The 60,948-nt window shown below is 38.3% G+C and overlaps 2 protein-coding genes across 2 annotated transcripts; both read right to left on the bottom strand.

The window, feature by feature from the left end:
- Positions 1-12,383: 12,383 nt before the first annotated feature.
- Positions 12,384-14,485, bottom strand: LOC136205118 (protein SODIUM POTASSIUM ROOT DEFECTIVE 2). Its single transcript, XM_065995602.1, has 3 exons — positions 13,792-14,485; positions 13,575-13,650; positions 12,384-12,667 (listed from the first exon to the last, which is right to left on the bottom strand). The coding sequence occupies exons 1-3, from the start codon at positions 14,377-14,379 to the stop codon at positions 12,525-12,527; spliced, it is 807 nt and encodes a 268-aa protein (XP_065851674.1). The 5' UTR covers positions 14,380-14,485; the 3' UTR covers positions 12,384-12,524.
- Positions 14,486-19,586: 5,101 nt separating this feature from the next.
- Positions 19,587-28,842, bottom strand: LOC136205119 (UDP-glucuronic acid decarboxylase 1). The gene is made up of 7 exons (XM_065995603.1): positions 28,000-28,842; positions 27,716-27,863; positions 27,535-27,614; positions 20,915-20,998; positions 20,726-20,800; positions 20,301-20,393; positions 19,587-20,100 (listed from the first exon to the last, which is right to left on the bottom strand). The coding sequence occupies exons 1-7, from the start codon at positions 28,630-28,632 to the stop codon at positions 19,894-19,896; spliced, it is 1,320 nt and encodes a 439-aa protein (XP_065851675.1). The 5' UTR covers positions 28,633-28,842; the 3' UTR covers positions 19,587-19,893.
- Between the last annotated feature and the right edge of the window lie 32,106 nt (positions 28,843-60,948).

The following is a 60,948-nucleotide window of genomic DNA, read 5'->3' as shown; positions in this document are numbered from 1 at the left end:
AAGAAACTTGGATATCGGGGGAACCATGTTACGACGATTAGAAGCACGGAGACCGCTTCCATAAGTCATTACTGCTGCTGCTGAATCAGATAGCTCAAGGAGAGCAACACAAAATCTTTTCGGGTGCCCAATTTTACCACAATAAAAGCAAAATAGTGGTAATCTCTCATACTGGAAAAAACCCAAGTGAATTCCCCTCCGGCTTTAGCAATTTTCATTTTCCGTTTAAGCGGAGCTGTGACATCCATTGATACCCGAATCCTCATAAAGGCCCGTCCAAAGCCTGAGAAATTGTTGGCGTCGGCTTCAACAAATTTTCCAAGAAAGTTACCAATGCACATTGTAACCCTTTCCGACATAAAACCAGCCGGTAACTCAAATACCTGCACCCAATATTCTGTTTCATTAAGGATTACCTCAGCGGGGTTCTGTTTTTGCTCCAGCCGTTGCGTCACAAGGAGATGCTGCTCAAATGTCCACGCCCCCTTTCACCACTCGCTCCCGTTCAAAGGGATGGAAGAAATCAAACCGGAATAGGTTGGGCCCTAAAACCACAATACACAGACCCTTGGCTGGTCTCCATAAATCTGCCAAGGTATTCTTCATAAACAGGGGTTTGAAGCTTCGGTCCGTTAACAGGCGACCGATAAGACTCCACTTAGGGGGTTGTGGCTGCTCCCCCTCCTCAATCGGCGAGATGATCAGACCATTCTCCGCTTCATCGGCCAGGGTTATACCATCTGGAAAGGCTGATGCGAGGTCCATTTGGGAGATGTAAGAGAGGTTAGGGTCCGATTGTGAGGATCGGAATTAGATATCACGGCGGCGGCCCCGCGAATTGATAGAGGGAGCTGCGACTGCTCGTCAATAGCGAGACCTAGACTCGTCACTTGCGAGAAAAACCCGCTAGATGTTCTTATTAAAAGCACTATAGTTTTTTTTTGTATTAACACATACACCAACAATAAAAAAAATATTTATTATCTTCCAATTTTTTTTATTATCACCGATACAATATTATTTCATGAAATGAATGAACAAAATGTACCATATTAAAGACATCAAGAAGTTGTAAAAAAAAAGAGTATGGATCTTTCTGTTATTGTTATTAAAAAAAAAAAGATAATGACTAAATTTGATACTAACGTTTTTGGCGACGTACAGATTTCTCTAACTATAAAGTTGTCCAAATTTAACATTAATGTTTTAAAACAAAATCAGTTTTAGATTTACGTTACCAAAAATTTGAAAAATTGATATGTCTGCTATTTAACTATCACATTAGACTTTCCAAACAAGTTTGTCGATAAACTTAAGAAGTTTCATACATTTTATGTTGGTTATCTATGACTACATTAATAATAGAGTAAACATTTATACAATTGATTAATTTTTATGTGACAGACTTAATTGTTAGCATTTTAACATTTTTTTTTGTAACTGCGTTGATAATACATTAAATATCTTAAACATAATTAATGTTTCGAATGTCCGATATAACAGTTAAATAACAGTCAAACAATCTTTTTAAATTTTTGGTAACGTAATATAAAAACGTTATGATAAATTTGGACCACTTGGTATATTAAAGTTAAAACTGAACTCCACAACAAAATGTTAGGATGAAATTTTACCCTTATCCTATAAAAAAAAACTAATATAAAATCAAAACCTAAACCAAAGTTAGGGTTGACTTCATGGCCAATCACATACTTAAATTGCCCCTTCAAATTCTAGAGGTGCTTGTTCGAACCATATTTAAGAAAAATGTTGGCTTTACATTTACATAAGGTGCTTGTTCGAACCATATTTTTTTTTTTTTTTGAAATAGTAGTTAAGCTTGTTTATAATATTATAAATTTTATTTTTTTATTTATAATTTTATAAGAACATTAGAATTAGATAAGGATATTGTTAAATAAAAGACATTATTTTAGTTTTAAGAAGAAAAAATAAATAATTAGCCAAGAAAACACAAGTATGGTAAGGAGCAAATACCCATGAGTGAATAAATAATAAATTAGTGATGTTGGGTTGGATAGCTACATTATTTGGATATGGCATGGCATGTGAAAATTGGCAGTGTGCTGTGTGGCAGAGTGGCAGTACTATAGTTATATTGCCCACTCCATTTTCATCGATTCCTTTCATTTTCCAAAAGCAAATGCATAATCTATATCAACGGAGGAAAAAAAGCTACATGTTATCATCACAATTTTCTATTAGTAATATATATTTTGGGGTAAATTTCAAATAAAAGCCATGTGGTTTCACTAATTTTCAGATGAAGGACTGTGGTTTACTTTTTGTCAAAACGATGATTGAGGTTTTCAACTTTAGCAAAATAATGACTTTTTCGATTGATACTATTAAAATCACAATTGACGACTTCAAAAATGACATATTTTAAGAACTACTAATATTTTAAACAACTTTAATTCTTCAACTTTTTTATTTTGAGATTGTTTAGATGATATTTGCTAAAGAGAGAAAGTTAATGTTTAGAGAGAGAAAGTTCTAAAAAAGATGATTTTTGAAAATCGAAAATGTAGTTCCATAAAAAATATGACATTGAACAACTTTAATTCTTGAAAATTTTTATTTTCAGGTCGTTAAAGATGGTTTTAATAGCATTAATCCAAGTGTGAAACCTCAATCCTCGTTTTGACAAAAAGTAAACCACAGTCTTTTATCTGAAAATTAGTGAAACCACATGGGTTTTATTTGAAATTTACCCTATATTTTATCAATATTAAAAAATGATAGAGTTCTTAATTATATATTTATATAAATAAAACCTCAATAGTGATATAAAAACACACAAAATAATAAAATTTGAACTTATAAACTAAATATATGGTAGCTATGTGTCCAAAGGCGGGAGCTAGCCCAAGGTCCGGGAGGGCTCCATCCCCCGACCATTGCCACAACCCCAGGATGAGTGGTGCAACCCCTACAATGTTGATTTATTTTTCATGCAATTGTAATATTATTTTTAATAATTGTAATATTATTTAAATATTTTAAAATAATTGAGTTGGTTTCACTGATATATTTTTAATGTACAAAGTCATAAGATTAGAGTAATTAAAAATAATTTCATTAAGCTCTCGAAAACCGCTAAACCGCTGAACCTCACCTGCGATCGTGGAGATCGTTCCTGTTGCTCGTGGTAACCACCATTCTCTCCGGTGATTGTGTAGTCTGCGTCGCCGGTCATCGTGGTTCGATTGTCCCTCGTTGGTGTGGGTTGTTGTCTCTCCTTCTGTGAGAGGTGGGGTTTATTCGATTGTTGGCTCTCCGCTTAGTGTCGAGGCTGGGTTTTTTTGCACATTCTTCAGTTTGTTTCTCTGGGCTCTTGTTTTTGTAATTGTGTGTGTGGGCCTGCTGGTGTTGATAATTGCTGAGATTCTACCACTTATATCTGATGGAGGCTGCTATGGCAAACATGGCTATTGTGGAGGAAGAACATGTGGCATTGGATTTGTCCGAGAATAGTGAGGGGAAGGAGGAAGTAGATAACGGGCTAGCGGTTGTGGGGCGATTCCTAGCTGATAGGAGTATTAATTTTGCTGCCATGAGAACTCGGTTAGCTAACTTGTGGAGGCCTGGGAAAGGGATTGCTATCTCTGAATTAGAGGTAAATCTCTATCTGTTTGAATTTTTCCATGTTGTTGATAAGGAGAGGGTCTTAGCCGGGGGTCCGTGGTCCTTCGATAATCACCTATTGGTGATGAATGACTGGAGGAAAGGTGAGGTGCCGGGGAGTGTTAGTTTGGATTATGTTGCGTTCTGGATTCAGGTGTATGACCTTCCAATTGGGACAATGTCAGAGGCCATTGGTAAGCAGATTGGTGATTTTGTGGGGAGGTTCTTGGAGTATGATCCTAATAATAATATGGGCATCAGGAGGATGTATATGAGGTTGCGGGTGTCGATTGATGTTAGGAAACCACTACGTCGGTTTAAGAAGATTAAAAAGTCGGCAACCGAGTGGGGATTCATTACTTTTAAGTATGAACGCTTGATGAATTTCTGCTACATTTGTGGGCTGCTTGGTCACACAGATCGTTTTTGTGAACAACGGTTTATCACCCCAGCACAGAATGTTTCGTTTGAATGGGGAGAGTGGCTTAAGGTGCCAATGCGCAGGGGTTCTAAGCAACAGGGCTCGAAATGGCTTAGGGAGCCGGGAGGTCGGATGGGATTACAACAACAGCTTCAAGTGGTTAAGCAAAGGGTGTTGGAAGATATTACAAATGTACAGGTTGTGCATGCCCAGCCTAGTCCCCAGGGGGGTCATGAGGTTAATGAAGCTCAAGCTATGGAAGTAGCTCCTACTGTGGAACAGGAAAAAACTGTATTGGAGTTTGTAGATGACCGTAAACGTAGGAGGGCTAATGGTGAGTTGGTGGTGATTGAGGAGGTAGTGGTGACTCAAGATACGCCTATTTCTTGTAATGTTCAGGATGCGGGTGTTTCTTCTATCAATGATACGGTGAGACCTGAAGATCAGATCCGCCGACCCACATGAGTTGTCTAAGCTGGAACTGCTGGGGGTTGGGCAATTCCCGTGCAATTAGGTCTCTAGGAGAGGTTCTACGGGCTTCTAAGCCGGATATGGTTTTTCTCATTGAGACTCTTGTGGAGGTTCCGAAGATTGAGTCGATTTGTCGTAAGTTTGGTTTTGTAGGCAGTTTTAGTGTGAATTGTAGGGGTAGAAGTGGTGGTCTTGCTATGTTGTGGAAGGATTCTATTGAAGCTTCCGTGAACTCGTATTTGGATCACCATATTGAAATTCAAATACATGATTCACTGATGGGGGATTAGCGGTTGGTTGGTTTTTATGGCTTTGCAGACAGGAATCGACAGATAGAGTCGTGGATTCTGCTTAATTCTATTGCCTCTGTATCAGTCCTTCCGTGTGTGATTCTCGGGGACTTTAATTGTATTCTGAAGCAGGAGGAAAAGAAAGGAGGTCAGTTGTATCCGAACTATCTAATGCAAGCATTTAATGATGCTATTTTCTTAAATGGTTTGGATCATGCCTTCGCTTCTCCGGAATGGATTGATCGACATCCTGCTTACAAGCTGACGATGCTCCTGAGTAATTATTCTGATCATTTACCCATTCTTCTGCAGTTTAAAGCTCGTGTTGGGGAGTTCAGGAAACACCGTTTTCGGTTTGAGCAAGCCTGGTTGCAAGAGGAAGGGTTCGCGGACATGGTTCGGAACATGTGGAGGGCTGATGGTCGTCCCTCTGTTTTAGCTAAGCTTGCTGCCTCCGCTGATTCGATGGAGCAATGGGGAGCAGGCTGGTGGGGCAGATTCACGCGTCGGATTGTAGGGTGTAAAAAAAGGCTTGCTAGGCTCCGTAGTGCAGAAGATACTGAGGGGGTTAGAGCTTATTTTGAGGTTAAAAGAAGTTTAGACCAACTGTTGAGAATGGAAGAGGATTATTGGAGGCAGAGGGCCAAGGCATTTTGGTTGAAAGGAGGGGATCAAAATTCCAAATTTTTTCATGCCTGCATTAAGGCTAGGAAGAAGAGAAATCATCTATCCCAAATTAAGGATGATCTTGGTGTTACTTATACTGACTCTGCAGGAATAGGTACTATAATTCTAACTTATTTTGAGAATTTATTTTCTCCTTCCGTTCCTTTGTGCTCATCTTCTTCTTCTTCTCATTCTGATGTGACGGAAGTTATTGAGAATTTGGTTACGAGCGATATGAATGAGCAGCTTATTGCTCCATTCTCCATTGAGGAGTTCCTGTATTCCAAATGCACCCGGATAAATCTCCTGGTCCTGATGGACTTAATCTGGGGTTTTTCCAGCATTTTTGGCCCGATATTGGGATGGATGTTTTTTTGGCTTGTACAAAGTGGTTGAATTGTGGTCAATTTCCAGAAGGTCTAAATTTTTTTTTTTTGGTAAGAAGGGAAGAAAAAAAACAAACAAAAAAAAACCTAACCCGAGATCAGTCTAGGAAGACTGACCCCAATCCTATCCTCAAGAAGAGAAGGTAACAGAAAAGAAGGAGGAACGGAAAGGGTAGAAACACCTAACATCCCCCCATGCCCAGCAGCTGCCAAGCGATCCGCCACGCGGTTTTGCTCCCTATAAATATGGGAGAAGGTAAGAGAATCGAAGGCAGGACGAAGCCTCAAGATGGCTTTAATGAGATTCTGACTCTTAAGACAAACAGTCTGTCTATCCGAAATCCTGTTGATAGCCTCCAAATTGTCAGACTCCACCGAAAGTCTTTTAACACCCATGCGAATGGCGAGTTTAATGCCAGACAAGATCCCCCAGAGCTCTGCAGTAAAGGAGGAGCCCGTACCTAAGTTATGGGTAAACCCAGCCAGCCAGGCGCCACCAGCATCCCGAAGAACTCCACCAGCAGCAATTCTGCCATTACTAAGGCAGGAGCCATCCGTATTCAACTTGACAACCCCTTCCCTGGGCTTCCTCCAACCAACTAACTGGACCTCTTTAACCGGGGAGGGGTGAACCAGGGGCTCTCCTTCAAAACTCTTTGTAATAACAGAGAGTTTTTTCGAGAAGTAAAACCGGAGGTCAGGAATAAAGACAGTCTTCTCAGCAAATAACTCTTCATTCCTCCATTTCCACATTTGGTGACAAATAATACTATCTCTTTGTGTTAATTCCTAAGGTCGAGAAGCCTGAAAAGATGACAGATTTGAGGCCTATCTCTTTGTGTAATATTTTGTACAAAATTGTTGCCAAGGTGTTAGCCAATCGGTTGAAAGTGATCCTTCCTGACATTATATCGGATACTTAGTCGGCCTTTGTCCAAGGGAGGTCAATTGTTGACAGTGTTCAGCTTGCATTTGAGGCAATTCATTATATGAAAAGGAAGAATAGGGGAAATCAATGGCAGGTGGCTTTAAAGATTGATATTAGCAAAGCCTATGAAAGAGTTGACTGGGGATTTCTGAAGTCTGTAATGGTACGGATGGGCTTTCACACGACTTAGGGTGAGTGGATCATGATGTGTGTTGGTTCAGTTAAGTATTCGGTCTCTGTCAATGGGGAGTTTGTTGGTCCTATTTTTCCACAAAGGGGATTAATGCAAGGGGATCCGCTATCACCTTATTTATTTATTTATTTTATGTGCTGAGGTACTATCTGGTTTAATTAAGAAAGCGGAACATGCCAATCTATTACATGGCTGTCGTGTTGCAAGGCATGCGCCTAGTATATCTCACCTGTTTTTCGCTGATGATAACTTCCTCTTTTCTAATGCATCTGTTGAAAGTGTCTTGTGGTTCAGGATATTCTGCTGGATTATGAGGCCACCTCTGGTCAAGCAGTGAATTTGCAGAAATCGGGCATATTTTTCAGTAGCAATGTGGCTGCTGCTGTTCGTGATCAGGTGTGCAATTTATTACATGTGCATTCCCCTCTGAATACTGAGCGTTACTTAGGTCTCCCTTCTTTAATAGGGAGGTCTAAGACTAGTATTTTTGGATTCCTTAAGGATAGGTTCCGTAAGCGATTTGGTAGTTGGAGTTTCAAATTTCTTTCAATGGCTAGTAGGGATGTTCTGTTAAAATCTGTTGCTCAGGCATTGCCTTCTTTTTGTATGAGCACTTTTCTTTTACCTGAAGCCACTTGTGAGGAGTTGTAGAGAATGATGAATTCATTCTGGTGGGGTACGAAGAGTGGTGGGGGTAGATGTATGCATTGGTTTAGTTGGCACAGGCTGTGTCAGGCTAAGGAATATGGCGGGTTAGGTTATCGGGATTTGAGAGAATTTAACATCTCCCTTTTAGGTAAACAAGGGTGGAAGTTAATTTCGAAACCACATATTATGGCGAGTCGGGTTCTCAAAGCCAAATATTTTAAGAATGACTCATTTTTTACCTCCAAATTAGGCAATAATCCTAGTTATGTTTGGAGGAGTGTGTGGGAGGCTAAGTCGGTTCTGCGAAAAGGCTTGCGATAGAAGATTGGAGATGGGGCTGCTGTATCTGTGTGGAATGACCCATGGCTTAAGGATTGTATGGATTTTACGGTCCAATCACCTATCATTGCGGGGTTGGAAAACCTCCGTGTGTCTGATTTAATGGCTGAAGATGTGCGTGTATGGGATAGGGGACGAATTGAGGGGGTGTTAAATCCGGGTGACGCGGAGGAAGTGTTCAAAATCGTATTACCATATCATGTGCAGGGGGACTGTTTGATTTGTAATTGGACTAAGGATGGGGTTTACTTGTCTAAATCAGGGTATAAGTGTTTGCAAGAAACACGGGTGACAGATTGGAGGGCGGGGGCATGGAAGCGGCTATGGATTCTAGATATTCCGCCTAAGTTTAAGTTGTTCCTATGGAGGCTATGTGTACATTGCTTGCCAACCCGATGTCGTCTCAACGGACGAAATGTTGGTGTTCCCTTAACCTGTGTTTTCTGTTTGCAAGATTCTGAAGATGATGAACATTTGTTTTTCGGGTGTTTATTTGCTGATACCTGCTGGCGAGTGGCGAATGTAACTGAAAATGCTTCTCCAGCTAATTCCGTTAGTGATTGGTTTCTGCGGCTCTGTCTTTATGGATCGGAGGAGTCTGTAACTAGCGTTGCTGCTGTACTATGGACGATCTGGTCTGCTCGTAATCATATTCTATGGAATGGAGGTACAGCATTACCTACTGCTGCTGTTCATGCTTCGGTGCAATATATCCACGATTGGCGGCATTTCAACAAGGCGGATTCTCGCTCGGCTCGACCTGGTGTTTCTGCTCCAAGACGTTGGTGACGTCCGGCTCCTGGCGTGATCAAATGCAACGTTGACGCATCATTGTTTGCACAGGAGAAGCGTTACGGTTCCGGGGCTGTTATTCGCCGGTCAGATGGACAGTTCGTGGCGCTAGGATCTTCGTATGACTTGGGGACTGTTCCTGCGAGTTTGGCGGAAGCCGTTGGGCTAAGACACGCACTTGTGTGGGTAAGCTCCCTTAATTATGATCGAGTTGATTTTGAGGTGGACGCTAAAGCTGTAACGGACAGTCTAATCTCGTCTAAGATTGATATGTCGGAGTATGGAGCTGTTATAACTGATTGTAGACGTATCATTGCTGAAAAGCCTAATTTTCGGGTTTCGTTTATTCTAAGATTAGCGAATGGGGTGGCTCATGTTGTAGCGAAACACGCCCTTTCCAATGCTAATGCTTATGTTGCTTTTACCGTCCCTAGTTGGTTAGAGGACGCGTTATGTAATGATTCTTCTCTTTAATTCAAGTTCACTGATTTGATTCAAAAAAAAAAAAAAAAAATCATAAGATTAAATCTGATGAAGCTTTATTTTCCCATAAAAAATTTTATGTGATTTGAATTTTATTTGAATTTTATCATTATTAATTACTTTAAACTAACTCTTTATCATTCTCAACCTTTTGAAGTTTTTTTTTTTTTTCAAACTCAATTTTTACTCGTAAGGCTAAAAAAATAAATTTTATTTTATAAAAATTATAAGAAATTTATGACTAAAAAAAAAAAAACTAATTTTAAAAGATTAGCATTGTTATAAAAAAAAATATAGGTTGATTACTTTTGAATTTTTAACCTAAGCATACTGAATGCCAAAAGATGTTATCCAACCTTAATGGGCTGCATTTTAGAAAATTGCTATTTAAAATCTGAAATTGTCACCTTGGATATCACAAATTCTCTCAATTATAGAAAGTTATGTTGGATATCTACAACATTTAAGAAATTAAAGCATATAAATGTCAAGTACAATGCTACAATTAGTAAAATATAGGGATAAAGTGTAAAAATACTCTAATGGTGACTGTTAGGAGCAATTTTACCTTTAACGTTTAAAATGATGTAATTTTACTCATAACATTGGCAGCAATTAGCAAGTTTACTCATAACATTATAAGTTAGGTCAATTTCATATATCATTAATTTTACCCCTAACGTTTAAAATGGTGCAATTTTACCCTTAATGTTGGAAGGCAAGAGCAATTTTACCCCTACCGTTGATAAACTGGGTCATCAATTTAAGAAATAATTCATCAAATTGTCTTCTCGGTCATAAATCTTGTCATCTTCACTTCACACATGCGTTATTTTATTAGTAACAAATCACAAACATATATTGGAATGTGAAAAAAATAAAACAATATTAAAAATATACTGTCTTTTGTACGAATTAGATAAAAAAATTTAAAAAATTCACCAAATTTATAAATATTAATCTCCAATTTTATTATTAAATTACAAAAAAATATTATATCATATGCAATTGGTGCAAAATAAAGAAAAAAAATGATTGTATTTTATAATAGTGTCTGAAATTGATCCAATTTATCAACATTAGGGGTAAAATTGCTCTTGGCTACAAACATTAGGGGAAAATTGCACCATTTTAGACGTTAGGGGTAAAATTGCTCCTGACCCCAAAACGTTAGGGGTATTTTTGCACCTTAACCTTAAAAAGAAGCAGTATAGGTAGAGATAGCAGATCGTTTTCAAACTATGACAGATCATAGATGTCAATTGCCACCTCGTAATCGTCGATCTAATTAGCATTAGAAGTTTTTTCTTTTTTTTTTTAAGACATTTTGTATCGAATAGCAATTATATACTAAAACATATTTTTTTCAATTAATGTTATTTTATCTAAAAGAAATTTACATAGAGTTTTGCCCCAATTAAAGCAAGCACATTACAAAAGGGAGTATATATACCTTATAGGACATCTTTAAAGGTAAGCTAATAATATTTTTCTCTTTTCAATATCTATTAATCTTTCATTATACTACTACTACTGACTTTATCATCGAATGTGCCAAAATCCAATAATGTCTCAGAAATTTACATAGCATGAACGTGAATTAGCATGGGTATGGTGTGGCTTAAATGAGCCTCCTATATGACGGATAGGGTTGTAGATGTATAGCCGATTATCTATTAGTATTATTATTATTTTTTTTAATGGAGATTCAGTTCAACTAAAAATTTCTACTAATTTTTCTAATAGGACAGGGAAGGAGAAAAATTCCCAGAGATGAGGTTGGAATGGGGATGGATGGACACCTCTATCCCACCTCACATAAATCTTCATCCCATCCTCACTCCCCACGTGGCTTCATAAATATTTCTAAAATAATATATTTATATAAACTTTAGATATTTATTTTCTATATTTAAATAATATTTCATTTATTTTTATATTTGACTAATTGATATATTACTTATTAATTGTGATTGATGTATTTTTTTATCAAATATACTAATATTTTTTTAGATTATATTTATCTTAGGGTTAAATTTGACCGATAACGACTTCAAAATGAAAATTTTCAAGAATTAAAATTGTTTAATATCATATTTACTATGAAACCATATTTTTTATTTTTCAAAATTATTATTTTTAAAGTTTTCTCTCTCTAAACATTAACTTTATCTCTCATTAAAAAAACAACTTCTAAATGACCTCAAACCTAAAGAGTTTAAGAATTTAAGTTGCTTAAAATATCATTTAACTTTTGAAAATTTTCATTTTGAGATCGTTATCCAAATTTAAGTAATGCTAAATAGATACCTAACACAAATCCAAATCCCTACGAGAAGGATCAATTTTTTCCTTATCTCATAGACGAAGATTCTCCTTCTAAACGAGAGTAGGAGAAGCATTTCCATCCCTACCTTACAGCATTTGCAACCTTAATGACAAACATTATGGTAATAAGAAAATAATTAAAAAGATTTGGAGCTCTAATATGTAGTAAACCAAAATCTTTATATCAGTACATTAAACTTTGATTTTTATTTTTGGATACATTAAACTCATAATAACAGCTTTAACCATAAAACTACTAACAAAATGATATTCATTTTATTTGCGTTTGAATTTTGCATATTACGAAAGAAATTTTGTATATGAGATACAGATCAAAGGAGTAATGATTTTTAACTAGAGTTTAATGTGATAAAAATAAATATGGAGTTTGATGTCTTAAAATAAAAGATGAGAGACCAGTTGACTAAAATTAGAATAATTAGAGGTGTCGCATGGTTTTTGAATATTAAAGAAGCGCATGCAAGAAAAGAAACAGTATTAACACATGGCCATCCTTTTCTATCTTTCTGGTGTTTGGGAAGAAGTATTAATAACAGCAACAGCCTTTTTTTCTGACTTCTTTCAACTGATATTTTCCTCAACTACAACATTAATGAATTCAAATTTCTGCATTCACTGTATATACAGATAGATTTATTGTTTATTTTCATTTTTATTTTTAAGCACAACACAACGCATGCATTCTCTGGAATATATTCTTTCTGGGGTCATTTTCTAGGGAATAATAATAAAGTAATAAACTAATTAAACATGACATAGGGAAGCCCAATTCTAGCATAATCACAGTGCTTTAGTTTACTAAGAAAGATTTGAAAATGGTCAACAAATTAATATTCTTGTTCATGCCCTCACACTAAGAAAATAAGATAGGATTTACACTAAACTGAAGCATAAATTAATGATGAAAAGTTTATTTGGTAGTAGAGAGAGATGGAGGAGTCCAAAATTGAGCAGTTTTAACCTTGGATACACTGGCTAATACACCTAATGGTGTCACTTCTCCTTCTATTGTCACCTTCTTCGCTGCAAAATCTATGTTGAACGACTTTACACCTGATCAACAACACCATCAATTCATGCCTTATGTTTTACAACTATATATTCTCATTATAACATCCAATCCAATATATATTTCATTTTCGGGTAAATTACACCTATAGTCATTGATCTTTACCCATTTAATATTATGGCCACTGAACTTTACACTTTTTAACACTGGTGGCCACTCAACGCCTCAAAACGACCACTGAAAATAATTCGAAGAGTTAATGATATTCTAAAGAACTTTAATTCTTGAAAATTTTCGTTTTGATGTCATTTAGGTGTTGTTTGGTTAGGAGAGAGAAACTGATTTTTTTAAAGAGAGAAAGCTTCAAAAAAATGTGATTTCATGGTAAATGTCGTTCTCAACAATTTTAATTCTTGAATATTTTCATTTTGAGGTCGTTAACGATCATTTTGAGGACTTGATTAACGTTGAGTGGTCACCGATATTAAAAAGTGTAAAGTTTACATACTCTTAAGAATTGAAGTTCAATAGCCACAATGTTAAAATAGACAAAGTTCAATGACCATAGTGTAATTTACCCTTTCATTTTCTTCATTAATCTTCAAAATCAAATGAAACAAGTGATTCCACGCAATTGTAAAGATGTTACACATATGAGGTTTTTTCCATTTACAAAATAAACTTTTCAAATTAACTTGCTTAGCAAACACTCAAAACAAAATTTCAGTAGTTTTTTTCATTTTCATTTGTAGCACTTTTAACATATAGTAATTCATTTTAAAGAAAATGATATGACAATTCTGATTATTGACGATTTCAGTGAAAAATCTGTATAGAAACGTATTTCTTTTTTTTTTGAAGAAGAAGTATAGAAACGTATTTCTAAATGCACGAAATCACAAAAATATATATATTTTTGATTTGCTGTAAATAGAAAAGGCAGGTAGGTACCTTCCATTCTGGATATATGTTTCCTCACTTTTCCTTCGCAGCCTCTGCAGTGCAGTGACACTTTTAATACCACAACCTGCACTTCCGATCCAATTTAATTAAATTAATTTGAAACGAGTGGTCCTATTTGCTAAATAATTACAAAAATTAATTAATGTGAAATTAATAGAAAAAATTAAAACGGAAGAAATGAGTGGTTGGGGAAAAGAACAAACACCTGAGTGGAAGGTCGGAGAGAGGAGTTAGAAGTGGAAGAAGACGAAGACGAAGATGAATGGAGATTATGAGTAATCGCCGATTGAGGAGGAGGAGGAGGAGGAGGAGCAACCAATGCCAAAACTGGATCATATTCAATCAAATCCTTCTCACTCAACAAATATCTCGACGATCCAGGCGGTGTTATCAAATCACTAACGCTTTTTCCCCAATTTTTCTTAACAATTACATCATCTCTCGCGGCCGGAGTACTAGAATCCTTCTTCTTACGGCCATCCTCACTCGTCGGCCGTTTATTGGAAGAGCTTTTCTTGTCTTTTTTAGCGTTTGATTTTCTGGAGATTTTCTGAGTGATCTGCTCTTTGGTAGTCTTTTGAAGAAGACGATAAGGTTGAGGATTAATAGGCGGTGGCTGAGAAGTACAAGGAGGCAATGATAGAGTTTTAGGAGTTCTTCTGAGGTCTCTGATAATCGGATTGTGACGGTCGATGGTTCGGCCGCCGAATTGATTGGAAGAGGAGGAGGAAGAGGAGGGTTGATCAAGGCTCATGCATACGGCCGTTGAAGCTTGAGAAGCACAGGAATTCATATCTTTGATATAGAAGAGTAGACCTACTTCTCTACTCTCCTTTTATGTTTTCCTATAGTAATTCAATTAAAATGTAAGGTACTATTAGCTTCACGCATAAATTATATGGTGCGGACATATAACAAAATTTCTCCTCTATTTATTTGATTCCCTTTTATTAAAGGTCTTTTCCGAAAAAAAAAAAAAAATAAATTTACATCCCGTTGAAAAATACTACTTAATTTAAAGTACATGAAATGTAACTATTATAAACCTAATAAATAAATTTAATAACTCTTAATGACTAATTAAGAGTGTAACTTAACACCACATAACTTCTCATAAGTTATTCTAAAATTACTTAATAACAATTAACATAAAGACTATTAATTATAAATTTATTATTTCAACATTTAAAACTTTTATTTTTAACAGGAAAAGACAAGCAAGATGAGAAAATGGAATAAACAAACACCCCTTAAATATTTATATTATGTTTTTACTATTATTTAATTATTAATATAATAATTATAATATAGATTAAATTAATATAAAAAATAGTAAAAATATAAATATAGAATTGTTATACATCAATAAAATTTTGGATCACCAAAAAAATATATATTTTGCATCTTATACATTCTTTTAATAAAAATTTATTTATGAAAATGATTATTAGTTTAATTAATGTAAACAATAAATAAATAAATAAATAAATATAAAATATCATATACCAAACAGAAATTGTTAGAATTGTTAAATAGTAGTTCTGATTTTTATTTTTTAGATATTTTTAGGCAGAAAAGCAAATTTTGATCCTTTTACTTAGCTTGATATATAATATAAGTACATGCTTTTTTTTTAGAACTATATAAGTACATGCTTTGAAATATATATATAAAAAATATACGTTAAGGTGGAAAGTATATGGATGCCGATAGATTAAAGTAACATTTTATCGTGTTTTTCTGTAATAAAGAAGCAGGCGAATATAATTTACGGGTAACGGTCAATATTTTTAAATAAGAAAAATTGACTTGTCCTCCACTTTTGGGCAACATACTAACTTAAGGATACACATTTCTTTTTTAATATTATAATATGTGATCAAACTAACAATTGCGAGCACTAATTGTGAAAAACAACATTTACTTTAAAAGTTTAAATTGGTAAGGTGTAAAGAATAATTTTTATTATTATTTCTTTTGATACATTTTCATATGTGAAGGTTCAGAATTAGAGTTAGATTAGTTAGGTAATGTAAAAATTCGTAGAATTATACTTTTTTTTTTTTTTGGAAGAGATAGAATTATACTTAATGAGAGTCAATAATACAATTTAATTCAATATTCAGTATTCAGTTATTCAATCTAGTTCAAGGATCTCCAAAATATTTTCTTAATAGTGAGATTTAAAATTCTCTAAATTTATATTTGATGTAAATCAACAGTACTACAATTTAGTTGGATTCTAAAAAAAATCAACCACTCAATCTAAATCTTTTTATTTAGATATTCGGTTTGGTTCAAAAATCTTTATCATCCGTGCTCAGCTTAACTCAGAGTTCTCATTTAAGTCCGTAGAAAAAGCTCAAACTGGTAACTAAGACAGTATGAGAGTAACTTTAATCAAATTAAAGTTAAACTAAAGATTAACATGTAAAAGAAAGTGATATTATTTCTTATATTTTTGGCAACATGAGAGAAGAGAATAGAACACTCTAAAAGCTGAGCTTTATGAGATGCAATGCAACCACCTTTTCCTACTCTTTTAAATGGATGAAAGTGCCTTTGTTCTTCTTCTATATTATACCTAACTTTTTCCTTTTCCAAACCAAAATAAATATTATGAAAAATATAAAGCTAACTTCCACTCTATCTATTACTCTAACTTTTAACTGAAAGAATTTTGGATTGGTTAGAACGGTAAAGAGTTGAATATCTGTTTATCAGATTTAAAATTTGATTTCTTATTCCGTTAAAATTTAGCCATTTTTAATAGGTAATCTAATAAAACTAAAGATTTATACATATAGAATTATCCGATAACTAATGGATGCTCCAACTCCTGACCTCGTATGGATAACATATTGAATTTGGACATGGCTTAAATATATCTTTTGCTTTTTTTTTTTTTTTTTTTGCTTAAATATATCTTTTACCCCTTTCAAAATCTATAGACGATCAATAGAATATTTTTAATGTATTAAGTCTTTGAACGATTTGTTTGATGTTTACTTTACTGAAAAATACATCATAATTGATTGTTCCGTTAAAAATAAATATTCTAAATTTTTACCAAACATTTTTTTATCTACTATTTAGAATTAAGTTCCGACAAAACCGAAGCTTAAACTGGAAGCAATATGTTTTGAGGTCACGGGGGATTTTCCATTTACACAAGTGTGTTGATTTGATTAAATAATAATAGTAAGTGAGTACTTAGCAGGGCATTAAAAAAGCACCAGCTGTAACTGCAGGCAGAGTGGCCTACTGATTAAATGCTTAATTTATAAGATATTTGTCCATATATCATTTCTATTTAATTTCATGCTCAGACTCTTTTGTCTTTCACTCTCAATACGACAGACATTGCAACGGTAAATTTTCTGCTTCTTTTTTCACAATCCATTCATTCATTTCATACTTTCATTTTATATGCATTTGACATTTGTTTCAACAAGATCACCAATATTTATCTTATCTCAGTTAACTAATATGATATCGGAAAATATTGGATAAGAAAAACACATGTTGGAAAATAAATATTTTCTACTGTTTGGCTATAATGGAAAACGAGATTTTAATAGTTGGATTTGGTTTTTAGAGTTATTAATTGGAATGTCCACCTTTCAAAAAAAAAAAAATAGAACATCTATGTGAAATAAATAACGAAATATTTGAAGACTTGATAGGTATCTTTGTCAGTATTTACTGCCTCCAAGTATCAGGAATGGACACTAATGACATAAAACTTAATATTTTAACACCAAAATCATCCAACTTTACATTTGATTCTCTTATGGTCTTTTACCAGATTCCAATAATAACAGCTACCCAAAAGGACTCATAATAATAAACTACATGCCACCAAATCTAACTCGGTCAATTTCTTTCACTTTTTCTTTTTCGATTTCTCGCATCAACATAACCTAGTAAAGCTAAACTAGACATTTTTTTATTTTTAAACCCCCGGTGAAAAAATTGTAGCTTACGTGCACATGTTCTTTTTAATATCTGTTGTTTTTAGAATTCAGATAAAAAATACTGCAAAGAGAAATCAAATACAAAAATTAGATGATTTTAATTTAAAAAATATATATATTTATGAAATTAATATTCTATTTCTAATACTTGAAAGATACCGATTATAATTCACTGGTACAACATTATTGTATTATTTTTATTGGGACCAAGATAAAATGAATTTTGGTGATGGAAATTATATATTAAAAAATTCTAATGGGAACATATGGTGCCAGATACTAAAAGATTTGGGATTTTTTTGGCATTTGCTTTAGTGTGGGTGGATGAGACACAAAGTCACTTTCCTTCTCTCCCACAAACTCTATCCTTCACTTCACTTCACTACCAGAAGAATCAGATACTTGTAAAAATTTGCTTTCTTCTTTTCTATATATTCTTCCTTTATTATTTCCAACTTCAACACGATTCTTTATTATCTTTCTCCTATTTATAAATTTTTTTATTCTTCATGGAATACATTTTATCAATAAAATTCAATTGCCCTTTATAATTTAAAATCATCATATTTTACTCTCTAAACTTACTAAAAGTGATCCATTGAAACTCTAAAATCTACTTAATAGAACAAGATAAAATTTGGAAAAAATTGATTAAACAAGTTCAGAGGTCCCTAAATTATTGTAAGCAAGTCTTGCGAGCAAATATATCACTTGAAAAGTTCAGAAATTTAATAGGTGTTCAAAAGGAAAATAAGTTCGAAGTATAGAATGACAATTTACTTTTTTTAGACAACTACATCAGGTTAGGATTAAGCCTTTATTCTTTCTTTTGTTTTATCATTAAATTAACTTCTTGAAGATGCACCTTAATCAAGTGAGAATGATTATTTCCACTTTCTATATTGAGCAGCTCTTTGTATATATACAAAAGTATAATTTACTAGCACAAAAATAATGATGCTTGTGATTGTGGCATTGCCTTTCCAAGTAACCAAATGCTCCACGGATATATAGATAGTTCCAAAAATTTTTTTACTATCTTTAATTTATTCCAATAATAACAAATAATTAGTTTTTCTTGTTTTTTTCCACTAATCAAGAGAAAATAATTCTGGTAATTCATTAGAGAAGAAAAAAAATAGTTATAATGTAGAAAAATACCTCCAATGTTACACCAAAGAACAATTTTATATCTAACGTCATAAACAACACAATTATACTCCTATCAAAGTAAGTTGGACCATTTTATCCCTAACATCTAAAAGTTAGATTAATTTTCAATCATTATTAACGGAACACTCTACACTATCATTAATCTTATTATCTCCACTCCACATGTGTGTAATGTTAATTTTTTTTTTTTATCTCATCTTCCATATCAGATCAAAGAAGCAAGCATGTTCATGTATGCACGTACCTTTAAATAAGTGATAACATCACACGCATGGAGTACAAATAATAAAATTAATGACTACATAGAATATAATTGTAATTAGGGGTAAAATTTCTCAAACTTTGTATAAATATATTAATTATTACATTAGAAGTAAAATTGGTCAATGTTTAGAAATTTTTGCATCTTATATCTTAAAAAATATCTTATGCTATAGTGTATATAATTTTAAATGAGAAAGGTCAAAGAAGAAAACTGTTGGAAGTGGTGAGCACCTTTAATTTATTTTGCTTTCAATCAATAAGTATATATGGTCCCCTATTAAGACAATCACTGCCATACGAATTCAACCATTAAAAAGCATAACCACCATATACATATATATGCATAAATAAAGCATTCTAAAACCCTGAAAACTTTTTTCTTGACCTCTTCTTCATCTATAAATCTACACATTAAATCTTTAGATAGTACAATTTAACCTTTGATCAATGTATTTAACCCTTTGGTCAATGGCTCAATTTGTAAATCTTATCAAGGGTTAAATGTTTAAAGGTGTAAAATTTATTAAAAAAAAAAAAAAGAAAGGCAGAAGATATTTTATGTTATAACTACTAAAAGATTCAGAACTTCATGGAAATATAACTAGATATCTGAAACAGACCAAAAGATATTTCATGTTGTCCATTTTCTCTTGATACATGGAAGTGGGAATACAAGCTACTTTTTTCCTTTTTCCAAAAATTGAAATCATAAAAGCTATTAAAGAATGGGAATTTGAAAAATTTGTGCTGAAAAGCACATAATCTGGGAAGATCATTGATACATTCGCTGTAGGCACGTTGCTATATTTTCAAAGGATCGTAGATTATGAAAGAGAAGGTAAAAAGTAATGAAGACTTCACACTATACATACTTGTTTCGGAAGTCATTTCAGTTAAAGCCCTTTTCCTTCATCTTCATTCAAAATGCGATTCCGGAAGTCATTCACCATAAGAGGAAGTCCATCTCTCAATGAAATTTTTGGCTCCCAGTTTAGCAGCTGTTTTGCTTTGCTGATATCAGGCTTTCTCTTATGCGGATCATCAGCAGTATTTGGTCTGAAGTCTATTGTGGCACTTGAATCAATTGTTTCCTTCACAACCTACATTTTCAAATAAAACCAATTTTCAGAAGGATTGAAACACGCTTATACGGTGATACTCATTACTCGTAAGCAGAAGCTGATCTCTCTTTACTGCACAAACTAATCATTTGGTTCGTGTATGCAACAGTAAAAATATTAATAAAAAATATTGACTATCCACAAACTAATCATATTAATAAATTCAAAGAGAGGCAAACCTCAGCAAGTTCCAGCATAGTGAATTCCCCTGGGTTGCCAAGATTGAAAGGCCCAATATGCTCATTTTCCATTAACGCCACCAGTCCATCAACCTGTCATTCAGAAATACTAGATCAATTTTTTTTTCTTTTTTAGTAAAACTCGAGCCGGGAACATTAAGGTTAAAGTCCTCCCACTAGGTGTTCTTCCCAGGATTTTAACATGGCCTCTCTCCCTGGGGAGATGCCACTTAACAGAACAATAATTTCTCTGTTGAAACATCACAAGACAGATGAAAAATACACATCTATAAGAGATTTTGTAACAAATTTGAAACCTCTTCTCAGAATTCCGTATCACAGCTGATAATGAAAAACCAGGTCCAGATAGTCTAGGACAAAATCATATCACAATCAAAATTCATTGGAGATAATCTATGACATACCAGATCAGAAACATATTGAAAGCTCCTGGTCTGTTTCCCATCACCATAGACAGTCAAAGGTTGTTTACGAATAGCCTGTACCATTCTTAGGTAGTCAGAGAAAATGAATTTCTATATATCCTGCATTCTAAGCATCAGCTAATTTAATTTACACCACTAAATGCCAAATTATCAAATTAAAAGTCATACCTGAGCAACAAAATTACTGACAACACGGCCATCATCCAAGCACATACGAGGCCCATAGGTATTAAAAATGCGAGCAATTCGCACCTGCAAGAAGAGAAGAAAATAATTTTTTTTTAAAAAATCCATTCTAAACCATCAGAAAAATTGCAAAAATATGGGCAAGACAACCACTACATGGAGACAAGGATAGAAAATTTCATCATACCAATATCCTTCCAGCATAGAATTGAACAAGTTGTATCATATTGAAAATTGATCTCAAAAATATAATAATATATCCAGGACGACGAAGCTTAGAAGAATACTTAGAAATTGATTGTATCTCTGGTCAGTAATCAGCAATATTTTTTCACTCAACAAGAAATGTACTTGAAAAATGAGGAAGATATTGTAACTCATCTCACCTTGCCTACCCTAACACCTCTATATTTTCTCACATCATTTATACCTACGCCAAAACACATTATATTAGTACTTATTGGGTTAGTTTTCATACCAAACTCAGGCTTATCTCAAAAACAGAGAGAACAAAAGTCAATGACAAGGCAGTAGGCTCTAGTTGTCTAGGTTGCTCATAGTAAGAGATGAAAATATTGTGCCATTCGAAGTAGTAGATTTCAAATGACAGCACATGAACTGAGAATGAAAAAAGGCGAGGGAATAAAGCAGAGAAAATAAAGGAAAAGTCACTGTGACTAGAATCTTATGATTCGATTCAGCTCTATTTCGAGCTGAATCTATAGGGAGAATCTAAATTATAACAAAATCTTACAATTCGAATCGATTCAGCTCTATTTTGAGGCAGATCTATAGGAAGAAATCTAAATTATAACAGAATCGGATGTCAATCGCTGGAATCAGCGGTGAATCGACTGAATCGGTCCAATTCCACCTATTCATGAAATATGCTAAAAAAATCATGATAAAAACTACCACAGCAGATTCCAAATTGTAGTTTAGGAAAACTAGAAGTCTCTAATGAAGGAAGGAAATAAATTAGTGGAGAAGAACTAATCAAAAATTAAAAAATAAGAAATAAAATTAAGGGTTAAGGTGCAAAAATATCCCTAACATTTTGGGTCAGGAGCAATTTTACCCCTAACGTCTAAAATGATGCAATTTTTATCTCTAATGTTGGAAGCCAAGAGCAGTTTTACCCCTAACGTTGATAAATTGGGCAATTTTGAGAAATAATTCATCAAACTGTCTTCTCGGTCATGAATCTTGTCATCTACACTTCACACATGCGTTATTTTATCAGTAACAAATCACAAACATATGTTGGGATGCGAAAAAAATACGAAAAAAATATTAAAAATATACTGTCTTTTGTACGAATTAAACAAAAAAAATTCAAAAAATTCACCGAATTTATAAATATTAATCTCCAATTTTATTATTAAATTACAAAAAACATTATATCCTTTTTTTAGAACAAATTGATATGCAATTGGTGCAAAATAAAGAAAAAAAATGACTGTATTTTATAATAGTGTCTGAAACTTGGCTACAAACATTAGGGGTAAAATTGCACCATTTTAGACGTTAGGAGTAAAATTGCTCCTCACCCAAAACGTTAGGGGTATTTTTGCACCTTAACCCTAAAATTAATTATAATTAATCCTTAACAAATCAAGCACACATTAACATACATGACTTTCCAATTTCAAATCAATACGCAAGTCCCATCCCATCCCATTCAGAAAACGTCTTTGGCACTTTGCTTTGTCGTGGTGCAACAACAGATGATCAGAAGCAAATTATCTTCATCATCGTTCATCAAAAACTTCAACAACACTAACTATGAAACTCACTCTCCTCTAGTCCGATTGTTACCTATCAAGTTATCAACTCAAACTAGTTCCATTCCATCATTATCAAGTTGACAACAAGAAAATTGCATTTCTAGGCTAATATTTGATAATATTTTAAGTTCAACATGGTAATTTTTTTTATTTTTTCAATATTATGAATTTGAACCGAATCTTACAATTCGATTCGATTCACGAGTCACAAAATGAGGATTTTGACTCACTAGTCGAATCTCGATTTGACAACTATGGGAAAAGTAAATTAAATATTAGAAAAAAATTGCTGCTTTCTAAGAGGCCAACTAACCACTTCCTGTTAGTGCATAGGCAATACTATATACTATTGAAGTACTTTTACATGGTACATGCAGACAATGTCATTACCTCTGTTTATATGGATATATCATTTGACTTAATGTGGTTTCATTGTAATTACAAATTTATCAGCAGAAGCCTTTCTTATCCATTTTCCACGAACACTCCTCATTTTGACCTCTATACTAACTCTCTCTTCATGTTCATCTCCCTGCATTTCATTTGTTATTATTTCCATGCAAAAGAAATTGAAACAGTTCTAATCTCACCAGTCCACTTACAGTAGGGATAAGAAGCCCAAATTATATTATGTTACTCCAAATAACCTTACCAAATATCATAACCAAAACATACTTATTCGAAGTATAATGTAGTAGAAACAATTTACTTGATCCGAGTATGGAGCGGCAAAGAAAAAATAAGTACTACTGTACTAAACTACTTGATATTGTAACTCTTCGCCTTTCACATGATGAGTAACTTAGTTTATGGCTTTCAATACATTTAAAAAATCAGACAATGTATTGAAAAAAAAGCAATAATCAGCAACATATTTTGACTCATCAAGAAATGGACTTCAAAAATGAGCAAGATATCATGACTCAACTCACCATGCCTATTCCACATCATTTATAGCTATGCAAAATACATTATACTAGTACCGATTGAGTTAGTTTTCATTCCAAAACTCTGTCAACAAGGGAAACAAAGGTACATAAAATAGTGGAGTGGAAGTGTAGGGAATATGCATGTTTTTCTGTTTGAGAAATCAAGTGAAAGGAACAAAAGATAAATTCTCACCTTGAATCCCTAAATATAGTCATCTCCAGTCTAAGAACAAAGGGAGAAGAAAGTATGATGTGAGGCAACTACTTAATAATCTGATTTAACCTTTGCTGTAGCTACTAATTGTCATGCCACATAGAACCAAACCATCTGCATATGCAAACCTCACACTTTTTTACTTTCTTAATTCCACATCTCTTTGTAAACATCTTAGATGGATCATTTCCAGAAGAAAAACGGATATGGGAAACGTAGTTTGTGATTGAACTCAAAAACAGAGAAAACAAAAGTCAATGACAAGATAGTAGGTTCTAGTTGTCTATGTTGCTCGTAGTAAGAGCTGAAAACATAGTTTTTAAAGGCGAAAGGTGAGTCTAGGCGATAAGGGCAAAGGTGAGGCGAGAGGTGACCGCCTCTTGCACAGAGGTGAAAAACAAATTAGAAAAACACAGAAAACAAAACTATTACTCAAATTGACTAGTTTAACTTCAAAAGTTGTAAACCAAATTAAACTAATAATCTAATAATAAAATCCTAATTCCTAATAACACAATATCAAACATCATCATCTAAATCCCAAAATAAAACTAATAGCCTAATAATAAAACTAAATCTAAATAACATAAAATCAAACATCATCCTTTATCCATCTAATAATTAACAGCCTATCAAATTACAACAGTTTAAGACTACTTGCATTTGTCAAGAGTTTTAACAACCGGGAAAACCTAGGATCCAAGCACTAGTCCCTTATCCATATTATGGGTAGCTTGTAGTATCATAAATGATGAAGAAAAAGTAAGTGCTACTGTACTAGATATTTTAACTCTTCACCTTTCACATGATGACTCAATTAGTTTAAGGCTTCCATCATGACCCTAACAATATCAGGCGCTCACAGCTCTGTTTGATGCCAAACAACCCAATACAGGTTATTAATATTTTTGTTCCATTCACTTAGCAATTCTGTAACTGCACTTTGATTTGCTTAAAAGCTAATTTTTCTTGTGGTCAAACTATAGATAAAATCAAACTTATGACCCTCCACAACTGTTCCTTTGAGTCCACTTCTATGACTTCTCTTTCCTGGAAGGCTCAATTCAATCAGTCTCTCAAACATCTTGATCTTGCTCTCTCAAATCCCAAAGTTCACACTAATCTTTCACGTTGAGGGATAGTAATCTTTCAGTGTTGTAAGTAAAATGCAATTTAAAAGGTTGCATAAATTTTCCATAATTTGATTCACTAGGTTTTGCTCAGTGGAGAATATAGAGTGAAATGATTAAAGTAATAAACAAACAACAACAAACTCTTAATTCCGAAATGATTCGGGGTCGGCTAACATGAACCATCATATAAAACCGTGAAATCAAGTCGTGTCAACGACACAAATTCTCTCCTTCCACTCTGTCCTATCCACTACCATATTTTCCTCAATCCCCCAGTAAACTCATGTCACTCTCTATCACCCTCCTCCAAGTTTGCTTAGGTCTTCCTCTACCCCTCACCATTACATCCCTTTGCCACTCTTCAGTCCTCCTAACCGGCGCATCAAGCGCTCTTCGTCTTACATGTCCAAACCACCTTAGTCGGTTTTCCCTCATTTTATTCTCAATAGATGTAACCCCTACTTTTGTCCTAATTATTTCATTACTCACCCGATCCTTTCTCGTATGACCACACATCCATCTCAACATACGCATCTCCGTCACCGACATCTTATGAATGTGACAGTGTTTCACTGTCCAACACTCTGATTGCCGTGCGGTAGAATTTTCCCTTCAATCTATTAGGCATGTCGGGGTCACAAAGGAAACCTGTAGCACTCTTCCACTTCACCCAACCAGATTTCATCCTATGAGCAACATCTTCATCTACTTCTCCATCCGTTTGGATAATAGACCCTAAATACCGGAAGCAATCCGAGGCCTGAACAACTCTCCCATCTAGGGTGATTGTTCCTGCCTCCTTACTCCTATCGACGCTAAACTTACACTCCAAATATTGTCTTACTTCGGCTCAACTTAAAGCCTCTAGATTCTAAAGTTTGTCTCCATAGTTCCAACTTCTTCTCCACGCCTTCTTTCGTCTCATCCACCAACACAATATCATATGCAAACAACATGCACCATGGTATACCATCTTGAAGTGAACTCGTTAGTTCATCCATAACGATGGTAAAAAGAAATGGGCTTAGTGCGGAACCTTGATGCACTCCAATCGTAATAGGGAACTCTTCAGTCTTCCCAACACTGGTACGTACACTCGTGCATGCTCCCTCATACATGTCCTTTATGATGTCAATATATTTCTGCGAAATGTCTTTCCTTATTAAGACCCACCAAAGTACTTCCCTTGGTACCTTATCATATGCCTTCTCCAAGTCAATGAAAACCATATGCAAATCTTTCTTCTTATTTTGATAGTGCTCCATTAATTGTCTCATTAGATGGATGACTTCCATACTTAATCTTCCTGGCATAAAGCCAAACTGGTTTTCCGAGATCTTCACCGTCCTCCTTAGCCTTGGTTCGATCACTTGCTCCCAAAGTTTCATAGTGTGACTCATTAATTTGATTCCTCGATAGTTGGCACAATCTTGGACATCGCCTTTGTTCATATAAAAAGGGATTAGGATACTTTTCCTCCATTCTGATGGCATCTTATTGTTTCTCCAAATTTTGTTGAAGAACGTCGTCAACCATTCAATTTCTCTCTCTCCCAAACATCTCCAAATCTCAATAGGGATGCCATCAGGTCCTACTGCTTTCTTCAATCTCATCTTATTTAATGTCATTTTGACTTCACCCTTTTGAATTCTCCGCATGCAGTCACGATTTATCATATCGTGAGGGATACTTATATCTCCAACAAGTGTTTCATTCTATCTAAACAAAATGCATTAATATGCAACTAATATTGTTAAACTATTTTCTCAACCCATTATGCACTCAATTTCATTTTTAGAACCCATTATACACCAAATTTATACTTTTTTATACACTTATAATCTGTTTATTTTGTTCTTTCATTGTATATCTACCATTTTATTTTTCTCACACTTTCAGTGTTTCAAACTACATATATTAGAAGCATCAAGTTAGAGTTCAAGAAAAACTGTCCAAGTGAATGGAAATTAATAGTTGAGGTGCATTATGTGTCACCAAAAATAGAGAAATTTGGGAAAGAATGAAATAATTTGAAGAAGTTTATGCTCAAATGTACGCATAACCCATTATGACTCCATGTTTTATAAAGTTACTATCGTTCTTGTTTTCTTATAATAGATTGCAACCAATATTTTCACTCACATACATATGAGTAGTTGTTCAACCTTTTGTAGCATTATTCATTGAGGTAATAGCTAAACCACAGATTTTAGGTTTCCTACGTCATATCATTAGTATGTTATACACCCCTGAAGTTTCAAACTTAGGGACTAAAAGATTGGACCACCTTAAAAAAGGGCACATGTGATGAACACAAGTCATATATTCATTGATTACATAGAGTTCTTGTATGTTTTATACATGGGAGAAACCTGGGGAAGGTGCATTGCTGCCTTTGCATTGAATTATTTACAGCATCGATCATCTAATATGCAGCAAAAGACAGACATGCAAAAAGACCGAGCAATAGCATTTATAATTAAGAGCATGATCACAAGTCACAATAGCTTAAATACACTCGGTAACAAAAATCATTTACCTCAACATCATCACCTCTGTGGTAATCCATAGTTAAGGTTTCTGCTGTCCTTTTTCCTTCATCATAGCAGCTCCTCTCCCCTAAACAATATCAAGTTCAGAAGAAAATACAGTTATCAGTAACTACTAACTACTTTCATCATCTCTCGTATCCAATATAAGTTTTGTTATTAGCAGCTAACCTATTGGATTTACATGCCCCCAATAAGTCTCCTTCTGCGGATGCTCAAGCGGATCTCCATATACTTCACTGGTGCTGGTGAGCAAAAATCTGGCCCCTACTCTCTTTGCCAAACCCAACATGTTAAGCGTACCCATCACATTGGTCTTGTAAAGAAGGATTCACAGTCAAGGATCCGCAAAAAACAATTCCAAATTATCGCCATAAAAATGACACTAAATACATTAAAAAAAAATCATAATAAATTCTTATATCAAAGAATCACAAATTTGAATAAAAGGATATGATAGTCTTGACTGGATTGTACTTATAATGAACCGGAGAAGCGGGACATGCCAAGTGATAGATCTGATCGACTTCCAATAGTATTGGCTCGACGACATCATGGCGAATCAGCTCAAATCTAGGATTTCCAAATAGATGCACCAAATTTTCCTTTCTACCAGTGAAAAAATTATCGATCACAATAACCTCATCGCCGCGGGAAATCAACTTGTCGACCAAATGGCTTCCGACGAAGCCAGCGCCACCGGTAACAACAATCCGCAACCTACGGCGACCGACAGCAGCAGGGACTCGAGAAGCGAAGGAATGCTTGGGGAAGAATGAGGATGAGGATGAGGAGGAGGAGGAGGATGATGATGATGAAGAGTCGAAGGCAGTACGAGTAGAGATTGAAGAGAGGGAGTGTTGGGGGTCAGAAGGAGTAAGGCGAGAAAGAGTGGGCTGAAAGACGAAGAAAGTGGAGCCAATGAGGATTCCGACGAAGATGAAGAGAAGACGCTGCTCCTTGAGGATGTAATGAATAGATCTAGGGAAAGATCTTGGGTGTTTAAGGGCCTTAGGAGAGTAGGAATTCGGATTCTCCTCGTCTCGCCGGTGATTAACGCTTGTTTGTTTGTGTAGCTGTTTCATCATGGCGATGGCGGTTTCAGAATTGAGATTTTAGGATGAACAATTTGAGATCGAAAGAAGCATTTAGAGTTTGATTCTTTTCATTTAGATTTGTTGGGAAGAAGAAGAAGAAGGCCAGCAGCGAACCAGTGAATCAAACTAATGACTGCGTGTGCAGGAGCTAATTAGTATTTAATTACTATTTTAGTACTAACATTGATATTAGGAAAGGCTTTCTTCAATAAAACGCAGCATCTTTGCCCCCGTCCAAATCGGTTGTTTACTTGTCCCATTTATTGGCTAAAAACTAACTTCATTTTGCATTTAGTACTAATGTTTTAGATTTTTACACATTGATTTCGTAATCTTTTAATTTAAAATAGGGAAAATTACTAAACTAGTCTCTTTTAGGGGTTAGTTTACATTTCTAATTTCTTTCAAAAAAAATTTACAAAACTAACTTATTTTAACAGACAACTTCCAATTTTGCTCTCGTCTTCTTTCTAAACAGAACTTTGTGTCTTTCTCTCTTTCTCGCGCGCGCTCTCTCTCTCTAAAGAACAGAACAATCTACAGAACGACTACGAATACTATAACAATCAATCCAACCCACAGTTCATACAACAAGATTTCTACAATCATGTAAGTTTTTCATTGGTTTTTGGTCTCATCGTTAAGATCTAGCAGTTTGTTTCTCTAAAACCAATGTATATTGTTTCTCTTCCTTTTTCATGTTTTTCCTGGTCGTGTGAACCCCAAGAACAGTGGCATTGTTATGTGAAAATGCATTTTGGTTGGAACATTAGTTTCAAATTTTTCCCCGACAGTGTCGATATCGGTCGATTTCTGATCAATATCGACAGATATGATGATATTGCATCGTATCGATATTGGTCAATATATGTCGATATTGTATTTGATATCGACATATATCGACCAAAGTTATAGTCTTCAATGTCGATATTTGTCGATATCAAATTCAATATCGACATATATCGACCGAAGTTATAGTCTTCAATGTCTATATTTGTCGATATCGACATATATCGACCGAAGTTATAGTCCCAAATGTCGATATTCATTGATATGTTTCGATAGCTTTCTTTAAGTTACAAATAATATATAGTTCATTATTTATGAAATGCAGAAATATGTCCACCCCGAATACTTGTTTGTGTATGCTTTCTTGGGATGGAGAATGGAAAAAAGATGGGCCCATAGACACAATGATATACGTTGATGGTCAATCGAAGGTGCTCCATTTTTCAACGCCAACTGATTATCAAACGTTAAGAGAGAGAATTTACGCTTCATTGAATGTTGATGCAACCTCACATAACATACATATGGCAATGCACACAACATACGGTCCAAATAAACCATTTGGAAGATTAGCAGCCATAGTGGAGGACAATGATATTGTTGGATTCGTAGAGTTTTGTTGATGGAATAAACCCGATGTGATGCCATTATATGTTTCTATAACACCGCGAACAAGTGTTGCGAAAGTGTGGCGAACAAGGGTTGCGGAAGTACGGTGAACAAGTATTATAGAAGTACGGTGAACAAGTGTTGCGAAAGTACCGCAACTGCGCAACAAGGAGCATGTTGGGCCAAGTAAACCATTATTTATGCTTATTACTAACATTTCTAATATATAGAATATACACACATCATACCTAAAATACGTGTGCAAAATCATATAGGTTATATGGGACACTGGCTTTCCTTTTTCCATCCCTATGAGCACATAATTGATCCAGTCTCTCTCTTCCACCAAGCATACCATTAACAAGGGACCTATAGGTCTCATCCTAGGCCACAACACCCTACGAGAACTCGTTAAACAGTTTTGGAAATTCTGCAAGTTCCAAAACCCAAGGAGCAGCTTGTTTTGTGGCTGTGTTATCCAACACACTGCCAAGTACAAAGTACAACATGGCAAACAGAACTGCATCCTGATCATCTTAATTCTTCCAAATAGTTTGCTTCATAATTGTGTCCACGTCTCTAATAGTTGGTGTAGGGTATGTGTGAAAAAAACTTCTTTCTAAATCTATCCGGCTTCTTTAGCGCACTAAATTTTGCCCTAAATGCTTCCAAATCTTCAAACCGTAACCCACTTAGCAGTCCAAACTCCCAATCTCCACATCTCAACTCAACACCTCTAACTTTGAAGCAAAGCTCCCTGGGTTTGAGGTCTTTACATTTGATCTCTCTTGTTAAAAGGGTATAATAGATGACTCCTGCAAATTGTGTAAGTTCCATCTCACAATACTGCCCGAAGCAACTCTGCTTAAATAGCTTTTTTGATTTGATGTTAAATTGTTCATTATATTTTTTGCTGAATCTCCGTAACACCTAACTGTGATGACGCTTTCCATTCTAAATGCCTTTTCATACTTATATTCTGAACCCTCATTGGCTTTCTTGGAAGAAAAGACTGTTGGTCCCGTGTAACTTGATATGATTAGTTCCAGGGGGGGTAGGAACTAATATAACTTTTTCGTTTAATAATGCTGACTTATTTAAATGTTTGATAATTTAACTCAGCTTTAGGTCAGCAAAGCTGAGTGAAGTGTGAGACAGCTTTAATCAGATGCTGACTAGAGCTGTTTCAATTGTGAGTTGGGAAATAACACTTTGGGTCAGCTTCCAACTCAGCACTCTGATTACTCAGCGTCGGCTTGTGCAAATTATATACTGAGTAATTTAAGCAAGCAACACATACATATATATCAAGAGAAAGGGTTAGAGATTACTCAGCAGTCTTATCCTGGTTCGGCCTCACCGCCTACGTCCAGTCCCCAGAATCCCTCCGGGCTTTTTCAATCCACTACTGAGCTCTTTAAAAGTAGAGCACAAACCGTTTACAAAGCAATTGAGTATGCAAGAGTACCGTCCTCTATTCGTCTACTTAATCCTACTGAGCGCTATAACCGAACACTCAGATTTTCTCTACCGCTGAGTACTAAAACCGAGTACTCAGCTTCACTCTTCTAACCTTTACAATTGATACAAAATTGTTCTCTCAAAATGAAGAACACTTTAGATGAATACAAATTCACTCTAGACTTTTACACAATGATTGGAAATTGGGTGTAAGAGCTTGCTTTCTTTTCAGACAGCTTCTATTTTGGATTTTCACTCTTGTGAAGATTTGCTTTTCTATCTGTATTTTCTTGTATGTGCCGTAAGGATCCAAGTGATGAACTTGTCCTTTTATAGTGAATTCTGAAGCTTCAAATCATTTGAATTCCGACATATCTGTTGGGAGTAACGGTCTTCAATCGTCATTCATTGATCAGCTTCCAAAATCGCAGGCCAATCCTGTCGTCTGATTTTAGCAGGCGTCAAGCTTGCCAGTTTCGTCTTCTTGCGCCCGGTTCATCTTCTAGCGCCAGTTTTGTCTTCTTGCCAAATGCCAGTTGATCCATGCGTCTCGAAAAGGTCTCTAGGTGGATTTTCGAGACTTCTGAATTGGTGCAGACCTATATCGGGCTTTGTCTTTTAGTCAACGGATCATTGGCACTGTCCTAACAAATACTCAGCTCGATTGTTCGGCTTTGCCTTTAAGATTTCTTTTGACGGGGCTAAGTTACGTTCTACTCAGCTTCTTCGGTCGGCTTCGCCTTCAAGCGTTATTATGAAGAAGACTTTTCTTTTAACAAGGCTGAGTTACATTTTACTCAGCTTCTGCTATGTGTCTTTGCTCATGCTGACTTCGTTCTGTCTTTCTTTTTATTGAACACTTAGTTCCTATTCTCGTTAGTAAACTTACTCAACATTGAACAAAATCATTAGTACAATTAAATCAAAGCACTCAAATTTAATTGTCTTAATCATGGGATTATCTTAAATAATTTTATCAAATCAAAATCATGTGGAAAGGTGTTTCAACAAACCCCCCCCCCCCCCCATTTTGATGTTGGCAAAAGTATTTAATTATGGAACTCAACGTTGAGGTTCCCTATGATAGTTGATTATTCTTCTGAAATTACTCCCCCGTAAGGGTTGCATCTATTGACTTAATTCAACTCTAAACCTTCTAAGATCTAATCGAATGAAACTAAGGCATGCCTTTACTGACTTAGTTCAATTCTAGACCTTCCAAGATCTAATTCAGATGAGCCTAAGGTCAGTTTTCAGAAGTAGGACAATGCTTGGAATATTTAGTCATTACTCAGTTTCAAATATAGGTATCAGGGTTGGAAGTGTGCTGAGTATATTAACTTGTTTAATTTTTGAGTTCACAAGCTTTGTTTGATTGTTGTTCAATGGATAATTATATCAGACAGTTCAGCATATGAACACAGCAAGTAAGCATCGAAATAAATATAGTCAGTTTGGATAAAGGATGCATATATAGATAGTCAATTTAACAAAGATATGCCAGATACAAAATCACAAGTCATAAGCTAAGACTATTGCTAATCTATCTCTTTATGTTGACTTGAACTTGGTTGGATTTGCCTTTGCCCTTGGCTGATCTTTGTTGCTGACTTTGATTTCTGATAGGGGTCAAAAACCCCTATCTTTGGGTACGGTTTTAGAACGGTTTTTTAGCGTTATTTAGTTAATAAGCGAGCAATTCTCGCATTTAAATGCTTTTGTGTGAGTTAGTTAGAAATTGGAAATGTTTTATTTACTTTTCGTTGTTCAGGCTCGTTTTATGATCAATTTAGGCAAATACGGCCAAAATGGCATGCATATTATAATTCCGTTATCTTTTGAAGCTAATTGATCCGTCAAAAGTCGCACCAAACGAAGAGTTTGCTCAAAATAAGCGATTGGCGGGTCAATTTAGCCTTTGGACTAATGTTGTTTGGAGTTTATGTGCGTGTGCAGGTTAAAACATGATCAATTTCAGGCAAAAATTGTGTCTCGGGGACCCCCGGCAGTCGCTCGGCGAATTGAGCATCGGTGAGCAGCTCGGCCGCTGCTCAGCGGTCAGCCCGGGCGTTGCTCGGCGAGCTGCCCAGGCGCTGCTCGGCGAGCTGCCCAGGCGCTGCTCGGCGAGCTGCCCAGGCACTGCTCGGCGATCTGCCCAGGCACTGCCCAGGCACTGCTCGGGAACTGCTCCTGCTCGCCGAGCAGACCTGCGGGAATTGGTCAAAAAGACCAATTCCGCCCCCACGACTCCACGACCGGCCCCACGACTTCCTACCTGCATAAGGACACGAAATAGGTCAAGAAAAGGGCCCGAGCCGCGTCTATAAATAGGATTTTTCCAATGTAAATTAGGGATCTTTTATTAATTGTAAATTACTTTAGCTTTCCCCTTGAATTTCCTCTCCATCTCCTCCATCTTCTTCGACCTCCATTGAAGCTCCTTCAAAGCTGTTCTCGAGGAATATTCTGTTGAAACACCTTTCCACATAATTTTGATTTGACAAAATTGTTTAAGTATAATTAAAAACATATTCTAAAACACACTAAGTTTAAATGCTTTGATTTATTCTACTAATGTGTTTGCTCAATGTTGAGTTAAATTGTTTATAAGACACAAAGATTAAAAGGCCCAAACCCAATACGGAAGTCAAAGCCCAAGTCAAACAGTTTAAGGCAACTCGGCCCGCGTATGTCAAAACGCTGTCATTATGAACAAAACGCAGCTCAGCGGAAGAAGGATCTAGAAGACCTTCGTGGAACAACTTCGGGACGAAGCTACTGAGTTGATTCGACAAAGAGTACAAGACAGCAGCTGGCTAAGAACAACTTCCAGACAAAGTGTTTCCACTTTGGGTAAAGTTCAGAAGTCACAGAATGCTGTCTAGTTGACATTACCATAAATGGAGAGACATTCTGCCGAGCTGACCAAAAGCTGACCAAGGACAGAAGATACTCAAATCTGATTGGCCGAGAGCTTTGAGCAAGTCAGGATGACAACGACAGGAAGCCGTTTCCCTCCAACGGTTATTTCGAAATTCGAAATGACCGACACCTCAGACGTCTCTATAAATAGAGCCCTTCAGTTGCTTCATTCAAAAAAGAACTTGATCAAGCCATTACGCTAACCAAATTTCTACGCAAAGTTCTGCAAGCAAAAGCAAAGCAATCTTACACTAAATTTCATATCTTTTGTGTAAAAATCTAGAGTGATTATTCAATCATCTAAGGTGTCTTAGCAATCATTGTTTAGGACAAACACTTATCATTTCTAGAGATTAGAAAGGAGAGGCTGAGTACTCGGTTATAGTACTCAGTGAGAAATTAGGATTGAGTAGAGGTATAGAGGAAGGTACTCTTGTTATACTCAGTTGCTAAGATTGTAAAAGGTTTGATGCTCTACCGTTAAAGAGCTCAGTAGAGAATTCGAAATCTCGGAACGTATTTCGGGGACATGACGTAGGCTTGGAGGCCGAACCTGGATAAATCTGCTGAGTAACATATTTCTAACCTTAAACTCCTTTATATATTTATTGCTTGCTTAAACAAAAAACTGACCAAGTAAAGAGGTCAAGCTGAGTTGTGCGCATTGAATATCTGAGCTCAGGAATAGACTCTAAGTGCTATCTCCTGACTCAAGTAAAGAAACTGACCTAGTCACTAGTTAACTAAGCCAGTATCTTGCTATTCACTCAGCGCCGCTGTCCAAACCTTTTTCTCACGAAAAAGAAGTCTGTCCTAGCTTAAAATTTTTAAATAGTTCCTAACCCCCCCCCCTTGGAACTATACTTGTAACGTTATAAGGGACCAACAAATGGTGTCAGAGCTTAAAAGCTCACTGTAAAAGGTTTAACCACCTTGATCTGATCCCCACTATGGGCAAAAACAGCACTCGGTTTCTCCCAGGAAACCAAACAACTCAGATCTTACCTGAGGGGCTGTCCATTACTCGGCCTCCCCTATTCTTAGGGTCTAACTACACCTTTTGGAAGAATAGGATGAAAAATTTCATTCAGGCTACAAATATGAGTGCCTGGCTATCCACAATCCAAGGTCCATTTGTACCTGTCAAAGTTGTGGCTGGCCAAACAGTTGTTAAAGCTGAGGCCAAATGGACAGAGGATGATCTCAAGAAGCTACAAAATCATGCTTCGGCTATAAACATGCTTCACTGTGCGCTCGATGCTGCAGAATATAATAAAATCTCAGGTTGTGAGTCGGCGCAAGAGATCTGGAAGAAGCTGGAGGTCACCTACGAAGGAACCAATAAAGTAAAGGAGTCCAAGGTGAACCAGCAGATGAGACTGTACGAGCTGTTCGAAATGAACAATGATGAGGGAATATCTGACATGAACGCAAGGTTTACCAACATCATCAATGAGCTCAAGAGACTTGGGAAGATCTTCACTGAGGAAGAACAAGTCAAGAAAATACTCAGGAGCCTTACCAAAGACTGGCAAGCGAAGAAGACCGCTGTTGAGGAAGCTCAGGACTTAACCACCTATAAATATGATGAGCTCATCGGCTCGCTGCTGACCCATGAGATCTCGATGAAGAATTTTGAGGTGAAGGAAAAGTCTGAAGACAAGAAGCAAAAATCTCTTGTCATGAAAGCTGACTCCACTGATGGGAGCTCAACAGATGATGAGGAGATGGCTATATTCACAAGGAAGATGAAAAGGCTGTTCAGAAAGAATGACAAATATTCTAAGAAGCCTTACAGAAAGTTTGATAAGTATAAAGCTGAGTCCAGCGACAGCAAATACAAGAAGGACAACTCAAAGCCCATTACATGCTTTGAATGTCATCAAACTGGCCATATCAAGTCAAGCTGCCCTACGCTGAGGAAAGAAAAGAAGAACGGCAAAAAGGCAATGGTGGCAACATAGAGCAACAGTGATGAGTCTTCATCAACAGAAGCTGAGGCCACCGAGTCAGCGAAGATATGCTTCATGGCTGACGAACTTGCTGAGCCATGCGTCTCTGAGCATGCTGACCCCTCCATTGCATCTGATGATGAGGAGCAATCAAATGAGGTAATATCACTTTCCCAGCTCAGAAACGAAATGGGTAATGCCCTGAGTGACCTCTATACACTTGTCAAAAAGTGTAATAAGAAAATTAGAGCACTCAGCAGGCGCTGTGACGAGGTTGAAGAGGTCAAGCTAAGTGACCTCAGATTCCTTCTTCAGGACAACTCAACTTTGCATGATAACATGGAAATCATACATAAGTCTGTCACTGAAGTCCAATCAGATTCAAAGAAACTGAGAAAGGATGTCACAAATATCCAGAACCAACTAAAGGTTCAAAACAAAAGAAATATTCCTCTGAATGCTCAATACCGAAGTACTGGTCAGCAGAGATGGAATCCCCAGAGGAATGTCCAGTGTGACTTCTATGGGAAGAAAGGACACACCACAAAGGTATGCTGGCACGCTCAGCACTGGGGTGCTGACCAGTCAGTGAAAAATCCTAAACGGAAGGTCAGCTGTGACTTCTGTGGAAAGAATGGCCATACTGTCCAAGTATGCCACCATAAAATAAAATATGATGCTTTACCTGTTGAACCTAACAAGCAAGGACCCAAAAAGAATTGGGTACCTAAAAGTAACTAGTTACAATGCAGGTAAGCCTGAGGTGTGCTGAGAAGTCAAAGATGTGGTATATTGACAGCGCATGCTCGAGGCACATGACTGGTGATGAAACTCAGTTCATCACGTTTGAGCGTAAACGAGGAGGAAGCGTAAGTTTTGGAGACAACAAAAAGGGTAAGATAGTAGGGTCAGGAACCATCGGAGGTAATCCTACTATTGAGTCAGTCTCCCTAGTCAGCGGACTCAAATATAACTTACTCAGCGTAGCTCAGCTATGTAACAATGGGAGAAAAGTTATATTTGATGATACTGGATGTAAAATATACGAGGGAAAAACAAATGAGTTAATTTTAACTGCCCCTCGGATTGATAATGTCTTTATGCTAGACTTAGAGAAAAAGTTTTCAAAAACTATGTGCTTAGTTTCAAAGGAAGAAAATTCCTGGCTATGGCACAGGAGACTTGGTCATGTAAGCATGGACCTCCTGGCCAAATTAGCAAGAAAGCAATTGGTTGAGGGACTGCCTGAACTTAGATTTGAAAAAGATCAATTATGTCACGCTTGCCAACCTGGAAAACAAACCAAACAATCTTTTCATAGCAAAAACATTGTCTCAACTAAGCGTCCGTTAGAATTACTACACTTGGATCTCTTCGGTCCAGTCCAGCCGCTGAGTCTGGGTGGAAGAAGATTTTCCTTGGTCATTGTAGATGACTTCTCTCGGTACACTTGGGTCATCTTGCTGAGTAGCAAGGATGAGACCTTTGAGACATTTTCAAATTTGGTTAGAAAACTTGAAAATGATAAAGACCTAAAATTGGCTCACATCCGAAGTGATAATGGTGGAGAATTCAAAAACCAACAGTTTGTTGAATTCTGTGAAGCCAGTGACATTGACCATAACTTTTCTGCTCCTAGGACGCCTCAACAAAATGGGGTTGTTGAAAGGAAGAACAGAACATTGGTTGAAATAGCCAGGACAATGCTGAGTGAGCATAGGCTTCCAAAGTATTTTTGGGGAGAGGCTGTTAACACAGCGTGCTATATTCTTAATAGGGCTCTTGTTAGACCTATACTAAAGAAAACCGCCTACGAACTTTGGAAAGGACGAAAGCCCAACATTGGATACTTTCGTGCCTTTGGCTGTAAATGTTTTATCTTAAACACTAAAGATAGCCTAGCTAAATTTGACTCAAAAGCTGATGAAGCTATCTTTTTAGGCTACTCAACAAACAGCAAAGCATACAGAGTTTTCAATAAACGAACTCAAGTTTTAGAAGAGTCAGTACTGTTGGTCCCTTGTAAGGTTGCAAGTATAGTTCCAAGGGGGGTTAGGAACTATTTAAACTTTTTCACAATTAGGGCAGACTTCTTTTTCTAAGGAAAAAGGTTTTAACAGCGGCGCTGAGTAAACAACAAGATACTGGCTTAGTCAACTGGTGACTAGGTCAGTTTCTTAGCTTGAGTCAGGAGATAGCACTTATTCCTGAGCTCAGACGTTCAACGCGCACAACTCAACTTGACCTCTTTACTTGGTCGGTTTTTAGTTATTTTAAGCAAGCAATATAAATAAGGAGTTAAAGGTAAGAAATACTTCACTCAGTAGATTTATCCAGGTTCGGCTTCTTCTAAGCCTACGTCCTGTCCCCGGAACACGTTCCGAGATTTCGAATCCTCTACTGAGCTCTTTAAAGGTAGAGCCTCAAACCTTTTACAATATCAGCAACTGAGTATGACAAGAGTACCTTCCTCTATACCTCTACTCAATCCTAATCTCTCGGTGAGTACTAAAACCGAGTACTCAGCCTCTCCTTTCTATCTCTAGAAATGATAAGTGTTTTGTCCTATACAAAGATTTGCTAAGACACTTTAGACGATTGAAACAATCACTCTAGACTTTTACACAGATATAAGAATTGTAGTGTAAGATTTTGCTTTGCTTCTTTGCTTGCAGAACTTGTAGAAATTTGGTCAGCGTAATGGCTTGATCAAGTTCTGTGTAGAGTGAAGCTTCTGATGGCACTATTTATAGAGACGTCTGGGCATCGGTCATTTCGAATTTCGAAATAACCGTTGGAGGGAAACGGCTATATGTCGTTGTCATCCTGACTTGCTCAGAGCTCTCGGCCAATCAGAATTGTGTATCTTCTGTCCTCGGTCAGCTCAGCAGACTGTCTCTCCTTTTATGGTAAAGTCAACTGGACAGCATACTGTGTCGTCTGAACTTTGCCCAAAGGGGAAATACTTTGTCTGGAAGTTTTCTTTTGCCAGCTGCTGTCTTGTACGCTTTGTCGAGACTTACTCAGCAGCTTCATCTTGAAGTTGTTCCCGAAGGTCTTCTAGATCCTTCATTTTGCTGAGTTGCGTTTTGTTCAAAACGGCAACGTCTTGACACACGCGGGCCGAGTTGTACTGAGCTGTTTGACTTGGGCCTTGGCTTTCGTATTGGGCTTGGGCCTTTTAATCCTTATGTCTTATAACAGTTTTAACTCAACATTGAACAAACACATTAGTAGAATAAATCAAAGCATTTAAACTTAGTGTGTTTAGAATATGTATTTTAAATTATACTTAAACAATTTTGTCAAATCAAAATTATGTGGAAATGTGTTTCAACAAACTCCCCCATTTTGATGTTGGAAAAACTATTCAGCGAGGAACTCAGTATGAGCTCCCCCATGATAGTTGACCTAGTATAATTTAGCAAACTCCCCCGTAAGGGTTGAGCTACTGACTTAGTTTTACTCAAAACATTTAAAGGATTAAATGAGTAAGTCTAAGGTCAGTTTTCAGATATAGGTCAGCTATATCAACATATTCTATTTACTCAGTATTAAGCGGAAGGTTTAGTCATATAGAGCGCGCTGAGTAATTTGTTGTTCAATGAGTTCTTATCAGAATATTTTATAAACACATAGGTCAATGTCAAACATGTTATCAGCATATCATTTAGTCAATAAATGTTACAAGTATTAAACATAGCTGATTTAATTGAAGATACATAATGACTCAGTACTTAATAACATATATCATAACTCAGGATTTGAATAAGAGATGCAGATATGATATATAGATAGAAGTCAGTGATTACACAGCAACATATATATAGATAAGGCAAATAGATTACAACTGTCTTAACCTATACTGAGCTAGCCTATCTATTTCTTTTTCTTGTGTTGCGATGACTGACTTCGCTCATGCTGAGCTCGAGCTGCATGTTCTTTCTCCCCCGTTTTGTCAACTTCAGGGAGTCTGAAAGCATCAGTTAACACAGCGCGAGTCAGTTCTTGGGATAGCTCCTTAAGCTTCTCAGCGCTTTCATTTACGCCATCAAAAATGGCAACTCCATCAGCTGAGACCTCTTCGGGTACTTTGAGATCAGCAGTGCTGAGCATATTGACGCTGAATGCTTGAGCTTTGCCTTGCCAGATAAGAGCTTCAGTAAGGCCAGCAAAGATTTGGTGGAAGGTTTTTAAGAGAGCTGTGTCGTAATACTGACGTTGGATGTTGTTATGACGAATGTGATTGAAGGTCTGTTGTGCGAGAGTCATCATCTCGTTCTGCTTCATTGCGTCAGTATCCATCTCTTACTTATTCAGATTAAGCAACCTTATAGCCTCACCAATTTGCTCTACTGAGCACTGACTGTACGACACCATTTGCTCGTTGGTCTTAAGTTGCTCAGTATGAAGCTAAGCAAAAAGCATTTTGAGTTCAGATGAAGTGGCATAGTCAGTGTTCATAGCTGACAATTTCTGGACTTGTTGATGGAGAGAGTTCAGGTGTTGTACGGTTGTCAGCTGGATCTCAGCCAACTTGGCAATTGAATCCTGCTTAGCTTGCTGTGCTTGGAAAGATAAGACAATGTTCATCAGATCCTTGAGTCCCTTAACTTTGTTGAGAAGCTGAGTGACCTGGGAGAGCTGGGTGGTCTCAAAAATTGAAGATCCAGCAGCAGGAGAAGTGGAATGTTGAAGGTCTCTGATTAATGCTTGCACTGAGTCAATGATCTTTTTGCCGGACTCAGTGGCATTCAGATGGCTTTGTGAACCTTCAGGGACATCAGTATGACCGGAAGGAAGTGGAGTGCAGGGGGTAACCTGGTCAGTGACTGGAATAGTATTCTCAATCTGCACTTGAGTTGAAGGAATAGTTGATTGATCGGCAGAGAGTTGAGTTAGAGAAGTTGTAATACGAATACTGTCTGTGCTGACGGCAGAGGTGTGTGGAGTCAGCACCATGCTTGAGGAAATAGCATGAACAGTAGACGGCTCAACCTGACTGGTTGATGTTGCAGAAGCATTGGGGTCGGCATGTTCCTGTTGAGAAGAAATAGAGGCTTGTTTTTCTAATGCCGCCGATGTAGTGGAAGTGGATTGGCGTTTGAAAAACTTGAGTTTGACGCTAGAAGGGTCCTTAGTTGTCTTTGAGACGACAAAGTCAGGAAGAGTTGGTATTTGCACAGGAGGTTCACTGATTAGCTTCTCACTGGCCTTGACCAACTTTCGCCTTCTACGAGATGGAGTGACAGTATTATCAGGTTCTCCTGAGTGAAAAGGGGAAGATTCTTGTTGCTCAGTATGAGGCTGGTCAGCTTGCTCTTCAGCTGGATCAACAGTGTGTTGATCGAGTACTTGCTCAACTCTAGCAGCCAACTCAGTATCGGCATGCTCAGCCTCAATCTCACTGGCTGTTTCCTCAAAGTCCTCAGCATCATCCTAACCGCTGGCTTCTTCCTCTTCTTCTTCAGTACTGTCACCGTCAAGTTCTTCCTCAACTTGAGAGATGAAGTGATCATCCAGTTGAACCTCATTTTCATCATGCTCAGCTACACTACCTTGACACTGGGTGAAGTGAGAGTCACCCGGTACAATGAAATCAGTAGGTATAGCGTTGAGGGGAGACAGTGTTGAAGGCTTCTGCTTCTTCTGAGGTTGCGCAGTAGCTTCCTCAGTTCCAGGCTCACCTTGCCTGCTTCTTTTCTCAGCTGACTTACCAGCTGACTTCTGCCTCTTTGCTGGAGACTCAACGTTTTTGGTAGGAGTCTCAGCAGTTTTTCTCTTGCGGGAAGCTGGGGCCTTAGTCCTTCGCCCTTTCTTAGGCTCAGCAGTTCCCTCAGCTTGGCCAGCAGCAGCAGCTTTACCTTTCTTCAAGGGCTGTCCAAACTTTAATGCTCTCAGCGAGGCAGCTGTGATCTTAGATCCTCGATTCTTCTCCTCACCTTCAAGATCAACCTTATGGTCAATGAGGATTCTGGTGATGAGTGATCCAAGCCGCATCGTGCTAGTGCTTCGAAGGAAACCAGCAACGAGAAAGACCGGCATGTTGATGGGTGTGTACGTCAGCATGTGCCATATAAAACACTGCTCGAAATTTGTTGCTGATGTAGTGCAGTTGATCTTCGGGTAGATGAAATAGGTCAGCAAGTAATGAGCCATCTTCTGGTGCTGACCCATTGATGAAGCTGAGACTTCTCCTGAGTGACCCTCAGGTTTGCAAAAGTTGTGTGCATAGTCAATTTTTTCCTGATCTCCCGATCTTCTCAGCCTTGCTCCCTCAGTTTTTAGCTTGAGAAGATTTCCTATGTAGAGAGGGTTGACGAAGATGGTTTTGCCTTTCACCTCAGTGCACAGGTAGTCAGTGTTGTCATTGGCAACTTTGAGGTTGTGGTAAAATTCCCTCACTAGGTCAGGATAGGTTTCATCCCTAACCGAGAACAGCTCAGTCCAGCCGTTTTGTGAAATCCATTCGCAGAAGGGTTGTTCATTCTGTACGAAGTGTTCTGAGACCCATCTGGAGGGCTCAACTTTCCATTCTCGTACGTTCTCAAAAACTTTGGAGTAGGTGCGAACTTTCACAGTCTTTCCTTGACTAGAGGTTTGGCCAGTTTTTCCCTTGCTCGGCGTAGGAGGATTTCTAGTGGGTTCATCGGAGTTGGACTTTTGGTGGCCGGCACCGGAGGTATTGTAAGAAATCTTAGTCATTTTCAAGGATGGGGAAGGTTTAGAGGGATCTTGAGAGAGAAAGTTTCTTTGCCTTAGAATTTGATTAAGCGTAAAGAATAAAAGATGGGAAATTACCCATTATTTATAGATGGAATGAGCGGTGTGGATTTAATCAAATCCATGTGTCAGTTTTGCCTTAGGATTTTGTACCGACAAAGATCCTGGCATTTATGACACATACGGCGAATACGTCATCCTAGGGCTATACGCGTGCTATTGCATTTATGCTAATGGATCTAACACTCAGTGTTTAGAATGTCAAGCGTTTGATATTCTAAGTGGTCAATATTGCATTTACGGATGATTTTTAAGTTTAAGTTTAAACTAATTTACTCAGTGTGCAAGTTTACTCAGTATTTGATGTTCAGTCAGTTTCGATGAGTTACTCAGCAAACAATCAATCATTCAGCATAGTAATTCACTCAGCATTCATAATTCATTTAGCACAGGAATTTACTGAAGAGGATTAAACATACCAATTGCTTCTCTCAGTATGCTGAACTGCTCACGGGCCAGTGGCTTCGTGAAGATATCCGCAAGCTGTTCGTCCATTGGGACAAAGGTTAGCTTGATCTCACCCTTGAGTACATGGTCTCTAATGAAGTGATGTCTGATGCTGACATGCTTCATTCTGCTGTGTTGAATTTGGTTCTTTGAGAGATCAATTGCACTTTTGTTGTCACATTTGACTTCAATTGTCTTCGTTTGAACACCATAGTCTTCAAGCTATTGCTTAATCCATAGGACTTGAGCAACGCAATGACCAGCAGCAATGTACTCAGCTTCAGTGGTAGACAAGGCTACTGACGCCTGCTTTTTGCTGAACCAGGATACAAGACAGCTTCCTAAGAAGTGACATCCTCCAGAGGTGCTTTTACGTTCTAGCTTATCCCGTCCATAGTCAGCGTCAGTGTATCCGATGAGTGTAAAATCATGAGTATTTGGATACCATAAACCTGCGTTCACTGAGCTTTGCAAATATCTAAGGATTCTTTTTACAGCAATGTAATGAGATTCCTTAGGGTTAGATTGATATCTAGCACAGTAGCATACTGAAAACTGAATGTCCGGTCTACTGGCTGTTAAGTAAAGTAGGGAGCCTATCATACCTCGATATAATTTGATGTCTACTGACTTACCATTCTCGTCAGCGCAGAGGACAGTGTCAGTGCCCATAGGAGTGGATATTAGCTTGCAATTTTCCAAGTCATATTTCTTTAATATCTCCTTGGCATATTTGGCTTGACTGATGAAGATGCCATTCTTTCCTTGTTTAATTTGAAGACCGAGGAAGAAGTTGAGTTCTCCCATCATGGACATTTCAAACTCAGTCTGCATTTGTTTGCTAAACTCCTTGCACATAGATTCGTTAGTTGCACCAAATATTATATCATCAACATAAATTTGGGCCATCAGGGTATCTTTACCCTTTCTCTTAATGAATAAGGTTGTATCAGCTTTGCCCCTGACGTAATTTCTAGTCAGCAGGAAACTGGTCAGCCTCTCATACCAAGCACGTGGTGCTTGCTTGAGGCCGTACAGAGCCTTTTTGAGTTTGTAAACATGGTTTGGGAACTTAGGGTCCTCAAAACCTGGAGGTTGATTTACATAAACCTCCTCGTTTATAACTCCATTAAGAAATGCACTTTTGACATCCATTTGGAATAATTTAAAGTTCATGTAAGATGCATATGCACATAGAATTCTAATTGCCTCTAGCCTTGCCACTGGGGCAAAGGTCTCACCATAGTCAATACCTTCTTGCTGACTGTAGCCCTGAGCTATAAGCCTTGCTTTGTTCCTGACTACGTTTCCTTGTTCATCCATCTTGTTCCTGAAGACCCATCTTGTTTCGATGGTCTTTTGACTCTTTGGATGAGGCACTAACTCCCATACATCGTTTCTTCTAAATTGATCGAGCTCCTCTTGCATTGCGATCATCCAGAATTCATCGTACTCAGCTTCAGCGAAATTCTTCGGTTCTTGTACTGAGACGAAAGCAACATTGCTGAGGTACTTCCTGAGTTGATTCCTCATCATCAAGGTATTCCCAGCAGAATCAAGGATTGCACTTTCTGAGTGCCCTCTTGGAATCCTTATCTCTTTAGGTAGATTTATGTCTTGTGCTGTCTCTGTTTCAACAATCTCTGCAGAAGTAGATGGGTCAGTAAAAGTAATCTTAGGTTCACTCTTACTCTTGGTCAGCCTTTTCGTGAATGACTCAGTAGCTGGTTCTTGGTCAGCGGTGGTTACTGAGTGTGGATCATCTTTGGTCAGCGGCTGGTATCTACCTGCAGGGTCAGTTTTGTCGAACTCTACATGTACTGACTCTTCTAAAACTTGAGTTCGCTTATTAAAAACTCTGTATGCTTTGCTGTTTGTTGAGTAGCCCAAAAAGATAGCCTCATTAGCTTTTGAATCAAACTTTGCTAAGCTATCTTTGGTATTTAAAATAAAACATCTACAGCCAAAGGCACGAAAGTATCCAATATTTGGCTTTCGTCCTTTCCAAAGTTCATAGAGGGTTTTCTTGAGTATAGGTCTAACTAGAGCCCTATTAAGAATATAGCATGCTGTGTTAACAGCCTCTCCCCAAAAATACTTTGGAAGCCTATGCTCATCCAGCATTGTCCTGGCTATTTCAACCAGAGTTCTGTTCTTCCTTTCTACAACCCCATTTTGCTGAGGTGTTCTAGGAGCAGAAAAATTGTGGTCAATGCCGCTGGCTTCACAGAATTCAACAAACTTTTAGTTTTTGAATTCTCCATCGTTATCACTACGGATGTGAGCTAATTTTAGGTCTTTTTCATTTTCAATTTTTCTAACCAAATTTGAAAATGTCTCAAAGGTCTCATCCTTGCTGGTCAGCAAGATAACCCACGTATACCGAGAGAAGTCATCTACAATGACCAAGGAAAATCTTCTTCCACCCAGACTCAGTGACTGGACTGGACCGAAGAGATCCAAGTGTAGTAACTCTAACGGACGTTTAGTTGAGACGATATTTTTGCTATGAAAAGATTGTTTGGTTTGTTTTCCAGCTTGGCAAGCGTGGCATAATTGATCTTTTTGAAATTTAAGTTCAGGCAGTCCCTCAACCAATTGCTTTCTTGCTAGTTTGGCCAGGAGGTCCATGCTTACATGACCAAGTCTCCTGTGCCATAGCCAGGAATTTTCTTCCTTTGATACTAAGCACACAGTTTTTGAAAACTTTTTCTCTAAATCTAGCATAAAGACATTATCTATTCGAGGGGCAGTTAATATTAACTCATTTGTTTTACCCTCGTATATTTTACATCCAGTAGCATCAAATATAACTTTTCTCCCATTGTCACATAGCTGAGCTACGTTGAGTAAGTTATATTTGAGTCCGCTGACTAGGGAGACAGATTCAATAGTAGGATTACCTCCGATGGTTCCTGACCCTACTATCTTACCCTTCTTGTTGTCTCCAAAACTTACGCTCCCTCCTCATTTATGCTCAAACGTGATGAACTGAGTTTCATCACCCGTCATATGCCTTGAGCATGCGCTGTCAATATACCACATCTTTGACTTCTCGGCACATCTTAGGCTTACCTGCATTGTAACTAGTTACTTTTAGGTACCCAATTCTTTTTGGGTCCTTGCTTGTTAGGTGCAACAGGTAAAGCATCATATTTTATTTTATGGCGACATACATGGACAGTATGGCCATTCTTTCCACAGAAGTCACAACTGACCTTCTGTTTAGGATGTTTCACTGACTTGTCAGCACCCCAGTGCTGAGCGTGCCAGCACACCTTAGTGGTGTGTCCTAACTTCCCACAAAAGTCACACTGGACTTTTCGCTGGGGATTCCATCTCTGCTTAGTACCTTGGTACTGAGTTCTCAGAGGATTGTTTCTTTTATTTGGAACCTTTAGTTGGTTCTGGATAGTTGTGACGTCCTTACTCAGTTTCTTTGAAACTGACTGGACTTCAGAGACAGACTCATGTATGATCTTCATGTTATCATGCAGAGTTGTATTGTCCTAAAGAAGGTATCTGAGGTCACTCAGTTTGACCTCTTCCACTTCATCACAGCGCCTGCTGAGTGCTCTAACTTTCTTATTACACTTCTTGACAAGTGTATAGAGATCACTTAGGGCATTAACCATATCGTTTCTGAGCTGGGGAAGAGAAATTACCTCATTTGATTGCTCCTCGTCATCTGATAGGTCAGCATGCTCAGAGACGCATGGCTCAGCAAGTTCGTCAGCCATGAAGCATATCTTTGCTGACTCGGTGGCCTCAGTTTCTGTAGATGAAGACTCATCGCTGTCGCTCCAAGTAGCCACCATTGCCTTCTTCCCACTATTCTTGTCTTCCCTCAGTGTGGGGCAGTTTGACTTAATATGGCCAGTTTGATGGCACTCAAAGCATGTAATGGGCTTTGAGCTGTCCTTTCTGTATTTGCTGTCACTTGAGTCAGCCTTATACTTATCAAACTTTCTGTAAGGCTTTTTAGAGTATTTGTCACTCTTCCTGAATAGCCTTTTCATCTTCCTTGTGAACATAGCCATCTCCTCATCGTCAGTTGAACTCCCGTCAGTGGAGTCAGCTTTCATGACAAGGGATTTCTGCTTCTTGTCTTCAGATTTTTCCTTCACCTCAAAGTTTTTCATGGATATCTCATGGGTCAGCAATGAACCGATGAGTTCGTCATATTTGTAGGTGGTTAAATCCTGAGCTTCCTCAACTGCTGTCTTCTTTGCTTGCCAGTCTTTAGGAAGACTCCTGAGTATCTTTTTGACTTGTTCTTCCTCAGTGAAGATTTTCCCAAGTCTCTTGAGCTCATTAATGATGTTGGTAAACCTTGCATTCATGTCTGAAATGCCCTCATCATTGTTCATCTCGAACAGCTCGTACAGTCTCATCTGTTGATTCACCTTGGACTCTTTTACTTTATTTGTTCCCTCGTAGGTGACTTCCAGCTTTCTCCAGATCTCTTGTGCCGACTCACAACCTGAGATTTTATTATATTCTGCAGCATCGAGCGCACAGTGAAGCATATTGATAGCCGAAGCATGGTTTTGGAGCTTCTTAAGATCATCCTCTGTCCATTTGGCCTCAGCTTTTACAACTGTTTGGCCAGCCACAACCTCGACAGGTACACATGGGCCTTGGACTATAGATAGCCAGGCACTCATGTTTGTAGCCTGAATGAAGTTTTTCATCCTATTCTTCCAGAAGGTATAGTTTGACCCGAAGAATAGGGGAGGCCTAGTAATGGACAGCCCCTCAGGCAGTATTTGAGTTGTTTGGTTTCCAGGGAGAAACCGAGTGCTGTTTTCGCCCATGGTAGGTAGGGATGCAACTGGGGCGGGGATTCCCCGCCCCGTTTTTTGGCGGGGACGGGGATGGGAACCAATATAGTCCCCGTACATGGGTACGGGGCGGGGCCGGGAAATGGCATCCCCGCCCCGTGGGGATCCCCGTACCCGTACTCGTAAAGGTCACACCCAATAAATCAAAGAAACACAAGACAAACTCTGTAATTTTGCTTTCATTTTTCCACTCCACTCCATCACTGCCATTCTCTGCTATAAAAGCTTATTTGCTCCACGTTAAAAGGTCACACCCAATAAATCAAAGAAACACAAGACAAACTCTATAATTTTTGCTGTCATTTTTCATTTTCTGCCCTTTTTCATTTTTCAGTGCCAACCCTTTCTCCTCCATGCTTTTTGTTTGTTTATATATAATTCCAATAGTATAGTTTTGTTTGTTTATATATAATTCCAATACTATAGTATAGATACTTTTCATTTTTAAATTTATTAGTTAAGTTTTATTTTGCTTTTTTTATATGAAATTAGGAAAGGAGTTAGAATGAATCCATGATTCTGATTTCTGAAGCTTTTTTTTTGGTACTAAATGGGTAAACGGGGATTCCCCGTACCCGCGGTTTCCCCGTGGGGCGGGGACGGGGACAGTTTTTGTCCCCGTTTAGCTAGCGGGGACGGGGATGGGGAATCCCCGTTTAGGCGGGGACGGGGATGGGAAACCAAATCCCCGCCCCGCCCCGCCCCGTTTACATCCCTAATGGTAGGGATCAGCTCAAGGTTGTTAGACCTTTTAGAGTGAGCTTTTAAGCTCTGATACCACTTGTTGGTCCCTTGTAAGGTTGCAAGTATAGTTCCAAGGGGGGTTAGGAACTATTTAAACTTTTTCGCAATTAGGGCAGACTTCTTTTTCTAAGGAAAAAGGTTTTAACAGCGGCGCTGAGTAAACAACAAGATACTGGCTTAGTCAACTGGTGACTAGGTCAGTTTCTTAGCTTGAGTAAGGAGATAGCACTTATTCCTGAGCTCAGACGTTCAACGCGCACAACTCAACTTGACCTCTTTACTTGGTCAGTTTTTAGTTATTTTAAGCAAGCAATATAAATAAGGAGTTAAAGGTAAGAAATACTTCACTCAGTAGATTTATCCAGGTTCGGCTTCTTCTAAGCCTACGTCCTGTCCCCGGAACACGTTCCGAGATTTCGAATCCTCTACTGAGCTCTTTAAAGGTAGAGCCTCAAACCTTTTACAATATCAGCAACTGAGTATGACAAGAGTACCTTCCTCTATACCTCTACTCAATCCTAATCTCTCGGTGAGTACTAAAACCGAGTACTCAGCCTCTCCTTTCTATCTCTAGAAATGATAAGTGTTTTGTCCTATACAAAGATTTGCTAAGACACTTTAGACGATTGAAACAATCACTCTAGACTTTTACACAGATATAAGAATTGTAGTGTAAGATTTTGCTTTGCTTCTTTGCTTGCAGAACTTGTAGAAATTTGGTCAGCGTAATGGCTTGATCAAGTTCTGTGTAGAGTGAAGCTTCTGATGGCACTATTTATAGAGACGTCTGGGCATCGGTCATTTCGAATTTCGAAATAACCGTTGGAGGGAAACGGCTATATGTCGTTGTCATCCTGACTTGCTCAGAGCTCTCGGCCAATCAGAATTGTGTATCTTCTGTCCTCGGTCAGCTCAGCAGACTGTCTCTCCTTTTATGGTAAAGTCAACTGGACAGCATACTGTGTCGTCTGAACTTTGCCCAAAGGGGAAATACTTTGTCTGGAAGTTTTCCTTTGCCAGCTGCTGTCTTGTACGCTTTGTCGAGACTTACTCAGCAGCTTCATCTTGAAGTTGTTCTCGAAGGTCTTCTAGATCCTTCCTTTTGCTGAGTTGCGTTTTGTTCAAAACGGCAACGTCTTGACACACGTGGGCCGAGTTGTACTGAGCTGTTTGACTTGGGCCTTGGCTTCCGTATTGGGCTTGGGCCTTTTAATCCTTATGTCTTATAACAGTTTTAACTCAACATTGAACAAACACATTAGTAGAATAAATCAAAGCATTTAAACTTAGTGTGTTTAGAATATGTATTTTAAATTATACTTAAACAATTTTGTCAAATCAAAATTATGTGGAAAGGTGTTTCAACAAGTACATGTTGAGTTCGACGAAACTGACCCTACAGGAAGATATCTGCCGCTGACCGAGGACGATCCACACTCAGCACCCGCTGATCAAGATACAGCCGCTGAGTCATTCCCTCAAGGGCTGACCAAAGGTAAAAGTGAACCAAATATTGTTTTCACTGACCAGTCTTCACCTGCAGAGATTGTTGAAACACAGACAGCACAAGACATCAATCTATCCAAAGAGATAAGGATTCCAAGAGGGCACTCAGAGAGTGCAATCCTTGATGCTGCTGAGAATACCCTGATGATAAGAAACCAACTCAGGAGGTACCTCAGCAATGTAGCCTTCGTTTCAGTTCAGGAACCTAAGAACTTCGCTGATGCTGAGGAAGATGAATTCTGGATGAGCGCAATGCAAGAGGAACTTGACCAATTCAGAAGAAACGATGTATGGGAGCTAGTGCCACATCCAAGGAGTCAGAAGACCATTGGAACAAGATGGGTCTTCCGCAACAAGCTGGATGAGCAAGGAAACGTAGTCAGGAACAAAGTAAGGCTTGTAGCTCAGGGCTACAGTCAGCAAGAAGGTATTGACTACGGTGAGACCTTTGCCCCAGTGGCAAGGCTAGAGGCTATTAGGATTTTATGTGCATATGCATCTTACATGAACTTTAAACTATTTCAAATGGATGTTAAGAGTGCATTCCTTAATGGAGTTATAAACGAGGAAGTTTATGTTAATCAACCTCCAGGGTTTGAGGATCCTAAATTCCCAAACCACGTTTATAAACTCAAAAAGGCTCTGTACGGCCTCAAGCAAGCACCACGTGCTTGGTATGAGAGGCTGACCAGTTTCCTGCTGACTAGAAACTATGTCAGGGGCAAAGCTGATACAACCTTATTCATTAAGAGAAAGGGTAAAGATACCCTGCTGGCTCAAATATATGTTGATGATATTATTTTCGGTGCTACTAATGAGTCAATGTGCAAGGAATTTAGCAAGCAAATGCAGACTGAGTTTGAAATGTCGATGATGGGAGAACTCAACTTCTTCCTTGGACTTCAAATCAAACAAGGGAAAAATGGCATCTTCATCAGTCAAGCTAAATATGCCAAGGAGATATTGAAGAAATATGATCTTGAAAATTGCAAGCCAATATCCACTCCTATGGGCACTAATACTGTCCTCTGCGCTGACGAGAATGGTAAGTCGGTAGACAGCAAATTATATCGAGGTATGATAGGCTCTCTACTTTACTTAACAGCAAGTAGACCGGACATTCAGTTCTCAGTATGCTACTGTGCTAGATATCAATCTAACCCTAAGGAATCTCATTACATAGCTATAAAAAGAATCCTTAGATATTTGCAAAGCTCAGTGAACGCAGGTTTATGGTATCCCAACACTCATGGCTTTACACTCGTTGGATACACTGACGTTGACTACGGTCGAGACAAGTTAGAACGGAAAAGCACCTCTGGAGGATGTCATTTCTTAGGAAGCTGTCTTCTATCCTGGTTCAGCAAGAAGCAGGCGTCAGTAGCCTTGTCTACCACAGAAGCTGAGTATATTGCTGTTGGTCACTGTGTTGCTCAAGTCCTATGGATCAAGCAACAGCTTGAAGACTATGGTGTTCAAACAAAGACAATTGAGGTCAAATGCGACAACAAAAGTGCAATTGATCTATCAAAGAACCTAATTCAACACAGCAGGATGAAGCATGTCAGCATAAGACATCACTTCATTAGAGACTATGTACTCAAGGGTGAGATAAAGCTGACCTATGTCCCAATGGATGAGCAGCTTGCGGATATCTTCACAAAGCCACTAGCTCGTGAACAGTTCAGCATACTGAGAGAAGCCATTGGTATGTTTAATCCTCTTCAGTAAATTCATGTTCTAAAATGTAAATTTATGCTGAGTGAATTACTATGCTGAATGATTTATGCAAATGCATGCTGAGTGATTGTTATGCTGAGTACTTAACGCAAAATACATATCAATACTGAGTAAATATGCACACCGAGTAGTAATCTGAAACTGAGAAATCATCCTTTCATATACTACTGACCACTCAGAATATAAAACGCTTAGTATTCTAAACGCTGAGTGTTAGATCCGTTGCATTAAATGCAAAAGCACGCGAATAGCCACCTATGATGACGTATGCGCCGAATGTGTCATAAAACCAAGATCTTTGTCGGTTGACAATCCCAAGGCAAAACTGACACATGGATTCGATAAGATCCACTCTTCACCGCTATAAATAATGGGAAATCCCCATTTTTATTTTCTTTACACTTACCGAATTTTCTGGCAAAGCATTCTCTCTCTCTAAGACTCTCAAAGCTTCCCAATCCTTTTCTGAAACAATGACTAGAGTTTCCGTCAACATCTCCGGTGCCGGTCACCCTAAGACCAGCTCCGATGAACCCTCCAGGCAAACTACTGTGCCAGAAACCACCAAGGTCACTACGTCGAGCAAAGGCAAAGCTGACCAAGCTACCTCAACTAAGGGTAAGGCGACCAAGGCCAGAACCTATACCAAGGTATTTGAAGACATTAGCGAATGGAAAGTAGACTTTTCACGATGGGTTTCTGAGACCTTCGTGACATCCGAGCAACCCTTCTACGAATGGATATCGCAAAATGGATGGACCGAGCTGTTCTCCATTAGGGATCACACCTATCCTGACCTAGTAAGGGAGTTCTACCACAATCTCCGAGTTGCTGATGATAACCAGGACTATCTGGTAACTGTGGTAAAGGAAAAGACCATTTTCATAAACCCTACTTACCTCGCTAACTTGCTGAAGTTAAAGAATGAGGGAACAAAACTGAGGCGATCTGGAGATCACGAAGGAACTGGGTACGATACCACCTTCTGTAAGCCCGCTGGCCACTCTGGAGAAGTCTCAAGCACCTCAATAGGTCAGCACCAAAAGATGGCTCACTATCTGCTGACCTACTTCATTTATCCCAAGATCAACTGCACCACCTCATCAACGAATTTTGAGCAATGCTTCATATGGCATATGCTGACATACAAGCCGATCAACATACCAGTATTCTTGATTGCTAGGTTCATAAGAAGCACTGGAACTCTCAGGTTGGGATCACTCATCACCAGAATCCTCTTAGATCATCAAATTGATCTATCTGAGGAAACTAAGGCTAGAGGATCTGAGATAACCGCGGCTTCGCTGAGGGCTTTGAAGTTCAATCAGCCACTAAAGAAAGGAAAAGCTGCTGCTGAACAACAAGCTGAGGAAACAGCTCCAAAGCAAAGCCAAAGGACAAAGGCTCCAGCTGCCCGCAAGAGGAAAGCTGTTGTGACCCCTTCAAAGAAGGCTGAGCCTCATGCCAAAAAGCCGAAGTCAGCTGCTGAACCAGGTCAGGAGAAACCTAAGTCATCTGAGAAAAGGAGTAGGCAAGATGAGCCTGAAATTGAGGAAAGAACAAATGCTGATGAGCAACCTCAAAAGAAGCAGAAGTCTTATACACTGACTCCTATTGATGCGATTCCTACTGACATCGTTGTTCCTGGTGACTCTCACTACACACAGTGTCTAGGAACTGTAGCTGAGCATCAAGAAGATGAAGTGCATCTGGATGATCAGTTCATTGCACAAGTTGAGGAAGAGTTAGATGGCGATAGTGAAGAAGATGAAGAACAAGAAGAAGGCGGTCAGGATGACGCTGAGGACACTGAGGAGACAGATAGTGAGATTGGAGATGAGCCAACCAATATTGTGTTGGCTGCCAGAAATGAACAAGAACCTGACCAATCCAATGTTAATCAAGAACAAGAACAAGCTGACCAGCTTAATGCTGATCAAGAGGAAACTTCTCCCTCTCACTCAGGAGAATCTATACAAGCTGACACTCCTCCTCCAAGAAGAAGATTAATCAAGGCAAGTCAGAAGTCTGTCATTGACACTCCTCCTCCAACTGTCCCCGACTTTGTTATCCAGAAGCCGACCCAAGACCCTTTTAAACTCAAGCTGAAATTTTTCAGAAAACAACCAACTTCTACTCCATCGGCTTCCCTTGAAAAGCAAGCCTTTGTTTCTTCACCAAAGGAACACGCCGACTTAAATGCTTCTGCTAACTCTACAAGCCAAGTGGAGCCAATTCCCGTCAATGCTGTTACAACAAGAATTGTGCTGACTCAGGACATTCCTGCTCCAGTCAGCACAGACAGCATTAGGATCACTTCTTCTCCAATCAACACTTCTGCCGATCAACCAGCTTTACCTGAGACTCAAGTGCAGATTGGAAACACACTTCTAGTCACTGACTCCTCTTCCAACCGGTCAAACTGAGGAAACAAAGCAAGTTCATGAAGGCTCTCTCAGCTACTTACATGCCACCGAGTCTGGAAAAAGAATCATCGACTCGGTGCAAACATTGATTAAAGACCTTCATCAAACCACTCCACCTGCTGCTGGGTCTTCTACTGTTGAGACAACTCAGCTCTCCCAAGTAACTCAGCTTCTCAATGAAGTTAAGGGATTCAAGGATTTGCTGAGTGTCATAATCTCCTTTCAAGCACAGCAACCTAAGCAGGATTCCATCGCAAAGCTGGCTGAGCACCAGCTGACAATTGTTCAACATCTCAATTCTCTTCAAGGTCAAGTTCAGACCCTGTCAGCTACGAACACGCGATATGCCACTTCTGATGAAGTTAAAATTCTCTTTGCTCAGCTTCACACCGAGCAAATCAAGACCAACGAGCAAATGGTCTCCTATTCTCAATGCTCAGTGGAGCAAATTGGTGAGGCTGTTCGACTGTTGAAATTGAACAAACAAGAGATGGACATTGACGCCATAAAGCAAAATGAAATACTGTTTGTCACCAGACAAGCCTTTAACCATGTCCGTCATAGCAACATTCAGGGTCAATACTACGACACATCCTTACTGAAGACTTTTCATCAAGTCGTTGTTGGTCTGACCGATGCACTTACCTGGATAGGTAAATCTCAAGCTTTCATAGTAAGCATGATCAGCGCTGCTGAACTTAATATACCCGCCGAGGTATCAGATGATGGAGTTGCTATTTTTGATGGTGTCAATGAAAGCGCCGATAGACTTACGGCGCTGTCCACGGAACTGACCAGAGCCGTCTTAACCGACGCCTTTAGGATTCCTCCTCCTGATACTGACAAAACGGGGGAGAAAGAAGTAGCTAGAACACAGCATGAGCTTAGTCAGTCTAAGCAAAAGAAAAAGAAATAGAAGTAGGCTAGCTCAGTATATGCTATGTGTAGTCTCTATGTTCTTTCTTTTGTCTTTCATTGTATACGCTGACTACTTTTAGTAATATCAATACTTGCATCTTTTTATCCAAAAATTGAGTTATGAGTTATTATCTATGATGCTGAGTATTAAGTTATTATGTATCTTCAATTACATCAACTATGTATAATGCTTATAAAACTTGTTGATCGTACCCAATGCTGATAACATGTTTGACATTGACTTGTATGTTTATAAAACATTGTCTTATAAGACTCATTGAACAACAAATTACTCAGCGCACTCTGAATGCTATAACTTCTGCTTAAACACTGAGTAAAATAGAATATGTTCCATGAGCTGACCTATATCTGAAAACTGACCTTAGACTTACTCGATTAAACCTTCAAATGTTTAGAGTAAAACTAAGTCAGTGGCTCAACCCTGACGGGGGAGTTTACTAAGTTATATTAGGTCAACTATCATGGGGGAGCTCAATACTGAGTTCTTCGCTGAATAGTTTTGCCAACATCAAAATGGGGGAGTTTGTTGAAACACCTTTCCACATAATTTTGATTTGACAAAATTGTTTAAGTATAATTAAAAACATATTCTAAAACACACTAAGTTTAAATGCTTTGATTTATTCTACTAATGTGTTTGCTCAATGTTGAGTTAAATTGTTTATAAGACACAAAGATTAAAAGGCCCAAACCCAATACGGAAGTCAAAGCCCAAGTCAAACAGTTTAAGGCAACTCGGCCCGCGTATGTCAAAACGTTGTCGTTATGAACAAAACGCAGCTCAGCGGAAAAAGGATCTAGAAGACCTTCGTGGAACAACTTCGGGACGAAGCTGCTGAGTTGATTCGACAAAGAGTACAAGACAGCAGCTGGCTAAGAACAACTTCCAGACAAAGTGTTTCCACTTTGGGTAAAGTTCAGAAGTCACAGAATGCTGTCTAGTTGACATTACCATAAATGGAGAGACATTCTGCCGAGCTGACCAAAAGCTGACCGAGGACAGAAGATACTCAAATCTGATTGGCCGAGAGCTCTGAGCAAGTCAGGATGACAACGACAGGAAGCCGTTTCCCTCCAACGGTTATTTCAAAATTCGAAATGACCGACACCTCAGACGTCTCTATAAATAGAGCCCTTCAGTTGCTTCATTCAAAAAAGAACTTGATCAAGCCATTACGCTGACCAACTTTCTACGTAAAGTTCTGTAAGCAAAAGCAAAGCAATCTTACACTAAATTTCATATCTTTTGTGTAAAAGTCTAGAGTGATTATTCAATCATCTAAGGTGTCTTAGCAATCATTGTTTAGGACAAACACTTATCATTTCTAGAGATTAGAAAGGAGAGGCTGAGTACTCGGTTATAGTACTCAGCGAGAAATTAGGATTGAGTAGAGGTATAGAGGAAGGTACTCTTGTTATACTCAGTTGCTAAGATTGTAAAAGGTTTGATGCTCTACCGTTAAAGAGCTCAGTAGAGAATTCGAAATCTCGGAACGTGTTCCGGGGACAGGACGTAGGCTTGGAGGCCGAACCTGGATAAATCTGCTGAGTAACATATTTCTAACCTTAAACTCCTTTATATATTTATTGCTTGCTTAAACAAAAAACTGACCAAGTAAAGAGGTCAAGCTGAGTTGTGCGCATTGAATATCTGAGCTCAGGAATAGACTCTAAGTGTTATCTCCTGACTCAAGTAAAGAAACTGACCTAGTCACTAGTTGACTAAGCCAGTATCTTGCTATTCACTCAGCGCCGCTGTCCAAACCTTTTTCTCACGAAAAAGAAGTCTGCCCTAGCTTAAATTTTTTAAATAGTTCCTAACCCCCCTTTGGAACTATACTTGTAACGTTATAAGGGACCAACATATTCAAGGTCCGTCCTTAAGACCTAGGAAGCCGATTGCAGAGTAGACAGGTTCCTTGAAAGGGATTTTCGTATCTCCTTTTACCTTTCCTTGTTTGTACTCTTTGATACAGTCTATGAATCCTAGGCTAATTGTATCCTATGATATTATTCTTCATCTTTAATAATATTTTAGCTCTTATTTTGTTCTATGCTTATTTGTTTAATCTTTGTCTTACGCTTTATTCAATTGGTTTAACTCATTCAAAAGCCCCAAAATCGAGTAGGCACATATTGTGAGCTGAATCTGACCTAGTCAGAGCCTAGGAGATTGACGACCTCTTAGTTGATTAAGCCCAAATTGCTGAGCCTTAGACCTAGTTTCGGCCTTACAAGGGAATCACGCACTAGGAACTTCAGGAGGGTAAGTAGGGTTAATCGCCTTGAATACAAGTGACATAGATTAGGTTTTTAATCAATAGACCTAATAACCTAACTTCATTATTATCGTTCATACCATGTTCCTTCGGGTAATTGCATTAGTGAAAGATCACCTAGGAGTAGTATAACTTAATTAGGAGTAGTTTAACTTAATTAGGCATAGAATAACTTAGTTAGAACTAGTATAATTTAGCTAGGAGTAGCGTAATTCAACCTAGGAGTAGATTAACTTAAGAAAACAAACTCAAAACCCACAAAGCCTAGATAACACCTGAGACCAAGTAATTCGATACTTGTGGTAAATAAGTCCTGTGGATTCGATACCTGGACTTTCTAGATTTATTACTTGATAACGACGGGGTACACTTATCCCTTAGTGAGCCTTGCGGTACCGACAACGCCGTGAGGCGCATCAATTTCTCGGGACAACAAAAGTTAAACCAGGCTTCTGCTGAGTTCCGGCAGCTGGCTGCTTAGCTTTGTCATTCTCCCCCGGCTTCTGCTGAGTTCCAGCAGCTTGCTTAGCTTGATTTTTCTCCCCCGTTTTGCCAGCATCAGGAGAGTGAAGGGGAGGAGCTAAGAACTACCCTTGTTGAACAACACGAGTCAGTATGGATGAATAGTGTTGCATGTGACCCGTACTTTCCCTAAGACCTTTAAACACTTGCATGCCATCATCCATAGTTGAAGCAGGGATCTTGATATTGGCGCTGAGCATGTTGAGTAGGTACTCAAGTGACTTCCCAATCCAACTGATTGAGTCCGTCATCCGTGCATAAGATTGATGATACATCCTGAGGAATGAAGTATCATATGACTGACGTTGAACATTTATATGCCGGACATGCGCAAGTGTTGATTGAGTGCATTGCAGAATCTCATTGGTCTTGATTTGGTCAGTGTCTATTTCCTCCTTGCTCAGGTTGAGTAGGCGAATGGCTTCACCAATCTGTTCTATAGAGCATTGAGAAGAGGAGGAGATAAGGTCACGAGCTCCGGTCAGCTCAGAGGACAGCTGGGAGAAAAGTTGATTGACCTCAGCAGAGGTTGCAGATGTTGAGTTCGTAGCTGATAAGGCATTAAGTTGTCCTTGGATGGAGTTCATATGATTCACCATCATCAGCTGGAGTTCAGCCAGCTTCATTATGGATTCTTGCTTGGGCTGTTGAGAGACTAAGGAAGTCATGACACTCATCAGTTCCTTGAGAACCTTAAGTTCGGTCAGAAGTTGATTGACAAAGGAGAATTATGTTGGCTCAACAGGAATAGGCCCAGCAGCATCGGCGTGAGACTGATGAATATCTTGAAGTAGAGCGTGAGCTGAGTGGATGATTTTCCTTCCAGACTCAGAAGCATTCAGATACGTGTAGGACTCATCAGTGTTATGCTCAGGGGCCGTAATGTTGTCAGCACCGGATGGAGGAGGTGTTTGGTGCTGTCCAGAAGTGGAGGTGCCAGCTTGGTCAGCAGCTGCACTTTTATCTAGGCCAGCAGCAGGAGCTGACTGGTTTTCTGTCTGCTTGATAGGAGTAGGAAGAGTTTGATCAGCATAGTTATTAACCTGCTCAGTGTCAGTCTGAGGTTGAGTATAGTTTTGAGGATGAGGCAACTTAGAGCTGGCTTGAGCAGGAGGAGTTTCCTTTGCTAACTCGTTGGGTTGAGCAGCATGGACTTCGAGCACTTGCTCAATGGAAGGATGATCAGAAGTGTCGACAGAGATTGGACCCTTAGTAGCTTTTGGGTCGGCTTGTTCCTCAACTCGAGAAACAGAGGCTTGTTTTTCCTTCACTTGGTCTGGAGTGGGTTCAATGATGTCTATGAAGAACTGAAATTGAAGCCCATTGAGATCAATGATTGGGTCCCTCAGCGGAGATTCATCCAATAAGTCGATGACTTTGGGTTTCAGAGCTTTGCATTTGAACCGCTTTTCTGTGCTGTCCTTTTGAGTGTTGGTTTGAGGTGAAGGATCAGCAGTAATAGAGTTAAGGGACTCAGAGGAAGAGTTGAGTCCAAGGTCAGCATCAAGGCCTTCCACAACCTTGTCCTTCACTGGTGACCCAGCTTGGTTCTTAGCAGGTTGCTTAGCAGAATCTGTGTTACTTGGCTCAGCAGAACCCATCTTGTCAACTTGAGGCCGACCCTCAGTACCGCCCTGTTCTTCCTCCTAATCATAAGGAGTTTTCTCCAAATCAATTTCTTGACTTCGCATGAAGTGTGATTCCTTTGTAATCACAAAGTCAAGTGGGTTAGCATCTATCGGCTTCAACCCAGAGGTTTTCTTCCTCTTCAGAGGCTGATCAGGTGTTTCCTCACTTTCTTCCTCAGGCTCAACTTGCCTTTCCTGTTTCTCAGCTGACTTAGGTTCCCCTTGAGCTTACTCAGCAAGAGCAGCTTTCTTTGCACTAGATACTATCCTAAGCTTTTTCTGAGCTGTGTTAATGTCTTTGGTTGAGGATTGGTCAGCTTTCCTCTTTCTGTCCTGCCTAGTGCGCTCAGCGGGTGCTTCTTCAACCAAAACTTTCTTCCCTTTCTTGGTTAGCTCAGCATGTGCTTCTTCAACCATATTATCCCCTTCAACCATATCTTCCTCAGCGGGTTCTTCTTCAACCATAGCCCCCTTTCCTTTCTTAGGTTTGATGGGTTGGCTGTGAGCTAAGCCGAACAGTACGACTGCGGTGATCTCAGTGCCCTCGATCTTAATTTCTTCTATTAAACTGACCTGGTGATCCTAAAGTATTCTGGTGATGAGAGAACCCATCCTGAGGATCCTAGTGCTGCGTTGAAAATCCCCAATGAGAAAGACGGGCATGTTGAGCGGTTTGTAGTTCAACATGTGTCAGATGAAGCACTACTCAAAGTTGG

This window comes from Euphorbia lathyris, chromosome 9, assembly GCF_963576675.1.
Source record: "Euphorbia lathyris chromosome 9, ddEupLath1.1, whole genome shotgun sequence".
Taxonomy (NCBI): Eukaryota; Viridiplantae; Streptophyta; class Magnoliopsida; order Malpighiales; family Euphorbiaceae; genus Euphorbia; species Euphorbia lathyris.
Note: the sequence above shows the minus strand (reverse complement) of the source record. Positions and strands in the feature narration are given on the sequence as shown.

Coding starts and splice junctions, on each gene's coding strand:
- LOC136205118 (XM_065995602.1), bottom strand. CDS start 14,379: ATGAATTCCTGTGCTTCTCAAGCTTCAACGGCCGTATGCATGAGCCTT. Junction 13,651..13,791: donor CTCTCCGACCTTCCACTCAG/GTGTTTGTTCTT, acceptor TCGGAAGTGCAG/GTTGTGGTATTAAAAGTGTC. Junction 12,668..13,574: donor ACATATATCCAGAATGGAAG/GTACCTACCTGC, acceptor GTTGTTGATCAG/GTGTAAAGTCGTTCAACATA.
- LOC136205119 (XM_065995603.1), bottom strand. CDS start 28,632: ATGATGAAACAGCTACACAAACAAACAAGCGTTAATCACCGGCGAGAC. Junction 27,615..27,715: donor GGGGCATGTAAATCCAATAG/GTTAGCTGCTAA, acceptor GATATTGTTTAG/GGGAGAGGAGCTGCTATGAT. Junction 20,101..20,300: donor CTATGCTGGAACTTGCTGAG/GTTTGCCTCTCT, acceptor TTGAAAATGTAG/GTTGTGAAGGAAACAATTGA.